Source organism: Xenopus laevis, chromosome 1S (genome assembly GCF_017654675.1).
Source record: "Xenopus laevis strain J_2021 chromosome 1S, Xenopus_laevis_v10.1, whole genome shotgun sequence".
In the NCBI taxonomy this organism is placed as follows: domain Eukaryota; kingdom Metazoa; phylum Chordata; class Amphibia; order Anura; family Pipidae; genus Xenopus; species Xenopus laevis.
Window position 1 is genome coordinate 52,626,046 of NC_054372.1, and position 72,089 is coordinate 52,698,134.

At 38.9% G+C, this 72,089-nt stretch overlaps 1 protein-coding gene across 2 annotated transcripts; it reads right to left on the minus strand.

Annotated features, from left to right (window-relative positions):
* Positions 1 to 923: 923 nt before the first annotated feature.
* Positions 924 to 45,883, minus strand: jade1.S (jade family PHD finger 1 S homeolog). 2 transcript variants are annotated; one of them, NM_001091971.1, is given in 11 exon segments: positions 924 to 5,149; positions 6,882 to 6,999; positions 13,122 to 13,643; positions 18,045 to 18,161; positions 19,125 to 19,292; positions 21,307 to 21,518; positions 22,607 to 22,797; positions 27,529 to 27,686; positions 31,341 to 31,414; positions 33,902 to 33,980; positions 45,692 to 45,822. In NM_001091971.1, coding segments are annotated over 10 exon segments (2,484 nt in total). In that variant the 5' UTR covers positions 33,954 to 33,980; positions 45,692 to 45,822; the 3' UTR covers positions 924 to 4,277.
* Between the last annotated feature and the right edge of the window lie 26,206 nt (positions 45,884 to 72,089).

Here is a 72,089-nt window from a genome sequence, read left to right on the forward strand (position 1 = left end):
ATTTTATCGCCAATTTGAGGAACCGCTGTTTTTGATCTGGGTCAATAGACTTTTGATTGCCTAGTGGGAGTGGCCTGGAACTAGAGTCCTGCGAGGAACCAATTTCTAAGACCCACTTTGATCAGCTACACGACCCGGACCCGCAACTGCCTTACCTGCAACCCAACCCGCAACCAGCCGACCACCATCAAACATGAAGTGATGGTGCTGCAAATCAGAAGTGACGGCATCAAAAGTGGGTGGGGACAGAAACAAGTTTTGTAAAACTTTAAAAGGAGTATAATATAGACACTATTACATAAGATAAGAAATTTAGATGAGACCTGCAATCCCGCGGGTATACCCGCACCTGAAAATCCTCCCCTCATTCCACAGCGTGTCTGCTTTTTTTGTGGGTAACCCGCGGGTACCTGACCCACTGCAGGACTCTACCTGGAACCCGCATGTGAGTCCCAGTGAGTGTGATGAGCTCCGCTTTTGCTTATAAGAGGGTCAGGAACCGTAGTCTGATAAAATGTATAAAAGACATCTAGGGGTTTATGTAATAAAAGGCACTAAGTTTGCCGAGGAACAGTAACCCACATCAATCAATCAGCAGGTAGCATTTACGAGTCACCTGCATCTTATTAGTTGCTATGGGTTACTGCTGGCAAACTTAGTGCTTTTTTATTAAGCAAATGCCGTAAGAAAGCAAGTTTGTGCATATTTACGGGCTATCGTATATGAACCCTTCTGAATTCATAGTAACTGTATTAGGTACTCAGCCTGCCCATAGACAAGTCATTACAAATCAGAACAGAGAAACAATGATATTCTTGGAAGTTGGTGGCAGGATTTACAAGGCTATTATAAAGACTAAGTACAAAATCATTTTGGCTTTTCTTTGGAGGGGGGAGGGGTAACAAACAAGGCACCCAACTGTATAGCAAAATGTACAGCATTTATTTACATAGAGGCAAAAGGCACAATTCTACACATTATCTGAGCAGAAAAAACAAAGCTGGCTTCAATTCGCTTATAAATACTTAAATAAAAGGAAACAGGACGGTGAAGGCAAGACAAGCGTCATAAATAAAAACAAGAAATGGCCATTATTATTTATAGGAAACTGGCTCTTCATTCCCCTTTGTGAAAGTGCTGATGACAATAGGAGTTGTACATGAGCGTCGTAATTCTATGTAATGGTTACGGTTAAGATTCCAAGCAAATTCACAAATATTTGGATACCGAATGAATGGTGTACACTCCTTTGTATTTATTTGCCTTTAAACATGAGGACATCGATTATTCCATGGGAAGCTTTTTGTCTGCACAAGGGGGGGCTGCTATCTTTATAGACAACTATAAATAAGAAGAGTAGGCCTGTTCTGTGACTTGGGAGGCTTTAGGAAAATAAACATGGCAGAGCAGAACAATGAGAAATATTTATATCTAACTGATCTTGATGAACACAACAGTACAACAAGCAATGGCTGGTGAGGACTTCATTGTGCATTGTTTACATCAAGGGCTCCCAATGGAAATCAGAATAACAAGGTCAATCACGGAAGTTTGCACAAATTAAAACAATAAAACTGATACTTTTGTTGGCCATATTTTATGAATATATTTATTAATGATGAATATTAAACCTTGTTCATGCCTGTGGAAGTGTATCCCGCAAGTCAGCACTAGCTGGTGGAAGCACAGAGTGACAAATCTACTGGCCACCTTTATCTTGTGTGAATGGACAGCAGATTCAGTGTGTTAAAGTGATGAAACATTCAGCTTTATTTATTTAGACTTAAAAAAAGCAAAATCTTACTTGGGGCGGTACTTAATTTAACAGACAAGTGGACCTTACAATGTGTGTGTAATATACAGTAGGCAGGTGTATAGAGGACTGTCGTTTTTACACTGTCCCCTTGGATGTCCCCTAGCTTATGTATCATTGGGAATGAAGTGAAAATTAGGGAGCGCAAAGGTGCTATGGAGCCTACAGCAGGCGTTAGACACAGGGATGCTTTACGCCAAAATGCTCTGTACCCTCCACCTTGCACCAGATTCTTAATGTGGTACCAAGTGCAGCAGCTAAGTGTCCTAAGGAAGCAAGTTTGTACAGTGCGATTTCACTTGGGGCAACTGTATATGAACCCTCTGACTTCATAGTAACTGTATTAGGAACTCAGCCTGCCCACAGACAAGTCATTACAAATTAGAACAGAGAAACAGGTATATATAATAGAAATGCAACAAATCTGGCATTTGACCAAAGTCCGGATTTGGCCACATGTTAATAATTCAGCTAAACTAAATCTGAACCCTTAAAATCAAATTGGAATATGCAAATAATGGTTTGGATTCATTATTTAAGCATTATTTCATTATTTTCCTTCTCATGGTAATAGATTTTATGGTTAAATTCGAATTTGACTTTGAATATTGTTAAGAACTGCCAATACACAAGCCAGACAAGGCTGAGCAGTGAGTGAGTAAAACAAGTGCTCCAGATTTACTCACCGTGTGTATAATGTACCAGCGGATACAAGAAGAGCAGCTCCTTTTGGCCATTGCTTCTGACTAAACTGTATTTCTATTGGTGCAGGTGAGAACTAGGGATGCACTGAATCCAGGATTCAGTTTGGGATTGGGCCGAATCCTTCTGCCCGGCTGAACCAAATCCTAATTTGCATATGCAAATTAGGGGTGTGGAAATCTCATGACTTTTTCTCACAAAGCAAGTAAAAATGTTTTCCCCTTCCCACCCATAATTTGCATATGCAAACTAGGATTTGGTTGGCCGAATCTTTCATGAAATCTTTTTTGTGAAGTGGATTCGGTGCATCCCTAGTGAGAACTAGGCAGGGGTGATCCAAGCCCAACTGTTAAGCTTGATTCGGTGCATCCCTACTTTCTATACAAATGAAATGTGTATTATTATGACACAAGTTTCTTCTGTTCACATGGACATTATATTTGGAAAAAAGATGGTTACCTGAAACACCACAAATTAAATGGAGTCTTTGTTTTCAACTAAGCAATAGCTTATATGTCAGCCGGCTTCATCAACTGTTGACACCCTGTATTATCAGTCAGAGTGGGGTGTGCTTTCTGGAGAATGCAGGGGTGCAACTATGAAACTACTCTTGCAGTCGGCTATAAACTCATCAGAACGATGGGAATGAGATGCAATTGTGTGTAAAGCTGAAACTGGAATGCACATTTTGAGTTCAGTATTGATCCATTCTGAAAAAAATACCACCTGGAGCTTTCAGAGCTGTAGTGTTATTATGTTTATTATGTGTTCTATGACAGCAGTGTCGGACTGGCCCACCGGGATACCAGGAAAACTCCCGGTGGGCCCAAGTGTCGGTGGCCCTCTTGCTTCTAACCATTAGCAAATTTCATAGTCATTCTCAATTTATTTATGGGAAAAAATGATTAATGGAAGAATATAGTAAGTGGATATTAAAGACTAGGAGAATAAAGAGGGTGAGTGAGGAGAGAAGGAATAAGAGTTTGGAAAGTGGGCCCACGGTCTAAGGTCTGACACTGTATGACAGAACCAGGACCCCTACAAATGAAGTGTTTATCCATAGCTAAACTTCCTTCACTAGTACTGGCCCGCACCAATTGAACTTGTTTTATGATCATCTGCATCAAGAACTCACTTTAAATTAGAGACAAAGAAGAACCAGTGGTGCAGTACAAAGACTGAATCAATCTATATGTACATGAAACATAAAATATTTGGCCAAATATGTAGATCGTCCCACAGCAACAATATATATATAGGAACAATATATATATATATATATATATATAGGTAGGGAGTGTTTCATTTTCACTAAAAGGAAAAAAAAAAATCTTTTACTTATGGGTAGGGGAGGCGTAATTATCAGCTCATGGGGTGTTCATGCTGAATGAAGACAAGTCACAGTGCTGGGGCATGTGTGCAAGATGGTGTACCCAAAACCAACTTTTGTTTATCCTTTCAAAAATATTCTCTTGTGCTTTCAAGGGACCAATGAAAGCACTGTCAGTGCAGACTATTCCCTCTTGTAAACCTATGATGGACACTTTCAGAGTGCCTCATTAAGACCACTACATGAACAACAATTGTTCAATGAAATGATGAAGAAATATAGAGGGTTTAAAACAAAAATACTCTTTTAAGTGCAATTAAAGAAGCTGGAACAGCTAGGGGAGGAGCTACCAGTTTGTGTACAAAAAAATAACAAAGGAGTGGATTTATAGGCAGTCACTCCCATTCCTGGCTACAGTGCTAGGGAATCCAGTCACGATGCTAAGATGCTTCTCCTAATAAAGTCCGTTTCGTATCCTCTACTTAGGCTGCTGCTTGACGTTAGTCTTTGAAGTCGGCACTTGTCTGTGGGTTCTGATTCAGAGTCACTCATCTCTGCATCTGGAGTATATCCATCGTTGTCATTGTCCAACTTTACTTTCTCCTTTGTCCTTCCTTTTTTGGAGACCTGTCCCAAGAACTGGCAGTTTAAATTTGGCTGACAGGTTTCCATACTTCCAGGCTGCACTTTTTCCCCCTTCTTTGGAATTCTGAATCCCCCCCAGTTTTTAATAGGACTTGTAGGCACTTTAACTGATGGCCGGTTACAGTGTATTTTGATCAGCGAGCCACTGTACCTGGGCAAGCTGCTGCTACACTGCTTTTTATTGGATGATGCTGTTGCACTTTTACCACCACACTGACTTAGGGCCCTTTTCTTTTCAGCAGGTCTCTCTGGAGGTTCTGTGTGTTTTGCAGGTCTATGCTGCTGTCGGAGAGGCTTTTCTTTTGAATCAAACTTAGTGTCACCCTGAGTACGGCTGTCGCGTCTTTTCCTGTGCTCTGGAAAGCTCCCTCCATTCTTCTGCTGCACCGGTTTAATCTTTGCAACCGTCTTTTCTAAAGGAAAGGAAACATCCGAAGTCTGGCCTTCCTTCTTTCTATCTGTTAAGAGGATCTCTGTGTCCAGTGATTTCCCGATTATTCTTTCTCTACTCTTTTTGTGAGAATCTTTCATTGAGCAGCGCAGTGAGGAGCCAAGCCGTTTTCTAAAGAATGCCGAGTGCCACTTCAAGTCTTCTATTTTTGGAGCATCCGGGTTTGATGGCTGGGTGTTAAAAAGCAACCCATTTTCCAGTGGAAACCCTAAATAAAAGAAACATGTGCAGTATATGATCAATGCAACATTGAGTACTATAAAACTTTCTATAGACCTTGCTGTATCTAGAACAGGGAACACATAGCGATTTTGCATTTATGATAAGGAATCAAAATAGTTTTATAGAGGGAAACCATAAATCTCAGAACATCTAATTAGGAGATGTATAATCTATAATGCTTGGCACAATGGGTATTCCAGGTAAGTGGAAAAAATTCAAACTGCTCACGCACACCCAGTAGAATACTAACCCTGGTGCTCGGGGAAAAGGGCTTCGGCAAACCCACAACAATATGAAGAAAAGAATTCACCGGCACACAGGTATTGCTGGCAGGGTGAAAGCCCTTGCTTTAAAGTTTAATAGTGCGACATGCAACGTTTCGGGGACAACCCATTTATCAAGCATGCTTGATAAAGGGGTTGTCCCCGAAACGTTGCATGTCGCACTATTAAACTTTAAAGCAAGGGCTTTCACCCTGCCAGCAATACCTGTGTGCCGGTGAATTCTTTTCTTCATATTCCAGGTAAGTGGTCTTTCATAATGTTAAGAAACATGCTTTAAAGCTTTGTCATCTACATGGCTTTATGTTGGCTTAGTTAACGTTAATACAAAAGACATAATATCAAAGGCTATTGTGATACTAAGCTCTATAGTTAGTATAGATATGGGTATATAGAATTCAATTAAAAGTAGAGAGGGGTGTGTGTATGGATGCTGGGTTTTCATTTGGAGGGGTTGAACTTGATGGACTTTGTCTTTTTTCAACCCAATTTAACTATGTAACTATGTAACAAGTTGCAGATTTGAGATCTGTTATCCGGAAAGCCGGTTACTCAAAGCTCCAAATTACAGAAAGAGTAACTGAAACATTGGATGTACAGAAGCACACAATAAAAACCATTTAATTTGCAACAGATTGGAGTGCGGGTCCTTTTGGGAAATTTCTACGTTTATTTGGCCCTGCACCCATAAATATCAGCACAATCCGAAATTAAGAGTGTGCTTGCTGAAATAACAAATATATATATCCCAACATTCCCTCTGCATGTGCACTAACAAGCTGATGCTGTGCCTGACAAGAGGACAGTGAGTGATATTGGGGCTAAGGGTCAGGGCACACAGGCAGATTCAGGGAGATTAGTTGCCCAACGACACTCGGCGCGATTCGTTTTCCAAAGTCGCCTGGAGTTGCCTGACGAGGAAACTTCTGGCGACTTTGGAAAACTAATGCCATCCAGACAGCGATTTACATTACATTACATTCTAGCCGGTGGGAAGGCAGGGGAGGCAGTTCCGGGAGATTAGTCGCCCCAAGGAAGAAGAGATTTGTCGCCGGGCGACTAATCTCCCTGAATCTGCCTGTGTGCCCTGACCTTAAGGGAAGTGGATGAGCATCTCCCCAGAGTAGCTGACACCAAAAACTCAGTAGTTTAATGAAGTACAAAAATATACTGTATAAAATACTGTAGCTTAGACTGCGTCTTCAAAGGGTAAGGCTGGCTTTAAATACCATTTTCTCCATGATTTCCAACAATGCAGGAGGTCTCATTGGGACACACAAAGTGCAAAGTTGTGGTCTCGCTGACTGTTTCTATTATATTGCCTATAAAGTCCTTTCAGTGCACAGATCTCACTCCAGGGAAATGCTTTTGAAGAATTTCTGATAAAAACTTGCAGGTAGTGGCAGAAAATCATCAACGGTGTAAAATAATGCCTACCTAGATCTTTCTCCTGCTCAGAAATCTTTGTATAAAGGTTAAATATTTGCTCTTGAACTCTACAAACTGAGCGCTTCATCTTTTCCCGTCTGGTCACCATGTATGTCAGATTGCGTACCTAAAGAGGAAGAAAAAGTGAAATTAGCTTTGCAGTGTTGTGCCAAATGAATAATCACTCTTTTTCCATCCCGTCATATGTACAGGAAGGTGGTTATCGAAATCCGATTTTTAAAAAAAAGTTTTTTTAAAAAAGTAAAAAAAAAGTTTGACCAAACTAGATTCCACGATTTGACCTTATTTATCATTGAAAAAACTCAATAAAATTGGTTTGGAAAAAACTTGAAATACTTGTGTTTTGGGGGAAAAAAACACAAATTTTTTTGGGTTGTATGCCCAAATTTTTCTTGAAATCGCTTGAAACCAGCAATTTTTGGTCTAAATTCCAGGCAGACCATAATACCTTCAAATTTGAAATGGGACTGTTGCCATTGAGTTCTACAGGACCCCAACAGCTTGGAGAGGGCGTATTTTCATCAGCCTTGGGGTATAATAAATCACAAAAAATGTAGGTTTTTTTCCACTAAAAATTTGGATTTTATAGTAAAAAAACTAAAAATTTTTTGGAGTTTTGGGCGTTCGGGCTTTAATAAATAACCCCCTAAATGTTAAAGCCTCTGTATAGCGTATAGAGGGTAGGCTCACACTTAACAACAAGGGTAAATCAAGTACAATTCAGCATGCTAGTTTTGGCAGCTGAGAGATATTTTGGGTTTATTTTTCATTCTCCACACAACAGATTCATCTAAATGAAATTACAGCGACACTAAATAAATGGTGTGCTGATTTTTTAGTACCTGCTGTGTGGCAAAAGGATTGTTGTAAAGAAGGTGAAGTGCTGAGAAGTTCACAGCAAGACACCTTTTAACTAACAGAAAGAAAGTGTCAATATGTGACCACAAACACATCTCTCTTCAAGGTTCTTTAGCACATATCACCTTTCACTTTACAGCAGAAAACTTAATAAATACAGTCCTGAAACCTACGATGTACTACTAGTATCTGAATTACACAACAGATTACTACTGCTGTTCTCTATATTTCATTTGAAATAAGCTTTTGCAATGCTATCTGTATGGAAATGTTAAATCTTATTTTTTTTTGTTTTTTTTTTTTACTAGTTCACTTCTTTATTCCTAATCCTATATTTTATGGTGGTAACAATGTTGCTTTCTTGTGTGGATTATGCACACTAACACTACCAGACAGATTTCAAAACAATGTGTAATAAACTAGAAACTAAATGATATAGTATCCATATTGATGTAAGGATACAAAGAGGCTTAGGAGTCAGATGCATGTCCATTTCTTGGCTGCAGTGGGTTGGGTACCTGCGGGTTACCCACAAAAACTTGCGGTACCCTGCGGGTTGCAGGTAGAAGCTTCAGGAGCGGGTATAGACGCAGGTCTTCGGTTCTCCAGGTTTGCGGGTCGGGTCTTCTCAGCGAGTTTTACTCCTTTTTTCTGATCACGCCCACTTCTAATGCTGTCACTTCCGGTTTACAATGACAGCACTTCCTGGTTTACTCCTTTTTTCTGATCACGCCTACTTCTAATGATGTCATGTTCAGTTTACAATGACAACACTTCCTATTTATTGATGTTCAGCGGGTCGCGGATAAGGTATTTGCGGGTCTGGCAGCTGGTCCAATCGTGTTGCGGGTCGGATTTAACAAATTGGTTCCGCGCAGGACTCTACTGACTACTGCTCATAAAATTGTAAGAGAACTTTATAATACACTTAAAAGAGAACAATATCCTGACGACCAGAGAACTTTGTTTTCCCAATCAATAAAAAATAATTCATATGAATAATATATATAGATATTAATAAATCACCTTATCACCATGATGTGCGGTCTCAACAAAGCACTCCATTTACACTGCCACCTAGGAGTCCAAGTGTAAATTGTGTATGTGGAAAAAAAAAATAGATTGATTTTCACTCAAAACTCTGGTATTTTATCAATTTTATCGTAGGAATGGGTAGGCCCCTAATGGAAGGATAGCAGGAGTTTGATACAGTTGGATTTTTGGATAGGGAATCCTCCTTGCAGCAACTTTGATACAGAATCCTTTCCTTGCAGCAACTTTGTTACCGAATCCTGTCCTTGCAGCAACTTTGATAAAGAATCCTCTCCTTGCAGCAAATTTGATACAGAATCTTCTCCTTGCAGCAACTTTGATACAGAATCCTTTCCTTGCAGCAACTTTGTTACCGAATCCTGTCCTTGCAGCAACTTTGATAAAGAATCCTCTCCTTGCAGCAAATTTGATACATAATCTTCTCCTTGCAGCAACTTTGATACAGAATCCTTTCCTTGCAGCAACTTTGTTACCGAATCCTCTCCTTGCAGAAACTTTGATACAGAATCCTCTCCTTGCAGCAAATTTGATACAGAATCTTCTCCTTGTAGCAACTTTGATACAGAATCCTTTCCTTGCAGCAACTTTGATACAGAATCCTTTCCTTGCAGCAACTTTGATACAGAATCTTTTCCTTGCAGCAACTTTGATACAGAATCTTTTCCTTGCAGCAACTTTGATACAGAATCCTCTTCTTGCAGCAAATTTGATACAGAATCTTCTCCTTGCAACAACTTTGATACAGAATCTTCTCCTTGCAGCAACTTTGATACAGAATCTTCTCCTTGCAGCAACTTTGATACCAAATCCTCTCCTTGCAGCAACTTTGATACAGAATCCTCCTTGCAGCAACTTTGATACAGAATCCTCCTTGCAGCAACTTTGATAAAGAATCCTCCTTGCAGCAACTTTGATAGAGAATCCCCCCTTGCAGCAACTTTGATAGAGAATACTCCTTGCAGCAACTGTGATACAGAATTCTCCTTTCAGCAACTTTGATATTGAATTCTCCTTGTAGCTTTGCAACAACCTTGACACTGATTTGCATATGGATAATTTAGTTGCTATGGTAAAGAGCAGGACCTGGAAACTAATCTGTAGGTCATTTCCTGCAACATACAGCCTCTTTTGGAGGCAAAACAGCTGTTGGGGAGTCTGTTCAGGAGGAGCCCCTGCAAGGATTTTGAGAAGGCCGATGGTATGGATCAGACTGCGCATATTATGTAATCCATCTCGTGACACAGCAAATACACGACAATAGCCAGTATTTAACCATAATTGATATCCAGGAAGGTCTGGCAACCAAATATAACTTTATGCACTGGTCACACAGTGCAAATGTGGATGTTATTTCTTTATACAATTCTATAATGGGAGAACGAGCAACTCTGCAATAAATATGACTAAACAAACTTCCTTATAGTTATACTGACCATTGAACATAAGTAAGTGAGTTTTTAGGAGCATTTGAATTCTGGCATGCACTTCCTGCGCATGCATTGTAGAACTATAAGATTACTTGGAGGCTGCGCGGTTCAACACCATGGTCTAGCAATGTAAGCTATTCTACAACTATTTGATATTGTTACAGCTGAATGCTGTGGTTGATTTAAATCCTGCCTTATTATCCTTTGGAACTTTTACATTCACTACTGTGGTTAAAATGCAATGGGTTATATCCCATTACTTATTTATCACTACAAATTAGTAGTACATTGTTAATAGTAGGGCCCATTGTGTATCTTTCTGTTCATGTTTTTATGGGAGAGGGAAATACTTTTTTTAGGATGTTTAAATAAAACTTGATGCGTGGTTTTAGCTATAATATTGATTCATGTAATGTTTGATAGTGGTCCTATTAATGCCAGGGGAACTGATTAATTGGTTTCATAAAGGTGATATAATATGGGCTCTATTATACAGATAGTTGGGACCAGAGTGTTCTGGATAAGGCTGTGGGTTACTGACGACCCCCAAACCCACGGGTTTACCGGGCGGGTTCGGTCAGACTCCTGCACAAAATGGTCAGCCAGCGACCTACTACTGCCGGCTTCCGGTGCCAGAATTTATAGACTTCTGCCTGCTCCCACCCCTTTTGTGACATCACTGCGGGCGGGGCAGGCGCAGGACTATAAAAAAGGGCAGGATCTGGCCTGGCCGGGGACAGGTTAGGGTCGGGTTGAGAAATTCTCGACCCGCACATCACTACTGTGGGCACATGGGCTGAAGGGCTCCACTGAATATATTTGCAGGCTGAGAGAAATGGACCTGCTGAATTGATTTAAATCTGATCCAACTATGCATGAAGAAGCAGAGATCAGCTCAAAAACCTAAGAGAAGGCATCTCTGGGCTGACCTCCTCTGTGTGTGTACACTAAGAGCAGTGGATCCCTTCAGCCCATGTGCCCACAGCCTAATGGTTTTTGTTTTGTAATTTGTACCTCCATGTCTTAAAGTGGATCTGTCACCCAGACATAAAATGCTGTATAATAAAAGTCCTTTTCAAATTAAACATGAAATCAAAATTCTTTTTTTATTAAAGCGTTCATAGCTGTTTTAAACTAATTTAAAAATCCCAGCTGTCAATCAAATGTTGCCTGCCCCTTCTCTATGTCTTAGGCATAGAGGCAGGGCAGACAATTACTTTCACTTTCCATTCAGCACTTCCTAGATGTCACTGCTCTCCACACATTTTCCCGTTCTCTTAACCATTTAATTGTGTAACCAGGGCATGGGGATGGACATCAGGTCCCTCATTCTGGTGCACAAACAAGATTCTGAGATGATGCAAGGCTTGTCTTAATAACAGTGTCCACACTATGGCTCCTGCCTACTTGCTGTAATTATGAATTCCCAGACTGATAGAAACAAGAGTCAAATAATTTATACAGTGTAAGTAAATTTCATTTTGCTTGACTAACATGATAAAATAGGATTTGGAATCTTTTTTTGGGTGATGGATCCCCTTTAAGTATATGTAAAAAAAAAAAAACATTAAATAAACCCAATAGTGTTGTATGGGCTAATATGGTTTCATGCACTTTACTTATAAACAATTACACAGTACTGTTTTAATATTACAAAGAAAAAGGAAATTTATATTATACCGTATAAATATTTGCCTATAGGAGCTTTTCCATAATTCAGTGCTTCCTGGAGTTTCCAAATTAAATCTCATACCTCTAAACATGAATATCATCACAGTGAACGCCATATTCATCTGTAAGTTTAATTGTAATCTATATTTTATATATACTATATACTGTATAGTTTGGACAATCCTGTCTCCCATAGACTCCATTTTATGCAAATAATCCAATATCAGAGAAAATGACTTGCTCGGCAGGTATGTCACATTTTATTAATAAAGAAAGGCCCTCTCCCATAGGGGTATATTTATCAAAGAGTGAAGTTAGAGATCGCCACAGTCCACTACAGTGAAATTCCGTCACTCTCCATTAATTTCTACGGGATTTTTAAAAGAGTATTTATCAGTGGGTGAAAGTGAATGTTCATCCTTTGATAAATACCCGTTTCAAAATGCCATAGAAATGAATGGAGAGTGGCGGAATCTCTTATTGGAAGTAAAACCAGCCTATTGGGTTTATATAATGTTTACATGATTTTCTAGTAGACTTAAAGGAGAAGGAAAGCTACCAAAGCAGTTTATTGCCAATAGATTAGCCACAATAGTGCAAGCTATAACACTATATTTATTCTGCATAATGCTTTACCATACCTGAGTAAACAGCTCTAGAGGCTCTCTTGGTGTGTTTAGGATTGCAGCTGCCTTTTTAACTTGGTGTAACATCACTTCCTGTCTGAGTCTCTCCCTGCTCACTCATAGCTCTGGGCTCAGATTACAGCAGGGGGGGGGGGAAGGGAGGGTGAGAAAGTAGCAAACTGAACATGCTCAAGCCCCAGCCCTGGAGGTTTAAGCTGAAAACAGGAAGTCTGATACAGAAGCCCATGTGTACACAATAGAAGGGAAGAGATGCTGTGTGAAGGGAAGAGCAGCATTACTTTGAGGGTTTACTTGTGTATTTATATAGACCTTTCTGACTTAATTTTAGCATTTCCTTCTCCTTTAATGCATGAAGATCCAAATTATGGAAAGATCCATTATCCGTAAAACCCCAGGTCTAGAGCATTCTGGATTACAATCCCATACCTGTACCTTTTATTGGCTAACTCAATAGATTAAGAATCATGGGAGATTCTTACAGCGATAAGTGAGAAGGCAAAAAAATGAGCTGGATATAAAACAGTTAATGAGCAAATATCCCACAACCACACACAGAAAAACATATTTCTCACCCTTTCCAAATCTTGGCGCAGATGAGTGAAGAGCTGTAGTCTACGAATCAGAACATCTTGTTCTTTCTTGGCTAAGTTATCTTCCTCGTCCTTCTTTGGAGTGATGAGTGGTTCATTAAAGTTGGCTTTCCTCCTCAACTTCCAGTACTGGTAAATATATTCAGTCACATCAAGAGGAATTTTCAGGGCCTGACTTATATCATGCACATCGACAAAGGAATAAAAGTCATCTTCAAGTTGCTGGAGCTTCAATTTCCGCTGGCTCCCATGTTTGGCATTCTGCTGTGAGGCCTCCAGTACTCGAAGACCACCCAAAAAAGTAGGGGAGGCTTCACATGTGTCCTTACCATCACTTGCACTTCTGCAGAAATGGCTATCTTCTGGCTTCTTCGTAGAGCCGTGTTTTGGGCAGTATGACTTGAACTTCACTTCGTCTTCTTGAGTGAGAATCGTTTTCATCTCCAAGCCGTGATCAAAGGCACATGTCACATGAAATGCTGTACGGCAGTTCTTAATGGAACACTAAACAGTACAATAATAATGTTAGGAGGCAGTGGATCTATTTAGGCAGTTTTAGCAAATAAACTGCAAAAAAAGGATTTTCCAAGCAAAATTAACACGATTCTAGAAAATATATTTTCTTGCACAAAATATAATTGTGTAATTACTAGGTGTGCACTGAATCCACTATTTTGGATTCGGCCGAACCCCCGAAATCCTTCGCGAAAGATACGGCTGAATATCAAACCGTATTCTATTGCCTGCCCGAACCGAATCCTAATTTGCATATGCAAATTAGGCGTGGGAAGGGAAAACATTTTTTACTTCCTTGTTTTGTGACAAAAAGTCAAGGATTTCCCTCCCTGTCTCTAATTTGCATATGCAAATAAGGATTCGTATTTGGTTCGGCCAGGCACAAGGATTCTGCCAAATCCGAATCCTGCTGAATAAGGGTGAATCCTGGCCGAATCCCGAACCAAATCCTGGATTCGGTGCATCCCTAGTAATTACATTAGTAAATCATCTCACATATACAGTTGAAACATTGAGAGCCAAGCAAACCAGGAATATGATGTACAGTTTGCAAAAATTATCAGAAGAACGATGTAAAGTACATCTCGTTCCAAGTCAGTAATAACGCTAAATTATAGTTTGTAAGGAGTGACATTTCAAAGGAGGTAAGTAATTGATACGCAGCAACCAATGTGCCCTAATTATATGCTGCTGAGTTTAAAAAAAAAAAAAAAAAAAAGCTTTATGGTCATCTCCTTCTATTACACAATATAAAAATTGTAAAGGCAATTAAATATCTACTAATAATAAGCTGGAAATTATATATTTTCACACATATGCAGAGTGAAAGAGGGAGCTTTAGTTACTCCTTTATAAAATCGTAACAGCAGAAAAGTGCTGAAGGGGTTAAATTCAGCATAAAAGCCTAAATATCTCTGTTCACTTTCCTACAGTAAAGGGCACGACCAAAAAAATATATAGAAAAAGTCAGAGCTGTAAACTTATCGGTGAATAACAGAAACACTGTTAAGCCTTATCAAGCCCTGCCAGCAAAGTGCAACAAGGATCAACCCAGAGAAAGAAAGTACTGGGAGGAAACAAAAATAAAGACAAGGAAAAGTAATTCTTCCTGTTATATAAATACATTGAACATAACCCGTAAAAGTGCGTTGCTTGCATCGATGACCATCTACCAGATTTCTTGTAAACCTGTCACATGTCAAGCCCCGTGAGGCTGTATAACGCCATTGCTGGGGTTCTACATTTAGGGGCACATATATTAAGTTTGGAATGGTAAATTCATATTTTTTTTTTGGTCAAAACTCAAAAATGTGTATTTTAAACCAAATTTGAATTCAAATTATCACATCTGGACCCTGGAAACTAATTCTAATTCGGATATTCGCCACCTAAAACCTGCCAAGTTCATGTAGAAGTCAATGGCAGAGATTTGAAGAAGTTATAGCCTTACTGGCATTCATGGTTTTTTCGGAGGGAAATTCGATTCGAATTTGTGAGTCGACCGAATATTAGACTGAATTTTTTCATTAATAATCTCCCATTTGAGATGTGAGTACATTCAAATTTATTAGAGTTCAAAAAAATTCACATTACTTCTAAAAATTCAACCTTTGATAAATCTGCCCCTTAATGGGGACCCGTCACCCAAAAAAAAAAATTCATAATCCTATTTTGTCAAGCAAAATTAACTTTAATTACACTATATAAATTATTTGAATCTCGTTTCCTCCAGTCTGGTAATTCATAATTACAGCAAGCAGGCAGGCGCCATTTTGTGGACACTGTTATTAAGACAAGCCTTGCATCATCTCAGAATCTTGTTTGTGCACCAGAATGGGGGACCCGATGACCATCCCCATGCCCTGGTTACACAATTAAACGGTGAAGAGAACGGGGGAATGTGGGGAGAGCAGCGATTTCTAGGAAGTGCTGAATGGAAAGTGAAAGTAATTTTCTGCCCCGCCTCTATGCCCAGCACAGCTATAAATGCTTTAATAAAAAATAGAAATTGGATTTCATGTTTAATTTGACTTTTATTATACAGATTTTTGTGTCTGGGTGACAGGTCCACTTTAATGTAAGCTTCAGGATCATCAGCAAGAAACTTTATGTTCTCACCATGGTGGAGTGATATTCAGAAACAATAATTCTAAATAAGTTCTAAATAATATCAGAAAGTTGGTAGTTTAGTACAATATATTTTGAAGGAATCCAAACAGCTTTCTCCACTAAGGCTTTACCATACAGCAAAGAGAAGGCACAAAAAACCCCATATAAGATACTTATTATGGCAGAGACACACGCTCAGATTCGGTGGGAGATTTAGTTGCCCTGCGAAAAATCTCTTCTTCAGGGCGACTAATCTCCCTGAACTGTCTCCCTCTGGCTAAAATGTAAATCGCCGGTGGGATGGCACTCTGAGCACTTCGTTTCCTTGTGAGGCAACTTTGAAAAACGAAGCACACTGATGGCCTTCCCGATGGCCACTTACATTCTAGCTGGCAGGAGGCAGTTTGGGGACATTACTCGCCCCGAAGAAGAGGCCATTTATCGCCGGGCAACTAAATCTCCCGGAATCTGTGTCTCTGCCCTTAACGTAGCTTGCTTACTGTTAGGTAGTCAGAAATCAATAAACTGAAAAAGATAAACATAGAAGCCAGAGTGAAGCAGGAGACAGCATGCTGCCAAACAAAAAAGATAACCGGAAAATGAACAAACAAAACCTGCAGGGTCCTGGGCAAAGATCAATAATGCATGCCAAAGCCAACTATACCATCTGTGCGAGGAGTAATATAAACAAGGATATGTTTTATTTATTACGTGCGGTAAAATGGGTAGATAATATCATCAGCATATTAATCTCCAATGTACGATACTGAGGTGAGGACTACTTACTCATCAGGCATATAAAGTACATCCATTTATTTCATGTTTAGATGCATTGTTCTGCTTATCATATTATGAAGCTTTTTCCTTGATTTGTTAACCTTAAGGCCAATCGTCCAGCTTCATATATATCCAGCACACTCAAACTGCCTTTATAAAATCATACACATTATACATAATTACATTTTAGGCAACAGTATAAGGGGGCAGTATACCCCTTGTTCAACATGAGTTCAGTGAAAAGGATTTGTCCCAAACATCATTTTTGCCCATTGTTTTAATCAAATGTATGGTTTTTGTTATTTCTTGAGTTAAACACGACACACAGGAAAATTGAAACCACTTCATGTTTGGTCCTTGAAAGGTCCCATTTGTTGGGACTGTTTTATTAGAATGAGTCCATTATAAAGTAAGAGTATCTGTGTATTGGTAATTCAATTATCTACCTTGTAAAACAATAGACAAACTGTATGTTCCGCACTGGTCCTATTCAGTGATCTCAGGTTGAACATGGAGTATACTGACACTTTAAAGGGATACTGTTATGGGAAAAAAATAAATTTCAAAACACCAGTTAATAGTGCTGCTCCAGCAGAATTCTGCACTGAAATCCGTTTCTCAAAAGAGCAAACAGTTTTTTTTATATTTCATTTTGAAATCTGACATGGGGTTAAACATATTGTCAGTTTCCCAGCTGCCCCCAGTCATGTAAATTGTGCTCTGATGAACTTCAGTCACTCTTTACTGCTGTACTGCAAGTTGAAATGATATTGCCCCTCTCCAGATAGCAGCTCCCTAACAGCTGCCTGGTAGATCTAAGAACAGCACTCAATAGTAAAATTCAGGTCCCACTGCGACACATTCAGTTACATTGAGTAGGAGAAACAACAGCCTGCCAGAAAGAAGTTCCATTCTAAAGTGCTGGCTTTCTGAAAGCACATGACCAAGCAAAATGACCAGAGATGGCTGCCTACACACCAATATTACGACAAAAAAAATTGCTGGTTCAGAAATAAAATGTTATATTGTAGAGTGAATTATTTGAAATGTAAACAGTGTAATTTAGAAATAAAAAAGACATCATAAAAATCATCTAAGTATAGATGTAATTTTGGAGGCCTGCAACCTTATGGAATCTCTTAACATCTCTATGTTAAATCTAAGTACCATGTAAGTGGTTTAGAATAGGGTAAGAATGGTCAAATAATATGATTTCTTCACAATATCAGCAGATTCAGGTTTATAAATATGACAAATTGTAGCATTTGTTATAGTAATATGCCAGTCTTTTCACTTAAAACATATGAATGGAATGCAATTATCCAAAATCAGATACACCCATCCAAGTTCAGTAGACACAATCACGCCTGTTACCTACAGGTAAAATGTATCCCATTAAATTTATTTACATGTTTATTTTTATGTAATTAATATTGTTGGCTAAAGTTGTTGCTACATTTTATGGTATATTAAGAACCCCACAGAAAAAAAGTTAATACCAACCTGTATGCAGGCCCCAACCTTTTCATTGCACAAGCTACAAAGTAATGCCCAACGGTTGCTTGGTATGTGAGACACTTTAGTAATTGGTTCCATCTTTTCTGGACTGCCAATGCTCACCTACAAACAAAAAGAATATGCATTTAAATTAATCACAATAGGTGGAAATTATTATAAAGTCTTTAATTTGACTTATCTAATACAACCAATATAAGTCAATAAATTGCAAAAAGCAATAAAAACATGGTACTATACATTGCATAAAACAGACTTTCAAGGAAGCCTCTGACTTTTAGGCAGAAATATCTATGCCTCTAAGGAGAGATTATTCTGGGGATTCTACATAGTGAAGTCAATGAAATAATATCTGGAAAAATTTCTCCTGGATTGCTTAGTTCTATTTTATACTGTTCGAACTCATGCACTTGAGTCTTTAGCTGTAGGGGTAATGCTAGATTTCCAGAAAAGCAGTATTAATGCCTTAGCCACCATTAAAATTGAGATCACTGATTTTTTTGTATATGTATTGTATTAAAGACATAACATTCTTATGTAATAAAAAGAAAGAAACTGAGTCAGTTATCTGAAATCTAGGTAAGAGTTGTTTAATTTTAGTCCAATATGGTTGGATGTTGGGACATTGCCACATAATAAAGGTGAAATTGCCATCTGGTTGTGTCCACCTCCAGCAGTTATCAGGCAAGTTTGGAAACCTTTTAGATAGTTTTCATGGTACTCTATATCATTGCTAAATTATTTTAAAATTATTTTCCTGTAATCTGGTGCATAAATCATGTTAATAGGCAGACATTGTGACCAATACAAGCCCTATTCGCTCACAGGTGTATATTGCCCCTTTATATTTGTAGTTGTTAAATCATTAAACATAAACTACACTGGGCAAAATATTTTCTTGGTCTACTGAATTAAAAGAAAACATATGAGCACTTCTTAAATATTTTAAAAGACAAAATAAAAAGTTTTGGTGCAAAGTAAGAAAGAGAATGAAACGGCTGCTGCTGCTGTTTTTTTCAGAACTATTAGCTAAAAGTTTTCAAAATTTATAACAGTGATCATTCCCACCTCTGGAATCCAAAGAGCACAACTGACGTGAACCCATTTTGTGCCACTTCTTGTTGGCTTCATGGCTCCACCTTTCTTTGGACACAGCAAACACTTTGGCTGGACCCCCAAGGCACATGTGCGACAAAGCCAGCTTCCTTCAGGCACTTTCAATATTCCATAGCATGCCTATAAAAATACATTTGTGTAAAGTAAGAATTTCCCATGGTTGGCTATGTTTTACACACACCTCATTAAGGCATTTACTGAGAATACTGAGAATGTATGAAAAGACTTTTAATGAACTTGCTAACTTGAATTTGATCAGCAAAACATTCCAAATCCCAATTGCTCATTTTCTGTTGGGTGCGGTCTCCTTTGAAGTTGGAATGTTGAAGATTGAAAAAAGCCGAGTCTGGAGAGCTCCATTCTTTCCAACTTGTGCCAGCACTAAACAGTTATGTTTATACAGTACACATCAGCCAACCAGAGGGTAACTTTCCTATCCTAATGTATAGTAGACTTTTCAATGGGTAGCAGCAATGGCGCAATTTAGCACAATCAGCCTAGCTTTACTAGTTTTGAATACTGAGTGCTTATTGTTAATGGCTTCACCAAAATTATGAAGCAATCATTGTAATTCCAAGCTATTCACTATAACAGCTTGATATGTTTGCCTTGCTGCGCCCAGAGAATTTTGAACACAAATGTTTTTGTTGCATTGTTACTGTAGCTTCATATGCAAAAAATATAAAGGGCAAAATTATATATATATATATATATATATATATATATATATATATATATATATAAATATATAAATTTGTTAATATAGAATGGAAAAACACAAGGACAAATTAAACTTTTAAATCGCTAAGTCTTTATTAAGAAATAACTTACTGAAACTCCGCTTGCGCTCCTCTTCAGAAAAGGCGATCCGGCTATCTATCGTGCGGCACTCGACTTCTACTCCCTGCTTTCCTTATAGGAGATAGCCAGGGAGGAGAAATCGAGCGACGCATGATGGATCATCACCGTGTCACCTTTTCTGAAGAGGAGCGCAAGCGGAGTTTCAGTGAGTTATTTTTTGATGAAGACTTTAAAAGTTTAATATGTCTTTGTGGGTTTTTTTCATTCTATACGAACAATTTTTTTTAAAATTGATGTTACTGATCCTTTAAACAAAAATAATTGTTTTCGTTGCACTAAAGGCTCTTAAAGGACGAAATAAAAAGATTTGTTTTGAAGTAATGAAAATATAATGTACTTTTGCCCTGCACTGGTGAAACTTTTAGAAACATTACTACAGTTCATATAAACATATTTGCCGTGTATCAATGGCAGAAACTGAAATATGGCTAAATGGCTCCTGTTAAACAGTGGATAACAGATAACACAATTATGTTCTACAGAGCATATCTCCTATGTAACTAGAGCCTTTTCTCCTTTGAATGGCTGCCCCATTGCTACACAGCAGCTTATTTATATAAACAATAGTAGTGTTTCTGAGCAAACACAGCAGTCTTACCAGTGCAGGGCAACAATCATTATATTTTCAATGCTTTAAAACACTTTCATTTTTTGATGTTACTGTTCCTTAAGTGGTGCCCTCTGTGGGTGTTTGATTGGATCTTTTGTAACCTTGCTACTGCAATGTTATGAATGGGTTCTTGCACCTTTGTGCCTATGGGGAAAGTAAATGACTCCTAATGTCTTGGAGTGTTCCCACAAACCCCTTTGTATTTAAAAACATTAACAGGAAGGAAAGTCAAGCTTTCATTTGGTTTAGTACCACCCCCCCCCCCCCCCCCACACACACACTTTCCTTCACTGGTGGTCTTGGAGATCCATACCTATGAAAACTACTAATAAAAACCAGGGGAAGATTAGCCAGCATTGCAGAAATATATTTATATATATAATAGCTATTGCATCTACCTACCTCTCTTAAATAGATTAATGTAGAATGGAAAAATGCAACCATTTATTTTTCATAATGAAAAAAAAACCTCAGATTTTGTATGATTTCCAGTATAAGGAAAAAAAAGAAATCATCTAATTCATTCATTTTAATTAAAATTAGAACATGATGATTGGTTTTCTGGTCCAGTTGATTTTATAGATTTTTATTTTGATATGATAGTAGATATAGTAGATATATCAAGTACATTTGGATGTTATCTAAGAGACATATGATACTAACCTGGTGTACACAAATGTTACATTTGTCGCAGAAAACCATTTCATTGCCATCTTCTCCATCCGGAGACTGGCACACGTCACATACAACATCCTCATCATACTCTATGCCCAGACCTTCTTCAGTCTCAATTGCATGGTTCATTTTGTCATAACACTTCTTCTCAAACTCCTCCAAGACTTGTTCCATAGTGTACTCGTCTAGTTGCTGCATGCCTAGATGTACAGGAGACCACATTAAACAAAAGAATGCTGGAAAATTCAAATACAGGTATGGGATCCTTTATCCAGAAAGCTCCAAATTAGGCCATCGCCCACAGACTCTATTTTATCAAATAAATCACATTTATTGAAATGATTTCCAGGATCCTCTACTTGATCACAGCGAAGATATAATTAACCCTTATTAGAGAAAAATCAATCATATTGGGTTTAATTACTCTTTAAAGGGGACCCGTCACCCAAAATAATTATTCAAAACCTTATTTTATCACATTAGTCAATTAAAATGAACTTAAATTACACTATATAAATTATTTGAATCTTGTTTCCGTCAGTCTGGGAATTCATAATTATAGCAAGCAGGCAGGAGCCATTTTGTGGACACTGTTATTAAGGCAAGCCTTGCATTATCTCAGAATCGTTTGTGCACCAGAAAGGGGGACCTGATGTCCATCCCAATGCCCTGGCTACACAATTAATTGGTGAAGAGAACAGGGGAATGTGTGGAGAGCAGTGACATCTAGGAAGTGCTGAATGTTAAGTGAAAGCAATTGTCTGCCCCGCCTCTTTGCCCAGGCATAGAGGAGGGGCAGACAATGTTTGATTGACAGCTGGAATTTTTTAATGAGTGTACAACAGCTATGAATGCTTTAATAAAAAAATATAAATTGGTTTTCATGTTAAATTTTAAGAGGACTTTTACTATACAGATTTGTGTGTCTGAGTGACAGGTCCACTTTAAATGATTTTTTATCAGACTTAAGGGATGGATATCCAAATTACGTAAAGATCCCTTATCCGGAAAACCCCAGGTCCCAAGCATTGTGGGTAACAGGTCCCATACCTGTAATATCTTATCTCCGTGATGGCTAACCCGCATTAGACCAGCTTTTGTTGAGTTATAGCTCACTAGTGGCTTATAGTTACTGAATCCAAAGCTGAATTATCGTTAAAAAACAAACATCTTTTCTAACTAATATCTGTGAATACTGGGTTGAGGAAAGAGAATTACAATAACAAAATCTGTTTTTCTACTTTACAGCGAACAATATAATAAAATGTTGTTCTGGGACCCAACATACCCATTTCTTTGAATTCTTCATTAATTAGCTGCAGCCAGGCAACATCCATCTCATTTAAGTCATAGCGACATACAGCATCTGCCAGAGTTTGGATGTCAACGTATCCAACCTCTGGAGGCTCTGATCCAGATGAATGGATATATTTACGGGGTCTAGTGAAGGTGACCACTTTATCTTTTTCAGCTATTACCCTATTAAAGAAAGAAAATACCCTAATGAAATAATTGTGCAAATTATTTTACCTTTTAGTGCATACTAGATTCAACAGGAAACTACATCAAAGAACAGTATCACATACTTTCTCAGGTAAGGCTACACATGTTCCGAGTTGAATTTTATTAAACAAAAAAGAAAACACAGCTGCACATGACTTATAATAATAGGCATGGCTGCACACCATTCTCACTGATGACTTCTACCCAAGTTTCATAGTCTGCATGTGGGGCAGAGAAAATTTCCATCAGTTTTTCACAGAAATCAACAGGTCTTTTCTTTGAATAGAAAGAAACAACTTTGTTGTATCTAAAGTGTAAATGAGGCATTAGGTATGTGTTTAACAGAATGATAAGCAGCTCATATTAGTACCGTATATACTCGAGTATAAGCCGACCCGAGTATAAGCCGAGGTACCTAATTTTACCTACAAAAACTTGTAACACTTATTGACTCGAGTATAAGCCTAGGGGTGAGAAATGCATCACAGGGTGAACAGCGCAAAGCAGGGTACCGGGACACACATGGGCAGAGAGTGCAGCCTCATACCCCCTTAATGGACACAAGTTGTAGTGACTATAGAATGAGAATTGAGGGGACAATGGTGATAATGTGACAGTGTTTTTCTGGGCTGCTCTGCAGGACTATACTTTTATATGTAAAACTACAGGTCAAGTAGTGGCAATTAGTAAGGAGCCCATTCACATGCCAGCCACTGGCACAGCATAAATGCAGGCAGATGAGCTTGCCCGGTCAGCTTGCAATCCTGCAACGTGTGGCGCCCATTATTAGAGGGATGCTCTGTCACAGCATCCTCCCTCCTGCTCGTCTCTTCTACCTCCCTCCCTGCTGCTCTTCTCCTTTTCTCCTGCTCGTCTCTTCTCCCTCCAGCTCATAATCTTTTAGTTGGGCAGGAGCCAGGGTGTACCCCACCCCCAGTACCTGATCGTGTAGTTGGGCATGGTGCCAGACGCACAGACAGGGAGGCGGACTTGTCAAACACCGCTGTACTCCATCTCCAGCTCGAACTGCAGCTCATCAGGGGCTCCCTGGGGGCGTTGAGGAGCCACACGGAGCAGAACACGGGCAGTGCCTCCCCCCAAACTCAGGCCCTCCAGCAGGCGGCCCACCGTGCGGTTCTGCAGCAACTCTTCTTAGTGAGCCACCGCTGGAGCAGTGCCGTGTCCCGCAGTTTGCCGAACAGCAAAAGTAATATGGAACTGGCAACTCTCCTGTGCTGCAGCCGTCGGCTCTGATTTCAGGTAGACCCGCAGGGAGGCATCGGGCTCCATGGGCCAGAGGGGGGGTGAGAGAGGGGTTCAGGACGGCAGCGGTATAGCAGGAGGACACCGGAAGGAAGTTGTCATCTGTTCTGCACTTCCGCCTCCAGCAACGCGGCACCTGGCTGGCCCTTTTGGAAGTTAGTTTCTCCAATGGGAAGAGATAGCAGGTATTTCCAAATGCGTTAAGCCTCGCACTGCGTGCTGCCCTTTTTTCGTCCTGGGCACCACTGACGTAGACACTTTTATTGAGGGGAGTGATGGTGGACTTTGTGGGAGGTACCGGTATGTGTCTCCCATAACGATGTTGTACAGCAACAGTTTTTTAATTCCTCAGGGTCCTCAGCAACCTCGACTCCAACAAAATATATTTTCCCGGTGCCCTTGCAGCGCTGCACAGCCATTGACTCGAGTATAAGCCGAGGTAGAATTTTTCAGCACTTTTTTGGTGCTGAAAAACTTGGCTTATACTCGAGTATATACGGTAGTTATTTTTGTTTTTTTAAAGGGATTCTGTCATGTTTTTGTAGTAAAGATATTACAAAATTACACTGTGCATACTGCAAATATTTCATTCTACTATTTAAAATTTTATTACTAAACCAATAAATGTACTTTTTAAAGCTCTAACATTGGCTCGCAGCCAGCACTTTATAATGGAACTGCTTTCAGATAAGCTGTGCAACTGAAGGAGTCAAAGTTAGACTTGGGTGTTTAACTATTGAGTGCTATTCTCATATTTGCCTAGTAGCATTTTTATCATTGCAGGTGTCAGGGAACTGTTATCGTTACCTTCCCATTGTTCTGTTTCTAAGCTGCTAAAAGAGGGGATGGAAGGGGATGATATCATTCCAAGTTGCAGTGCAGAAGTAAAGAGTGACTGAAGTTTTTCAGAGCACAAGTTACATGACTGAGGGCACCTGGGAAACTAAGAAAATGTCTATCTCCAAGTAAAACTTCACAATTAAATTTAAAAAAAAACTGTTTGCTCTTTTGGAAAAATAATTTTTCTGCTGGAGCAGCACTATTAACTGATGCTTTTTGGAAAAAACATGTTTTCCAATGACAAAATCCCTTTAAAGAAACAGTTCAGTGTAAAAATTAAAACATTACCCTGCGAAAAACTAACAGCTTCCAAATTCTCAGTTTGAGTTCGGATTTAATGGAAGTAGACAACAAGATGTGGACTAGTTATATATTTATAACAAACAAGGGAAAGATGTGCTCACCATTATTTTTTAAAACCATTAGGCGGGGGTGCAATGAGGCTGTGACCACAAAATACATAAAGACAAATACAAGAGTCCTCTGCACTCAACCCATTATCAATATTAAGGCAGAGACATTTTGTGCATACTGCTACTAAAAAATGCCTTACCCTTTAAACAAAACAGGGATTGTTTGTCCATATATTGCAATATATTTAAGCTGGCCAACTACGTCAAAGTCATCCCATATCTGGTCAGTCCTATGCTTAATTTTCATCTGATTCATTAAGAATTCTATTGCTTCATTATACATTTTACAAATATATAGACACACAATCCCTGTTTTGTTTAAAGGGTAAGGCATTTTTCAGTAGCAGTATGCACAAAATGTCTCTGTCTTAAATATATTGATAATGGGTTGAGTGCAGAGGACCTCTTGTATTTGTCTTGTTATATATTTAACCAAGATAGGTTTCAAAGCACCCAATCAAATGTAAATGTTACGCTATTATGAACAAGCTGGTTGTGGTAACTAACACAAATATAAGCTTAAACTCAATTTGTTGCTGTTTGTGTTGGAGACGGAAGTTGAATAGTGAATTATCTATTGGTCTGGTTGGTAACAGATATTTTTCAGTGTGTAATACTAGAACATAACTGCACAAAGATGAGAAAAAAAAAGGGACCTGAACTCAGTCTTCCACAAAACTGCTCTGCAAAGTAATTTATCCATTAAGCACAAGTTTAACAAATCCAAGGAACTACTGGTATTCTGTTTTATTACTACAGAGAAAAAGGTAATAATTTTTAAAAAGTCTATGGGAGACGGCCTCTCCATAATTAGGCTTTATGGATAACGGGTTTCCAGATAACGGATCCCATTCCTGTACCAAAGAAACAGCAAAATAAGGGGACAGCAGGGCTACAGTGAAAAGTTCCTACCTACTTCCAAATATGTAACACAGTTATTCTATTGAGAACCAGAGTGACACAACTATTTTGGAAAAGGGAAGACTTCTAGGACGGGAGCCAAGAAAATACTGATAACCTCTGTTATTACAAAAAACAGCATGAATATATATTGTAATCTCTTGTATGTTAATTTATTTTATTTTTTTTCAAACAAGGCTGTTCTGTAAATCTGTAATGTGCGGGAAAAATAATACTTTTTACCTGTAGGTTGGTTACAGAGAAAGGAAACAAAGCAAGTAATTACATGCAGGTACACAACTGCTGTATCTCTACAGGAGTTCCCTCAAAAACTAAACTGAACTAATTCACAAGAAACCAAACTAAAATGTCTTCCTACTAATTCCAAAAACTGCTGGTTCAAATCATCATTTCACATTGTGCAAGCACTCAAAATGCAACCATAGCTTTAAGACATGGAATTAGCAATTAATTTTCACCTAACAGACCCAGGAGGTGTAAAAACCCCTGGAAACCAATTTGTATCTGTCTGTCTAAGAGAAAGGATGAGCTTAGACTGTGAATGTTCTTTAACTGTGTGTTCAGATAATGTTGTGCCTGGATATGATGCTTTTAGGTAGAAATAAGAAAAGGGCAAAACATCAAGACATTACAAACTAAATGATTTGAGACTTGCTATAGATAAGTCGAGGGCCTGGGTAATGAAAACAATACAATATTAGCCTCACTGGTGGATAGCATTTTGGCTGCAGGGGTCAATAATCCCTAATTTGAAGTTTAAGAGTGTCATGAGAGGAAGGCAAATAATTCAAAAACTATGTAAAAAAGGCACTCAGGACTCTTCAATTTACTACTCATTCCTGCAGGCCAACCTAGAAAAATTAGTTTTTGGAATACCTTTATCAGCCACATACCTGTTTACACATTCTTACATTTTGATGATCTAGCAAGTGAGCTAATATAGTAAGTCTGATTTTCTATCACTTATTTTCATTGTACATGTTTTTGCCCAATATTGAAAATGACCCATAGATAATAATAGTGTGACAAACTGTTAAAATAAAAACCTGTTAAATGAAATATTAGACATTTTAATACAATAGGACTGCTGCAAAGGCAATCATGGTGAGCATAAATCATATCTGTTCAAACAACATATTCAAATGTTTCTCTAGTCGATAAATGCAGGTATTCTTTCTTTGTTCTTTTTAGGTTTAGCATTCACTCTGTCAAAGAGTTACTTATGCAAAATGTGATCCAAATTTTGAAGCAAATTCTCTAAAAGCCTTACCTGGCAATTGTCTCAGGAATAAACTCTGGGTTCACAGGTACTTGTACCCCCTTTTCCCACTCCTGGCGCCAAGGGTCAGCCAGCACATAATAGTCCTCGGGGTTCAGCTGGTTTGAATCATGCAGCTTCATTGCAGTGATCAAATCTGTTCTGAACACCTGGAAAGACACAACAGAAGATCAACTATGATTTGTTGTTTTGTAAGACGAAATGCGTAAAGGTGGCCATAGACATAACAATTACGATCTTTCTTGGAAAAGATCTTTCCAAGAAAGATCATTTGTTTCAATACACATGTGTGGAGCTGATTTGTCAGATATACAGGTAGATATACAGGTAGAAACAATAGAATTCTACCTGTATCTGATGATTTAGCACTAACAATGGCCACCTTCTAAGGCACCCAATCAAAATTTTCAGTCCAGCCCAATTGACGAGCCGACCAATTTCCAAGTCTTCTGCCGATTTCGGTCGGCTCATATCCCACCATACACGCATCGAATATCATACGAAAATTAGTTTCTGTGCGTCTATGGCCACCTTAAGGCTGTGGACACGATTAACTCACTTTGAACTAACTGCCTGGTGGAAGTTTGCCTTCATTGAGTACCTGCTACAAAGAATTTCAGGTTTGTCTGCTCCCCGTGCTGAGGGCTCAGGGCGGTGCACCTGGGCCTCTTCCCTTATGTGTTAAATAATCATTTTCTACCTTGGAGACCCCAAAAACCTTAGACTTATCAGGTTAAAAAAAACCAAGACCCAGAGACGGAGACTATAAAAGAGCACTTACACCTTGATGATAATTCACTAGATTGATAATACCAGATTGATTTATTGTATCAGAATATTAATTAACATAACAGCAATCATAACTAGTGATGACCGCAAACTTTCTCCAGGTTTCGTCCATAAAAAGACCCCATAGGCTCCAATGGGTGAAAAAAATTGTTGCGTATCGCCCATAGATTTCAATGCATTTGGCAAATTTCTCGCTGCTCCATAAATTTTTCGCGGAACCGGTCCGATTCACCAATTACTAATCATAAACTCATATTCAAAATTACCAAGTATTTACAAAAATGAATTCCTGTGACATTAAAAAAAAAATTAACAACATCTGTTTAAAGAGCTCTTTTTGATTCTAAGCCCCATTTAGGAGCATAGTTCATTTTCCAAATGAACCATGCCCCTAAGCCCAAGCTTTGGGCCTCTCTTTAGCAATTCATAGGCTCTAAAATAGCTTGTTAGTCTTATGTCACACACTTGTGTGGCAGCTCATTTGGCAGTTTAGTTTTCACATAACACCCTGTGTGGGTCAAAAATGTAAACTAGAAGTGTCAATGGACCTGTACCAATCAATGGGTGATTTGATTTAAAAAAAAAAAAAAATTAGCAAGGCAACCAAGCGGGAAATACCATGACACTTTAAAGTTACTGAATCCTTCTCTATTTTTTTATATAAATGTGAACTAAATCTTCACCTGATTTTCAAATAAATCCTAAAAGTAGACGAAGAAAGCCTAGTTAAACAAAAATTATTATATTTGGTCATGTATTTATTGAAAACTTTCACTCAGTATTTAATGTTTAGTCCTGCACACCAACTCTGAGCTTTTGGATGTTGTTGGGTTTCCTTACATGAACTGCTCTTTCCACAATATTTCAATTGAATTAAGGGTTGTGATTTGACTTGGTCATTCCAGAACATTCACTTTATTCTTCTTTAACCATTCTTTGGTAAAATGACGTTTAAGATTAAGGACATTTTCCTTTAGAATTCTCTGGTATAGTTCAGAATTCATTATTCCATCAGTTATGGCACCTGGTCCAGGTTCAGATGCAGCAAAACAGGCCCAAACCAGAGTAATCCCACCATGTTTCACAGATGGGATAGGGTTCTTATGCTCTAACACAGGTTAACTTTCTCTAAATGTAATGAACCTCATTTAAGACAAAAAGTTATATTTTGGCTTCGTTCGTCCACAAAACATTCTTCCAGTATCCTTCTGGTTTGTCCTATTCACATCCAAGTCGTTGCAGCGCACTCCAAAGTCAAAAGGATAGCTCAGATAGGTTGTTGGTTAAAAATTCATCCTTTATTGGTTTACATCAGTTTAAAAGAAGAAATGCTAACACATGGTCTGACGCGTTTCATAACTATGAGAGGTCTCTGATGAAGTACATAGTTACGAAACGCGTCAGACCATGTGTTAGCATTTCTTCTTTTAAACTGATGTAAACCAATAAAGGATGAATTTTTAACCAACAACCTATCTGAGCGATTATTTTGACTTTGGAGTGCGCTGCAAGGACTTGGATTTGAATAGGTGAAAACGTCTCCCTTAGCGACAGACTCGGGGCGGCAGCACCCGGGTCACCCCGTGGAGAGGGTAAGCTGATCCTTATGTATATTTATCTATGAATACAAACAACTGTTGGAAGGAACGTGGGAAGGATTGTGTAATAAACGCAGGGCTCGGGGCAGGCGCACCCGGGCCAATTACCACCAACAGTGAGCGGATTTTAAACCGCTGTAACTTTTAATGTTATAGAGGATCAAGCGGACAGAAATTATTTATATCAATTCAGAATTGGTGTTGGGATATATATTTTGGACTCCTTCTGGTTTGTCCACATGAAACTTCATTTGCAAAACTGGAATATACAGTCATATGAAAAATTTTGGGAACAACTCTCAGCCTGCATAATAATTTACTCCACGTTCAACGTGGTATGTCTTTCATTTCCCAGGAACATCGGAGTACTGGGGTGTTTTCTGAACAAAGGTTTTTAGTGAAGCAGTTTTCAGTTGTATGAAATTAAATCAAAAAACTGGCTCTGCAAAAATGTGGGTACCCTTGTAATTTTGTTAATTTAAATGCATGTAACTGCTCAATACTGATTACTTGGAAAACCAAATTGGTTGGATTAGCTCGTTAAACTTTGAACTTCATAGGCAGGTGTGTCCAATCATGAGAAAAGGTATTTTTCCTAATTCTTCAGGATAATGTTCAAGCATCAGTCACAAAGTTGAAGTTACGCAGGGGTTGGATATTCCAACAAATCAATGACCCTAAACTCACTTCAAAATCTACAAAGGCATTTATGCAAAGGGAGAAGTACAATATTGTGGAATGGCCATCACAGTCTGACTTGAATATCATCGAAAATATATGGAATGATTTGAAGCAGGCTGTCCATGCTCGGCAGCCATCAAATTTAACTGAACTGGAGAGATTTTGTATGGACGAATGGTCAAAAATACCGCCATCCAGACACTCATCAAATGCTATAAGAGGCTGTTACATTTGCAAAAGGAAGCTCAACTATGCACCTTATGCACCTGTCTAATTTCGTTATGATGCATTTTGCATATTTTCCAATTAACTTTATGTCACTGCTGAAATGCTAGTTTCCATAAGGCATGTTATATATTAAAAGGAAATTGCTACTTTGAAAGCTCAGCCAATGATAAACTCCAAAGAATTAAAAAGGGTCCCAAAACTTTTTCATATGACTGTATATATACCAATGGACTGCACCCAGGCTGTTTGTTCTTCAACGCAGGAGTACCGGCATTCAGTGATATCAATACTGGAGCAGCCAAGTTAAGAAAAATGACTACAATAAAGTCTCCCAAATAAATGCACATATAAAATCGCATAAGTCCTTTGAATGTAGACCTTCTGTACAAGATAGAAATAAATATACATAAATACAACCGTAAGGATTTAATAAAAGGCAGTTCCCCTTTAATGAAGCAATGATTCTAGTTTCAGCAGTACTAATGCTGATGGTATCAATGACAATACCTCAGACGGCTTCCTGTCTTCATGCCTAAAACTTGGAAGGAATCTTGAATGCTGAGACCAAGATGTAGAGAGACCTTTAAAATAAAAAGGAAACAGGGAAGAATCTATAAATATTAAGGATTGTGGTTTACAGATTAAGGGGAAACAAATAATGGCGCTTCGGAAATGCCAATTGATTTCATAAAAGAAAATTGATTTTAAAAAAAAAAAAAAAAAAAAAAAATATTTTACACAGCAGAACAAGGTTTTATTAAAATGGTCAATCTGATCATTATGTGCATCCAAGTATATTATACACTAAGAAACTATATTCTACACTGACTACAGCAATTCTTAATGAGTCTTGCGATAATTAGTAAGTATAAGTATAAGTATAAGTAGAGTGCTGGGCTTGAAAAATACCAAACATGCTATCCTTTTGTCTCACACCATAATCACTTTTTAAAAGCAGAACAAAGACTGAACTCTAGTTAGTGATGACTGAGAAGGTTTCTTCTACAGAACCATATTATGTTAGGTCAGCTAGAAAAAACATAAGCAGCTGAATTATGAATGAATGATCAAATTTAAATTTACGTATTTGACCCTTGATAAATCTGCCCCTTAGAATAATTATTAACAATTCCAATAGTTGTTAGAACGCAGTATTGTGTACTGACCCCCAGTGATAATGACTGTGTCAGATAAAATCTGTAGTATAATGTGGTGCACACTAGGTGGTACTACAACAGGATACTGCAGAATAATGATTATATGGTGAAACCTCAATTTTACATATCCCTGATTTTACATTTTCCTGGATTTCATACCATTTTTTTCTGGTCCCCTGAAAAACTTAAAATGGGGGTTCTACTGTATGTGTAAAGTGAAACTTGTTGATGTAGGAGGTTCTGCAGTCATCTTTATGATGCTTTATAATGAAACTTGTACAATATACTACCCTATCATTTCTTTTTGATATAAGCATATTTCCCTGTGTTCTCAGCGCTGACTCACATTTATTCAAATTGTACACCAATACTCCAATAGAGTACAAGACAATATAGGGCTCATTTACAAGTGTCACTGCAAAACGCAAAGTGCGAAAAACAGGTGCAATTTTATTTCCGTGTCCCCCTCCCCGATCAGAATGGAGCACAAGGGCCTATATTTTACCCATCAATACATAGGTGCCTGCATATGGCTATGCTGTAGAGAGACGTGAGTGGGGGGGCCAAAGTGTGTCCCTTAACTTTTGTGTCATAATTTAAAAGACATGAGTCTGTGGCATAAAACTCCAAAAATCATAGTCAGTAGTACAGTTTGATTGTGTTTGAAAAAAATAAAAGGTAATAAAAAAGTACTTTCAACAGTGATCAGTAAACTTTATCTAGAACATCTTACTGAAGGCCAGATCCTTCAGCTAAAAGCTGATGAAGCTACAACAAATATTTGTAGTGGAATTGCCATTGCAATATTTTCAGCATGGAACAATTTTCATATACTGCAAGAACAAACACAACTTTGACTTTCCTTATAGTGTAATTGTTTTATTTCTCTTATCAGTTTATTTGAACAATTAGGTCCATAAATATTTGGACAGACAACTTTTTTTTCTAATTTTGGTTCTGTACATTACCACAATTAATTTTAAATGAAACAACTCAGATACAGTTGAACTGCAGACTTTCAGCTTTAATTCAGTGGGTTGAACAAAAACATTACATACAAATGTGAGGAACTAAAGCCTTTTTTTAACAAAATCACTTCATTGCAGGGGCTCAAAAGTAATTGGACAATTGACTCAAAGGCTATTTCATGGGCAGGTGTGGGCAATTCCTTTGCTATGTCATTATCAATGAAGCAGATAAAAGCCCTGGAGTTGATTTATGGGGGGGGTGCTTGTATGTGGAAGATTTTGCTGTGAACTGACAACATGTGGTCAAAGGTGCTCTCCATGCAGGTGAAACAAGCCATCCTTAAGCTGCAAAATCTACAGTTTGTTACATCCTGAGAAAGAAAGAAAGAAAGCAAGCACTGGTGAACTCAGCAACGCAAAAAGACCTGGACGTCCACAGAAGACAACAGTGGTGGATGATTGCATAATCATTTCCATTGTGAAGAGAAACCCAACAACAGCTAAACAAGTGAACAACACTCTCCAGGAGGTAGTTGTATCATTATCCAAGTCTACCATAAAGAGAAGACTGCATGAAAGTAAATACATAGGGTGCACTGCAAGGTGCAAGCCACTCATAAGCATCAAGAATAGAAAGGCTAGATTGGACTTAGACAGATAAAACCAAGCTCAACCTCTACCAAAATTATGCTTCCATCCTTTGACTCAACAATCTTTTTTTATTAGAAAAAACTTAATCACATTTTTGTACACAATGAGGTATAGTGCCTAGAATTGCAAGGTCTATAATCCACAATAACTTCCAAATTATTTTCAACTAACTATGCAATTCATAAGAACTTTGCTTGCGCCTAGACCCCACTGAATTAGACAAAACATGACACATCATGTCCCACTTTGTTCTTTGAGCCACAAATGAAAATAGACTTGTAAAAGCACTTACTTCCATTGTCATCGGAATCTTCACTGCTGCTTGGGAGACATACTCGTTTCATGGCTTATTAAGGGAAAGGGCTGCCAGTCTGCAAGAGAAGAAATTGTGTAAATAATTGTGCATTAAAAGACAAAAACATTTTTAAAAAATTTTATACACTACTACTGTAATGTATGTGCATGCAAGTACTGCATACAAATTCATATTCTAAAATTGGTCAAGAACTTTTTTGTGCCTCACATATTCAACTTTATTGAAAGCAGCAAGCCAAAAACATACAGTATGCCCCACAGTTATATTAATGTTGTGTTGGGTATGAATGTTCAGAAGAACCTTGTGCACAGGCCAACTCTGATATCACTTAGCCCTGCTGTCATTCTTCAGTTGACTATAGATTATATCTCACATACAGTGGTGTGAAAAACTATTTGCCCCCTTCCTGATTTCTTATTCTTTTGCATGTTTGTCACACTTAAATGTTTCTGCTCATCAAAAACCGTTAACTATTAGTCAAAGATAACATAATTGAACACAAAATGCAGTTTTTAAATGAAGGTTTACGTTATTAAGGGAGAAAAAAAACTCCAAATCGACATGGGCCTGTGTGAAAAACTGATTGCCCCCCTTGTTAAAAAATAACTTAACTGTGGTTTATCACACCTGAGTTCAATTTCAAAGGTTATAAAGCCATTTCTAAAGCTTTGGGACTCCAGCGAACCACAGTGAGAGCCATTATCCACAAATGGCAAAAACATGGAACAGTGGTGAACCTTCCCAGGAGTGGCCGGCCGACCAATATTACCCCAAGAGCGCAGAGACAACTCATCCGAGAGGCCACAAAAGACCCCAGGACAACATCTAAAGAACTGCAGGCCTCACTTGCCTCAATTAAGGTCAGTGTTCACGACTCCACCATAAGAAAGAGACTGGGCAAAAACGGCCTGCATGGCAGATTTCCAAGGCGCAAACCACTTTTAAGTAAAAAGAACATTAAGGCTCGTCTCAATTTTGCTAAAAAACATCTCAATGATTGCCAAGACTTTTGGGAAAATACCTTGTGGACCGACGAGACAAAAGTTGAACTTTTTGGAAGGTGCGCGTCCCGTTACATCTGGCCTAAAAGTAACAGAGCATTTCAGAAAAAGAACATCATACCAACAGTAAAATATGGTGGTGGTAGTGTGATGGTCTGGGGTTGTTTTGCTGCTTCAGGACCTGGAAGACTTGCTGTGATAGATGGAACCATGAATTCTACTGTCTACCAAAAAATCCTGAAGGAGAATGTCCGGCCATCTGTTCGTCAACTCAAGCTGAAGCGATCTTGGGAGCTGCAGCAGGACAATGACCCAAAACACACCAGCAAATCCACCTCTGAATGGCTGAAGAAAAACAAAATGAAGACTTTGGAGTGGCCTAGTCAAAGTCCTGACCTGAATCCTATTGAGATGTTGTGGCATGACCTTAAAAAGGCGGTTCATGCTCGTTAACCCTCAAATAAAGCTGAATTACAACAATTCTGCAAAGATGAGTGGGCCAAAATTCCTCCAGAGCGCTGTAAAAGACTCGTTGCAAGTTATCGCAAACGCTTGATTGCAGTTATTGCTGCTAAGGGTGGCCCAACCAGTTATTAGGTTCAGGGGGCAATTACTTTTTCACACAGGTTTGGATTTCTTTTCTCCCTAAATAATAAAAACCCATTTAAAACACTCATTTAAAAACTGCATTTTGTGTTTACTTGTGTTATCTTTGACTAATAGTTAAATGTGTTTGATGATCAGAAACATTTTGTGTGACAAACATGCAAAAGAATAAGAAATCAGGAAGGGGGCAAATAGTTTTTCACACCACTGTAATCTGTGTTGACCACAGATTAGAGCTATTCTGAAAAGGGTAAAGAACTTGATATTGGGAAAGGATGCTGTAGAATTGCAATAGCAGCAAATGCAGTGCTAACAAACAGTATTTGTCCCATTTAAGTTTCACAATTTAAGACATAAATATGATAAAATCATTTTGTCCATTCTAGCAATTTATGAATGGAGTCTTAAAGGGAAACACATGACACCACTACTGTTTTAATGTCATTTGTTTGCTGCAGAAGACAATTAAATTAACATCAGATGTGAATAAATTATTGCTTCACTTTAATTAACCTTATTAAGGGGTAATTTGTATGACCTATTAAATACATTCAGGCCTGATAAAAATTGCTGACCTTGAGCATGTTTTAGCAAAGAGGGGCTCTGGCCCATGATACTAACAGCATCATACACCATTTTTAGCTGGTTCCTATTGGCTCTTTCAAAACTTCAGGCAGGGCAGGGCAGAGGAGGGAGTTGAAAGTTGGAAACAGACATTTCAGATGAGAAAGTTATTTTGTAGCAGAGCACAGCCTTTTCACAGCAGACAACATACATGACATTTAGAGGCACATTTATCAAGGGTCAAATTTCAAATTCATGTGAGCCTTTGTTTTTTTTGTTTTTTAAAAAACTCCCATAAACTCTAACTTCGACCAATCAAAATTTAATGAAAAAATTTTCTCAGCTCAAATTTAATCAACTTGAAAACTCTAATCGAATTTGATTCAAATTAGAAAAGCTCGAATCAAATTTGATTTGAATTAGAAAAACTAGAATCGAATTAACTTGATTCTAGTTTTTTCTCCGAAAAAAAACTCGATTGTCAGGAAGGCTGCAAACATCACCAGATTGATCCCTGGACCTCTCCCATTGACTTATACAGCAATTCGGTAGAATTAAGGTGGAGAATAGTCAAATTTGAGTTCTTAATTGGCCAGAGTATGATAAATCCCCCCCCAAAAAAATGTGAATATTAGAATTTTCACTTCAACCCTTAATAAATCTGCCCCTTAGTATATTATGGTTTCAGATAACTTAAAAAACAGTAGTTCTCAGATTTTCTCATGGAATTATCCTTTGTTCAGTGTAATAATTATGTTATCAATTTAAATACGATACCAGAAAAATATGAAAGGGTAAAATTGCAATTTGAGTTTGAATATATAAATTGTTATATTCTCCTCTTGGAAATTCCATGACCAGCATTAATTTCTAACGACTCATCAGCTTTAATCCATAAAGCAGAACACAAAGGCAGCTACCCTACCAACAGATCTTTATCTGAATTGACAAATAAAATAATCACAAAATGATGTGCTCCTAGAGTTACACCAACACCTCATTCTGCTAAACTGTACCTTCATCATGCTTCTATGCTCCATCTGTGAACCTGTGGCTTGCACTCATGGTAGATACCTGGATGATAGTAATCTATCTGTACTTTTAGATATTAAACGGAGTTTACCAAATAATGTGCTTATTTTACTTTTTTTTTTTTTTACAAACTCTTTCACAGATAAAAATTTTGTCATTGAATCCCAAATTGTAATTATTAAATATTTCACCCTAAATGTTCAAGAAACCTAAACCACATACCTAAGGATTCAGCAGTATGTTAGCAGCATTGAATGAGTTAAGCACAACACACATTTATAAGCTGTGTGTACAAGGGATCAGATGACATAGTCCATCCTTAGGAGGGTGAATAACATAAATTCTGACCAGGTGCTTTCTTTTTTATGGATGAAGTCCAAAATGGGTGAAGTTTATTTGTGAAAGGTGATTTAAAGTGACAGCTGGGAATGACATGACATGGACGTGTGATACAGCAATGTATCAGAATAAAGCTTTTTCAGAATTTTTCCTCACTTCTAAAAAGTTTTGCAACCAGATGTGAGTAGTGTTTTTGTTATGTTAGTTTTGTAGCACATTAACAAGCTCAGCCTAGTGGCTGACTCAGGATATGGTTCATAAAGCTTTAATAAAAATTAATGTAAACAAGGCAAAAGGGCCAGATGGCATACACCCTGAGGGAGAGAGCTTAGTTCAGTTTTAGACCGGCACCTATTTCTGATTTTCTCAGATTCAATTTCATTTGGTATAGTACCTATGAACTGGAGGAAAGCTGGTCTCCAGTATTTAAAAAGGGATTACGATCTCAGCCTGGCAATTATAGGCCAGTAAGTTTGACATCTGCCGTGGGCAAATTATTTGAAGGCTTGTTAAAGGAGAAGGAAAGCCACAGAGGCATTTTATTGCCAATAAATTAGCTGCAATAGTGCAAACTAGAATTTATTTCTGTAGAATGTTTTACCATACCAATTTATTTCTGTAGAATGTTTTACCATCCTAAACAAACATCTGTAGAAGCTCTCTGTTTGTTTAGGATAGCAGTTGCCATATTAGCTTGTTGTGACCTCATTTCCTGCCTGAATTTCTCCCTGCTCACTTAGAGCTCTGGGCTCAGATTACAGCAGAGAAGGGGGGTGAGGAGCAAACTAAACATGCCTGGGGCAAGGAGGTTTAAACTGAAAACAGGAAGTCTGATACAGAAGCCCATGTGTACACAATAGAAGGAAAGGAATGTGATGTTTCTTTTGACATAGGACTCAGAGCAGCATTACTTTGAAGGTTTACAGGTATATTTAGGTGACCTTTCTGATAAAGCTTACTTAGTTTGAACCTTTCCTTCTCCTTTAAGGGATCACATTCAAAATGTTGTCCTAGTAAGTGGCATAATGAGCAGCAATCAGCATGGCTTTATGAAGGATAGGCCATGTCAGACAAATTTCTTAGGTTCTTAGTGGGGTCGGTATTGGGTCTACTTTTATTTAACTTGATCATTAATTATTTAGGGGAGGGTATTATAAGTAATCAGTGTCTGCAGATGACACAAAACTATCCAGCCCAATTAATTCCATCCAGGATGTGGCATCCTTGCAACATGATCTTGACAAACTGGCAATCTGGGCAGCTAAGTGGCAAATGAGATTCAATGTTGGTAAATGTAAAGTCATGCACCCGGGATGTAAAAATATTCAAGCCACTTATACCCTTAATGGGACTAGGCAAATCCATAATAGAAAAGGCAGTGGGATCCTTGGGATAATAAACTTGGTCGTAGCAAGCAATGCCAGTCAGCAGCATCAAGGACAAATAAGCTGTATTAAAAGGGGCATAGATTCACCTAGAATATGTCATGCAGTTTTGGTCTCCATCACTCAAACAGGACATTATTGAATTAGAGAGGGCACAGAGAACTGCAACTAAGCTGGTAAAAGATATGGAAAATCTTAGCTATGAGGAAAGACTGGCCAAGTTGGCATTCTTCACGTTGGAGAAGAGGTGCTTAAGTGGGGATATGATAACTATATATAAATATATAAGGGGATCATATAATAATCTCTCTAATGCTTTATTTACTAGTAGGTCATTCCAGCTGACGCAAGGTCACCCATTCCAATTAGAAGAAACGAGGTTCCATCTAAATATTCAGAAGGGGTTTTTTACAGTGAGAGCTATAAAGATGTGGAATTCTCTCCCTGAATCAATTGTACAGGCTGATTCATTAGATAGCTTTAAGAAGGGGTTGGATGGCTTTTTAGCAAGTGAGGGAATAAGGTTTATGGGAGATAGCTCATAGTACAAGTTGATCCAGGGACTAGTCCGATGGATTTTGTCCCATTTTGGAGTCAGGAAGGATTTTTTCCCCCTCTGAGGCAAATTGGTTTTTTTTGCATTCCTATGGATCAACTAGCTAAGTTAGGCAGGTTATATATAGAGTTAAAAGTTTGAACTTGATGGATGTGTCTTTTTTCAACCTAACTTACTATGTTACTATGTATTTACACAGTAGCACATGTGCAGGCACCCATTACTGGTTAGGCAAACCACAATTTTCTGGGCCATATAAGCTGCTATATCCTTAGGCCATATAATTTCAACCACAATCTACTCAATTAAGCAATCGTCCTATCTAAGCCACAGCTGTTTTTAGCACACTGATGCCAAATCTGCAAAAGATCCCAGTACTTATGACTCACCCATGGAGGTGGGTCTCTGTCAAAACGTTACATGGCACAAACCATGTCACAGATCTGAAGAGTTATCAACATGTGTGAAAAGTATGCTGATGCACGGGTTACTTATTTGTGAGCCTTATGGTAAGCATTTTAAAGGGGTGGTTCACGCAATTTTTCAATTGGTTTTCATTATTTATTTTTTATAGTTCTTTGCCTTATTCTTTTGACTCTTTTGCAGCTTTCAAATGAGCGTCGCTGACAAATGCTCTGTGGGGCTATAAATTTGTTGTTACTTTTTATCACTGATCCTTCTATTCAGGCCTCTCCTGTTCATAGTCCAGTCTCTTCTTAAAATCAGTGCTTGGTTGCTAGGGTAATTTGGACCCTAGTTACCAGATTGCTTAAAATGCAAATTGAAGAGCTGCTGAATAAAAAGCTAAATAACTCAAAAACCTTCAGTAATAAAAAATGAAAACAAATTCCATATTGTCTCAGAATATTAATCTCTACATCATACTAAGGGACATATTTATCAAGGGTCGAAATTTGAATTCCAAAAGACCAACCAAAATTAAGTCGAAGTTTTTTTTTTGGTCGAATAGGTCTGTTTTCGATCGAATAGGTCCGTGTTCGATTAAAAGTTTTTCCCCAAAAAAAACAACATTGAGTTTTCAAAGTCCACCAATTGACTCCAAATAGGTTCCAGGAGGTTCCCCATGGACTAAAACAGCAATTCGGCAGGTTTTAGATGGAGAATGGTCAAAGTCTAATTTTTAAAGAGACAGTACGTTCTCAGCCCTTTGTTGTACACATTGCTGGCACATGACTGCATAACTAGACACAGCTCAAACCACATCATCAAGTTCGCCAATGACACAACTGTGGTGGGGCTCATCAGCCACAACGTCGAGTCGGCGTACAGAGATGAGGTTCAGCATCTGGCAGTCTGGTGCAGTGAGAACAACCTGTCACTGAATGTGGATAAAACGAAAGAGATGATCATCAACTTCAGGAGAACTTGCCCTGCTCACACACCACTCAACATCAACGGCTCCACAGTAGAGACAAAAAAGAACACCAAATTCCTGGGAGTCCTCATCTCTGATGACCTGACCTGGACCACCAACACTGCCTCCATCACCAAAAAGGCTCAGCAGCGTCTTCACTTCCTAAGATGACTGAAACGGGCCAGCCTTCCTCCTCCCACCCTCACAGTGTTCTACAGGTGCACCATAAAGAGCGTCCTGACGAGCTGCATCTCCATCTGGTACAGTAGTGCCAGCTCTGCTGACCGTAAAAGTCTACAGCGGACTGTCAGAGCAGCTGGCATCATTGGAGCAGCTCTTCCATCACTGCAGGAAACCTTCCGCAAGCGCTGTGCAAGAAAGGCCTCCTGCATTGCACTGGACTCCACACACGGACTGTTAACGCTGCTCCCATCTGGCAGACGCATTCACAGCATTAAAGCCCGAACAACCAGGCTGCGCAAAAGCATTTTTCCACAAGCGATCAGACTCCTCAACTCACTGCCTGCCCTCCCACTACATTCCAGACACACCTGAACTGTGAACTTAATTTTGTGAACTGTTAATTTATTTGCACAATTCTAAAGGTTTACACATGTATATATCCAATGTCTGCCTATATATTGCACATTTCATGTTTACATATTTATTGTGTATTTTTAAGTGCCTTTTTGTGATATGTACTAGCTGGAGCCATGTCGTCTCGTCTCACTGTGTATTCGTATACTGCTGAGATCACAAAGTTTTTTTTTGAAAGCATATGTTTTTATTGATTTCCCAAAAAGGGAGGGGAAGGGGGAGATCACAAAGTTTACTTTGACTTTGAGTACATGATAAATTTAGATATTCAAATTTGAATTTTTTTCAAATTGAATTTGGGCTATTCTCTTGTCAAAGTACACAAAAAATAGCTCGAAATTCAAATTTTTTTCATTCAAAAATTCACCTCGACCTTGATAAATCTGCCCCTAAAGTTATCTCAAAATTGAACAACCCCTTTAAGTTGCTGTAACTCTGACTTTCAATAAATATTTTGGGTTAGCATTTTCATTTTGAGAGACTCCCATCATAATTATACTTTGACAAAAAAAATTAAAAAGTGAGATACGAAAGTGTGCACTAAATAAGGTGTTTAATTTGATGGTAAGACTTTAATCCTTTCTGTGCAAGCAAACATTCATTAGTAGGAAGTGCACTCCAGATCACATAAGTGTTATGAATACTATCATTAATTTCTAGGGATGCACCATACCCAGGATTCAGTTCGGCATTCGGCCATTTTCAGCTGGATTCGGATTTGGCCAAATCCTTGTGCCTGGACGAACTGAATCCTTAAAATCATGTGACTTTTCATCACAAAACAAGGAAGTAAAACATTTTCCACCGATTTGCATATGCAAATTAGGGTTCGGATTCGCCTGAATCTTTTGCAAAAGATGCGTGGGTTTGGCCGAATCTAAAATAGTGGATTCGGTGCACCCCTATTAATTTCCCTGCAAGTGGATGACATACCCAGTCCATGTCCCTCTAATATGCATTTATGTACACTACCAAATGCTTATACCCCCATTAATCTGTTGTCAAAGATGGTCATCATGTAGGGTTCCATATCACACACACTGGGCAGTTGCAGAACCTGGATTCATTTTTGGAAGAAACCATACAGGCTTCGTTCCCATTGTCAGTGTACCGTATATACTCGCGTATAAGCCGAGTTTTTCAGCACCCAAAATGTGCTGAAAAACTCAAACTCGGCTTATACGCGGGTCATACCTCTGCTCTTCCCTCTGTCCTTCCCTCTGTCACCTCTGCCCCAGCCGGACTGCCTGTGACTGCCTGTGTCGCCGCCCGGAGCAGGTCCAGGAGCTCCGGGCGGCGCGTCCTTCCCTGCCGGCGTTCGCTTTCAAAATGGCGGCGCCCATGGCCGCCACGTGGGTAGCGGCGCCGGCCGCTACCCACGTGGCGGCCATGGGCGCCGCCATTTTGAAAGCGAACGCCGGCAGGGAAGGACGCGCCGCCCGGAGCTCCTGGACCTGCTCCGGGCGGCGACACAGGCAGTCACAGGCAGTCCGGCTGGGGCAGAGGTGACAGAGGGAAGGACAGAGGGAAGAGCAGAGGTGACAGAGGGAAGGACAGAGGGAAGAGCAGAGGTGACAGAGGGAAGGACAGAGGGAAGAGCAGAGGTGACAGAGGGAAGGACAGAGGGAAGAGCAGCCAGGGTGGGGAGAGCGACAGATGGGGGGGGAAGTGGCAGAGGGAAGCAAACATGAAATAGGGGTGGCAGAGGGAAGCAAACATGAAATCCGGTCGGCGACACAGTCAGTCACAGACAGTAACAGGTACCTGCCCAGTGTCCCCCAATTGTTGCGGCTGGGTCACATTCACATTTTGAAATCTGACATGGGGCCCCTAGGCTTATACACGAGTCAATACATTTTTCCAGTTTTCTTAGGTAAATTAGGTACCTCGGCTTATACACGGGTCGGCTTATACACGAGTATATACGGTAAGCTGTGAGATATAGTTCACAAATAAATGGGCAGTGACAGGTTGAGTGTTTGCCCTAATGTATAATATATAAATTTCCCCTTGCCCATAAGGCAATAAGTGTTTGGCTGCTCTCCTGCTTCTGGCTGGACAGGCCCATACACTTATTCAATTACCATGATGATGGTCACATGCTGAGGACAAACACTGATTCAATTGCTACAATAATACCAATGAATTTACCCACAAGCCATGCTGGAGTTAACCAGGAATTTGCACTTTTATTAAAATACTAATGATATACGTGTAGGCTGGAGTGTGCAAATGTCAGACATATAGCCTCACCTATACACCAATAAGACCAGTCACATGGTTCTAAAGGTATTTATCCTGCAAGCCCAGCAACTCCTGTTATACAAATTGCTCAATAACATCTGTGAAGATTCTCATTCATCTAGGTCATGGTATATCTGTAGAAATAAGTCAAATCAACTGGACTTGCTGTTTCTTCCATTTTCAAAGAAAAAAAAAAACAGCACACCCCAATAAGAGTTTAAAGGGACGGTTCATCTTTAAGGTAACTTTTATTACGTTATAGAATGGCCAATTCTAAGCAATGTTTCAGGTGGTTTTCATTATTTATTATTTTATAGTTATTCTCCTTTTTCTTCTGACTGTTTGCAGCGTTCACATGGGCGTCGCTGACTCCCTTTTAAAAAAACAAAAGCTCTACAAGGGTAAGGACACACCTGGCAATTCAGGGAGATTTAGGACAAGGCCAGACGTGGCGTTTTTACGTTGCGTTTTTAAAAAAGAACAGCCAGGCGTAAATAAGCATAAACTGCACTACCACTGAAACTAATGGAAAATGCACTATGGTAATTCACACAGGGTGCTTGCAAGCTGAAATCCGCCACAGGACTCCAGTATTGGCGTTTTTTTAGCAGAAAAGCCAATACGTCAAGAAACTACCAAATCAATAAACTCTAAGGGATCTGCACGTTTGAAACCACACTGTACGTAAATACGCAGCGTATTTTAATTATGGCGTCCAAATTCAATGAGAACAATGAGAAGTGCATGTTGGGAAAATAATCGTACGTGCTGAAAAACGCATGTTGACAGTCGCGTGTGGTTTCAGTAGCGTATTTACGCCTGGCTATTCTTTTTTAAAAACGCAACGTAAAAACGCTGCAAAAACACCTCGCCTGTCGACTAATCACCTCTTCTTTGGAGCGACTAATCTCCCGGAACAACTTCCCCTGGTTAAAATGAAAAATGGCCTGTGGTACGGCACACGTGGCGCTTCGTTTTCCGAAGTTGCCTCACGAGGAAACTTCGGGCAACTTCATAATACGAAGCGCCGCTTGTGCCATGCCGTAGGGGATTTTTCATTATAGCCGGCGAGGCGATTAGTCGACAGGTGACTAAATCTTCCCAAATTGCCAGGTGTGCCCTTACCCTTAGGCTACAAATATATTGTTACTTTGTATTACTGATCCTGCTATTCAGGCCTCTCCTATTCATATTCCAGTCTCTTATTCAAATCAATGCACGGTTGCTAGGGTCATTTGGGCCCTAGTTACCAGATTGCATAAGACGCAAATCGAAGGGCTGCTGAATAAAAAAAAACCTAAATAACTCAAAACCCACAAATAATTAAAAAACAAATGAAAGCAAATTGCCTCAGAATAGCACTCACTACATCATACTAAAAGTGATCTCAAAGGTGAACAACTGAGGCCATGCTATGTGCTAATTAAGCAATGAGGCTTCCATACACGGCTGCTTATTGAGGGATGGAGTTTACAGTCCTACGTAGAGTGAAAGCTAACGGTAGGTGTCAGACTATACCGACCCCGAGCCCATTAACAGGGACCGACCACACCGCGACCACGTTTCCTAGAATTAGTTGCAGAGACACCTTGCGACTATACATTTATATACACACACATATATACAAGTGAAGAGGAAGGCGCCCTCTCAGGCGGAACAAAATGCTGACACAGCAGGGCGCATTCAAATGAATGTTCGGGGCCGCTCGGTAGTCCAAGGAATGGTGTACGTGAGCCTGACACACACACATACATATATATACAGCTGCCAAAAGTTCCCACTATGTCCCCATACAAACTACAGCACCATCTCCGGGCACACCCACCCAGCAAGCCAACAACTCGCTACCCAACAAGCCCCGTACCCACCGCTAACATTAGCAACAAGCAAAGCTTTTGGCGCCATATTAATGACGTACTCGATTATTTTCCACTAGACAGCAGCGACCTTGGCAGTGTTCAAACCACCCGGGCTCGCCCCCAACTCGCTGAAAAGCCCACACAGGCGTGCAACAAGCCTGCTAATATGGAGTCCGCCCTCCCCGCACCCTGCTTGGGTGACTCTTACCTGCTCGGCTACCTCCGCTGGGCTCGTATAACGTGTCCCCCCCCTGCAACCAGATGGTTGATCCTGTGCTCGTAAGGTTCAGCCCAGCGGCTGTGGTACTGAGGGTAGGGGGGGGGGTAGATTGTGTCTCCTCACACACACATGCACTCTGTGACTGACGTTATTTACTTGTTATGGAGGAAGGACTCTATGAATCAAACTCATTTCTGGGTCACTGCTGCCACAGGGGGGAGCACTTTGATCTTCTGCCAAAACAGAAAGGAAAAATACAGGGCAGTGGAGGGAAGAGATGTTTCCTAAATGTTCTAGAACCTGTCACATATGGCTCAACACATTGAGGCACTTTACAACCCTTACTTCTTTAGATGTCAAACTTTCTGCCAGTGCTGTTTGTATCTTCTAAAGCAGGGGGCCCTAGGGTTGCCACCTTTTCTGGAAAAAAATACCGGCCTTCCTATATTTTTATGGGTTTTCCCTATAAATAACATTGGCATCAAGCTACATTTTTACCGGCCAGGCGGCAACCCTAGGGGTCCCGTCCTTTTTTAACCAAAAAAAAAAAAGTTGGGGAGCAACACAGGCATGTAAAAAGTTCCTGGGGTGCTAAATAAGGACTGTGATTGGCTATTTGGTGGCCCCTATGTGGACTGGCAGCCTACATGAGGCTCTATATAGCAGTACACCTGGTTTTTATGCAACCAAAACTTGTCTCCAAGCCAGGAACTCCAAACTAGGCACCTGCTTTGAGGCCACTGGGAAGCAACATCCAAGGCATTGGAGAGCAATATGTTGCTCGGGAGCTACTGGTTGGGGATCACTGTATCTAAAGTGATCATTCTATAGGAATTTGCAAATGGATGGTAATATAAAGATTGCTGCAAGTAGAAATTCTGAGGCTGTTCTGGGCAGAGCCGGGCCAAACCGGGCAGGCGCCCTAGGTAGCCTGCCCGGCTGGTTGAGCGCTTCTGGGCATGCGTGAAAAACGCTTCTGTGCATGCGCAAAAACCGCTTCTGCGCATGCGCGAAAAAAAACACTTCTGTGCATGCGTGAATTGACGCATGCATACTCGCATGCATACACAGATGGGACAGTGGGCGGTCGGCAGAGAAGGGACCGGACTAGGGGTAGGAGTAAGTACGTGCCTGGCGCCCCTCCACCTTTATAAGTAAGTATGTGCCTGGCACCTTATAGCAGCCCCTCTGGCATCTGCCAGAACCCACAGATTGCCAGTCCAGACCTGCTACACAAGGTCCCTGTGTTTTTCCCTCCATATTCTGGCTCATAAGACTAGTAAAAAAAATAAATTCCTTTGTGTATTTCTTGCCATACATGGACTGACTTTTGGCATGTTTAATGGGTGGCAGATTTATCTGTCATGTTATACAATATGGTCGAACATGGTTGGCAAAATTGGGATAATCCCACAGCGGATTGATCAGATTGCGAACAGAAGTGTACTTCCAGACAACCATGTATACAGAGAGGTGTAACTAGATGTTACTGGGACCCACAAATAATTCAAGTTAAGGTCCTAAAATATTGAGTTTACCATTTCTACCAAGATATACTGTATTGAAATTGCTCATTAATGAGGGCCTCAATGAGCTCTCTACATTTCTGGACCTCTCAGCAACCACAGGGTCTGCTTTCTCTCTAGTTACACCCCTTCACAAAACAACTAGAATTTCCATTTTGCTTACCAATTGCCATGCAGCAGCAGCACCATTGTTCGATTTGCCCAATTGCACTGTTGTACGACATACTGATGGAACAATGCATGTCGTTCAAATCAATGGAAAATGACTGAATTTGTGGAAAAAATACAACACTGCATATTTCAATAATTTTTTGTTATAAAGATTTTAGAAAAACGGTGAAGGAAATCAAAACAATGGGAGGGTCAAAATTACACATCTGAAGGATCTAATTATTGATCATATTAAACAAAAATTATAGCCTTCTGCGTAAGCCTAAAGTAATTCAAAGTGATACAAATTAATGAGGAAATCAGGAAAAAGTAGAACTAATGTTTAAAGGAGACATTTTGTGTGAAAAACAAGAATATACAAGTGTATTATACTCATTTAGATATAGAAGAAATGTGCTTAAAAAAGTAGTGTTTCTGGTTACTTTATTGTAAATTTCTGCAAAAACCCTAATAATCCCTCCCTTCTCTTCCATGTCCTGCTCCTTGAATTCCCAGGCTGTGCATGGAAGTCAGCAGCACCGCCAGCCAACGGCCGTTTTGGGAAAATTACCTCTCACTTTACTACCATTACTACCATCTTGAGACTGGGGTAATCACCTGATACAACCTAGGATATTTTTGGGAAAATTCCTTTTATTGTGATTTTAAACAAGTGACAACTCACCAGAATTACTTTGAGAATAATATTTTATATATTTATACTGTTACATGTTTCGTCCCTGGCCGGCCATGTTTTAATGATTTTTTTTTAATGTAAAGGAAAAATAAAACTTGTAGACTCCAGATTAACTTGGTCTCTAACTACACCTTTAATTATTTATTCATTTATTTTCTTATCCTCAATTGGACCGTGGGGATTTAAGGTGTGTTTGAGACCAGTTAGAGAGATTTCCCCTGAATGCCATATTACTTCAATTAATTAACACCATATATTACTCATAATTCCCTACAAAATTAGGGTTTTTTCATTTATCCTATATGTCTCCTTTAAGAAGGAGAACCAACTGCACAAATTTTAGGATCAGCGTCCAAATGTAGCAACGCATTTTAGGCAGGCAAATCAAAAAGAGATTTTGATTATTTCATTTAAGGTAATCAGCATGTGAAATATACCATTCTTTGGGTGTCATTCCTCATTTAATAAAAAGAAAAACACTTCTCATGGTATTATCTATAGCGTGCTAAATATAATGCTTAAACCACAGGTAAAGCCCGAATATTAATATGGCTAGAAATGCTGTATTTTATCTACTGAACCTACTGTACCAGCACAGAGACACAGCATTTCTCCACCTCCAATTATGCAGTTCTTGAAGTTTGTCCACAGGATCTCCCTTTCTTGGATCTTATTAGGCCGTCTTTGAGGGTCAGTGGCACTCACAGCCTAAAGGCCCCCAGACATCGCCAAACGAGCGGATCTTCCTGTTTATGGCCACCTTAAGTATTCTCTGAGTGCTTGGTGTGCTCTGGACATCTGTTGGAAGCAAAGCTTTGAGGCTATAAGAAATGAATTTTTCTGACATAGAAGCTGATGCTACAGGGTTGACTATTAAATGCTTTATAAGAATGCCCTGGTTTCTGAGATATCATGTAATGTGAATCTAAATGAATTATTAATACGCCTTGTATTATATTCTGTATATACTGTATATCATCATTGCCTAAGCTATCTCAACTGAGAGCAGCCTAGAGGACGAGGTTCTTTGCTGGGGAAATTTGCATGTGGACAGTTACCCATAGAAAATACATGGAAAGTAATTAGCTTTTTCAGCCAGCTGCAAACAAACATTTGATTTGGTTGCTATGGGTTACTGGGAAAGTGCAAATTTGCCTATTGTTGATAAATGATTCCTGTTTTGGGCGCACATGTTAGGGCACATATATTTGCATAATGAGTGAGTGTCTGTGTAATGTAGGATCAGGTTATGCTTCAGTGGGTGATAGGTGCTTTTTAAAGAAGACATTTGTGACCTTTTTTTATCAAAGGGGAACTCCTGCTTCCAAACCAAAATTTGATAAAGAGGCTCACATAACACAGAAACCCATAATATACACATCACAGTTACCTGTTACTTCAAAATGTATGAATAAATGCCATTTTCTATGCTAAAATCCAGTTGTTTAACAGTTCTTCTCTTTCCGCATCATTTGAAATCCTGGCAGGGAAGGAGGAACTAAACACTGATGTTACAAATTGTAACATGAACAACATACCCCACAAGGCATTGCACTGTGATGGTTCATTCCTTATTGAAATCATGTGTGCAGGGAATTGTGGGGTTTGGAGGATGCAGGCTGAGGACAGATGGCTGCTGATACAAAGTAACAGTAATCAGTCAGCTCAGCAAAGTAGTCAGACAGATCAGCAGGAGAGCAGGGGGCTAGGCTTAGGGAACTGTTCCAAACCATTAAAAATCATGAAAAGTCTGCATATTTTTTAATTTATGTATATTGCAAAGTTGCTTGAAATTATGTTTACTTTTTCAAAAAGCTTAAGTTATGTTTGTGTGGAGTAACGCTTTAATAAAAAAGCACATTGTAATCGGGGACAAACTCGATAAAATTGAGCAAAAATCCAAATCATAATATTTTTTCGTGCTTTTGAAAGAAATGTTCAACAAATCAACCCAAAACACTACTTTTTTAAGCAAATTCTTGATTTTCACACAATATCTCCTTTAAGATTTTGATTCACAGGCACGTTTTGGAGTGTTATGGTTATAAACATGCATGGTCCCATTAAACTCATTCAGTTTGATCTTCAGATCATAAAATACATGCTAATGGGCATGTCATGTGATGGCTGTCATGAGATAGGCAGGGCTCACATCCAAGTGCAAAAAACAGTAATAATAATACATTGTTATACAGGGGATTCTGAAACAGAACAGTGGTTGTTATTTATTTTCACAACTTGATGGTGTTATTGTGCAGACATATAATATTAAAAACACTTAGATCCCTACACAGTCGGGTGTAGATGATAATGAAAGATATGTGTGGATGACAAGTAGTTGGCTTGCATGCACATTCTGCAGTATCTGCTTCCTTGTTTGGAGTTTGCTTGGTGTTTGTTGCATGGAGCTACAACAAAATGTGCACTGCATTTACCTGTCACAGCATTAAATATTTACAGAGTAGATAAAGCTAGCAACAACAGTGAGTACAGGTCAGTGAATGGGTGTTTTCATAAATCATCAGCATCAACCCTGCAACTAATAAATGTTCACACAAAGGAGAATATTAAAAAGAGGAGGTTTGTGTGTGAAGGGCCACAGTCTAAACATCCTTGTTTTGAAGTGTAGGTCTTATTACTTCTTTTCAATTTTTGCAAATGCTAAGTCAGCTGTCATGTTTCTGTAAACACCTAGAAATGTTCAAACCAAGGAGTCACCAGTGTCAATGTTTGTTAGAAGGGTGTGGTTGATGAACATGTGTTATGAGAGAAAAGGGAAGGGATATATTGAGATGGATTGGAAAAGTGAGACATAACACTGGGAATGCCTTAAGCAGCACAGTACAATCAAAGAAATACATACAGAAAATAAGACATCAGACATTCATTTGATTCTGCAGTCAGTGTTGGGTTGGAGTGCCAGGCTCCCACCCCTTAGATGCATTGGAACACAGGCCCACTTTCTAAACTATTTTTCCTCCTCTCATCTCTCCTCTGTAGTCACATTACATACACTCATTTGACCTTCCCCTTCTCATACACAGATATACAAGACCACATGGTTGGGTTGGGGGAGTAGGCAGTGACACTTGATTTTCCTGATACCCTAGTGGGCCATCCAACACTGTCTGCAGTAGAAAAGTTGTACATAATACACAGCCACTTTGTTCTAATTCCAAAACCACAAACAGGTGTAGGATAATTACCCAGAATTCTTGGCACTTAGGGTTTTCCAGATAAAATATCTTTACATAATTTGGATCACAATAGGATTGGGATTTTGCCACTAATATGGATACATTTAGTTTAGTTACCATCAAGTAAAAAGTACTGCTTATTATTATTATTATTATTACAGAACAAAAGAAAATCATTCTTAGAATTTAGAATTATTTGCTTAAAATGGAAGCTTTCCTGTAATAATGAGCTTTCTGAATAACTTGTTTACGTGAAAGGAATACTTGTGTTTTACAATAAAACATAACTCTATATGGTATGTCTTTTGCCCACATAATGTCCAATCAAACCTAAGGTATGTTTTTTTTTGCTTAGAATTGTATTTTATTGCCTTCTCTATTCCCCTTGCCTTTTCTCATTTATTGTAAAGTATTATTTTATTCACATACAAGAATCTGCGTAAAATTGCATGGCATTTAAATACGCAGACAGGAAGCTTTAGACTTGGCAAATGGACGTGTTTGGCTCGAAACATGTAATGTGTCAATAAATATATTTTGCTAGCAGCTAGTTCTGCTTTTTAACCCCCTTTGTTTTTTCAATATTATTGTTAATTACTAGTATACCCAAGGCCAAGTGTGACCACACTGAAGGCTAATGCCACTTATTTGCCCTTGCACTCTTTTAGATATAACTTTATTTGCAGAAATGTTTCTAACGGAATATAACTGATTCTTTAATTTGGCCATCTTTTTTACCTCTTTCAGTGAAGATACGGTATACAGTGGTGCTTGAACGTTTGCGAACCCTTTACAATTTTCTAAATTTTAATATGAATGTGACCTAAAACATTATCTGATTTTCAAACAAGTCCTAAAAGTAGACAACAACATCCTAGTTAAACAAATAAAAAATGAAAATTATTATATTTGGTCATGTATCTATGTACAGTCTGTTTTTTTCAGTCAATGGGATGTGAGGTGTGAGTGAAAGACCCTGTTTTATTTTAAGAACAGCAAAGCCTGACACAATACATTGTGGCTATGTATCAGGATATGCACAAAGGATGTGTCTGAGGACATCAGAAAAAGGGGCACATTTCCCAAAGGGCGAAGTGACTAACGTTTGCGATGATTTGCCAGCGTGACGTCATTTTGTTTACTTCTCCGATTTACTAACGGCTGCTGACGTCTTTTCGCTAGTGAAGGATATAGACACTAGCGTTGCTTCGCACTCTAACACCAGGCGAATTTTCGTACTGGCGAATGGACACAGCTCCACAAATTTACTAAGATGCGGATTTTACTGAACGTTACCTCTTTCGTCAGACTTGTATTCGCCAGCTCAGACCAGGCAAGTACAGTGGAGTGCATAGGACTTCCTCAATTTTTAGTGGAAAAATAGCCTGCAAAAGTCCTTAAAAATGTTTTTTTGGGTAACCAGGTTCCCCCATACATTTTCTAACATATGGAAAACAAACTATACAGTGGGCTCATGTGTATGGTATTATACCAACTCTATTTTCTTTATTAAGGTTCCTTGGACTTGTGTAATGGAATGTATTTGCTGAAACATGTACGTCCATTAATCTTTATAATTTCCCGCCGTATGAAAATTAGCCTGAACAAAGAGCTTTAACGAAGTTGCGCTAGGCATAATTGAACGCTAGTGCATGTTCGGTTTGATTGCCGACATAATGCTAGCGAAAATTCGCCAGCATTTGGTGCCGTGGACGCAACTTCGCATTTTAGTAAATTAGCGTTGTCTGAGCGAATTTTCACCTGGCGAAGTGTAGCGATGTGTGCAAAGCCGTCGCTGTGAATTTTCGCAGGTTAGGGAATTTGCCCCAAAGAGTTGTTGCTGCCCATAACGCTGGAAAAGGTTACAAGACTATCTCTTAAGAGTTTAGAGGCAAACTAATTGCTCAAATTGATCAGGTTTGTGTCCTGAAAACTCGAATTCATCGAGTTTTCGGATAAAAACGCTTAAATCAACGAAAAAACTTGATCTATGCCTAGGTCAACCCATTGTCTTCTACATGACCTCGCCAGCTTTAAAATGGCAAATTTTTACATTCTAATTTTCACATTTCTTTTTTGCTTAGTAAATACTAGACAGTCACATTTCAAAAATACTGTATAACTCGAATGTTTAAGTTTGGGTGCAAAAAGTTTTGAATCATGGAAAAAATCTAATTAGATTTTTTATAAATCTGCCCCTTAATCTTATGCCAGCTCATTAGGGATGTCGTGGACTGTTCGCCCGCGAACTAATTCGCGCGAACATCGACCGTTCGCGTCCGCCGAATGTTCGCGAACGTCGCGCGATGTTCGCCAATTTGGGTTCGCCATAGCTGGCGCTTATTTTTGCCCTCTCACCCCAGACCAGCAGATACATGGCAGCCAATCAGGAAGCTCTCCCTCCTGGACCACCCCCACACCCCCTGGACCACTCCCCTTCCATATATAAACTGAAGCCCTGCAGCGTTTTTTCATTCTGCCTGTGTGTGCTTGGAAGAGCTAGTGTAGGGAGAGAGCTGTTTAGTGATTTGAGGGACAGTTGATAGTAACTTTGCTGGCTAGTAATCTACTTGATACTGCTCTGTATTGTAGGGACAGAACTCTGCAGGGATTTGAGGGACAGTGAGTTTAGGTTAGGTAGCTTTGCTGACTAGTAATCTACCTTCTACTGCAGTGCTCTGTATGTAGCTGCTGTGGGCACTGCTTCTGATCTCATCTGCTGACTGCTGTAATAACCCAATAGTCCTTGTAAGGACTGCTTTTATTTTCTTTTTTGTTTTTTTACTTTGCTACTATAAGAGCCCAGTGCTATTAGTCTAGCTGTGTTGGGGAGTGGGACTGGTGTGCTGCTCCTCCTAGTAGTTCACCACTACCAGCACCAACCAGAGTCAAAATTGTTACAAAGTATCTTATTTGCACCTGTTAGCTGTTCTGAGCTCTCTGCCAAAAGCTAATTAAGTTAGAAACTGTTTTTTTTCTGGCTGTTCAGTGCAGAGAAAAGAGGGACTGGTGTGCTGCTCCTCCTAGTAGTTCACCACCACCAGCACCAACCAGAGTCAAAATTGTTACAAAGTATCTTATTTGCACCTGTTAGCTGTTCTGAGCTCTCTGCCAAAAGCTAATTAAGTTAGAAACTGTTTTTTTTTCTGGCTGTTCAGTGCAGAGAAAAGAGGGACTGGTGTGCTGCTCCTCCTAGTAGTTCACCACTACCAGCACCAACCAGAGTCAAAATTGTAACAAAGTATCTTATTTGAACCTGTTAGCTGTTCTGAGCTCTCTGCCAAAAGCTAATTAAGTTAGAAACTGTTTTTTTTCTGGCTGTTCAGTGCAGAGAAAAGAGGGACTGGTGTGCTGCTCCTCCTAGTAGTTCACCACTACCAGCACCAACCAGAGTCAAAATTGTTACAAAGTATCTTATTTGCACCTGTTAGCTGTTCTGAGCTCTCTGCCAAAAGCTAATTAAGTTAGAAACTGTTTTTTTTCTGGCTGTTCAGTTCAGAGAAAAGAGGGACTGGTGTGCTGCTCCTCCTAGTAGTTCACCACTACCAGCACCAACCAGAGTCAAAATTGTTACAAAGTATCTTATTTGCACCTGTTAGCTGTTCTGAGCTCTCTGCCAAAAGCCAATTAAGTTAGAAACTGTTTTTTTTCTGGCTGTTCAGTGCAGAGAAAAGAGGGACTTTCCAGTACAAAAAAGGGACAGGGGGTTGAGTGGTCAAAAGAGGGACAGTTGGGAGGTATGCAAGTGCCACCTAGCTGTGTGAGCTTTTTTACATTCTGTCTAAATAACAATAATAATTCCGTGTCCGTAAACATCACCTGAGTGATGTTTTTACAGCAGCAATAATATATTCCGTATCCACTACTGTATACGTTGCCCTTGCAGGCATTGTTTGCCCAGTCTTTAACCAAGTGCCACCTAGCTGTGTGAGCTTTTTCACATTCCGTGTCCAGAAACATCACCTGAGTGACGTAGTGTGATTTCTGCCCTTTACAGCACAAAACGCAGCGCTGTGTCAACAATGTATTTTTCAGATACATTTTTGCCCTTGATCCCCCTCTGGCATGCCACTGTCCAGGTCGTTGCACCCTTTAAACAACTTTAAAATCATTTTTCTGGCCAGAAATGTCTTTTCTAGCTTTTAAAATTCGCCTTCCCATTGAAGTCTATGGGGTTCGCGACGTTCGCGAACCGTTCGCATTTTTGGACGCATGTTCGCGAATATGTTCGCGAACATTTTTTCCGCCGTTCGCTACATCCCTACAGCTCATCAACAAGCAACTAAAAACAGATGTTTGCTGTCCTTACACAATGAACAGCCTACAAATATTTGGTTAATCGCTTATTAAAGTTAAACTTGTTCTAATTCATAACTCACTAGACTATTTTATGTCAAAACATCTTGTTAGTTCTCATTGTCTCTGTGCCCTTTAATAGCAGCAGGGATTTCTTCTGACTTTATGTACAATAGGAAGTTGTCATAGGGTAAAATTGACAATATACTCCTAAAAATACCTTTGCTAAAAAGGAGCACAATACATAGAACTTGTTTTAAAAATGCATTTTCCCTTTTCTTTTAATTAAAGAAATATTTTCATGATTTCTTGCTATTATAAAGCACTAATTAAATATAAATATGTAATTCCCCCACTTTTTTTATAAGCAAGATAATTGGTTGAGAGCTCCTTATTTGCCTTTAAAATAATCAGTCCCTCCCTTCCCTGCAGCTTCTGAGCAGCTCATTTTCAGGGGGCTTCTCAATTGACTGGTAATTAGTTTTGTCGGCTACTCCTCTGCTCGTCAGAACCAGGAAGTGATAAAGTGTTAAACTGGTTTAATTTTCTTCTTTAGTGGTAGAAATAAGAAAAAAAACACAGATATTTGTTATTTATCTATGAAAGGCAACTAGTTTCATTGGTGCCTTTTTCTCAGAATCATGCAACTGAATGAATTATAGTAGCTAAAACTATTCTTTTTCACATTAATATTACAGAATGTTGTTGTAATAGCAAGTTCCTCTTTAATTCAGCAATTGTTTGGCTGCCTTTCATTTTCAGGAGGACCCTTACATTCATTTTGTATGCCATTTAATTGTTTCTCTGCTAATTAACGAACCCACACTGGACTAAATTTTGATGAGGCATAACTCTATTCATTCAACCAAATGAAAAGAAAATCTCTTCATTTTCCAACATGATTATATATGATCAAGAAAGTCAATTGCAGGATTAAGTTGTGTTACAGAATGTTGTTCAAATAAACTTTTACAAAGCCAAAATATTAACAGTCTCGTGAAAAAGTCAGCTGAGCAATATTGAATAATCTGTGCTCGAAAGTGATTCAGTGTAGTTTAACTTTTTCAGAAGTTAACAGTTTTCAGAAGTATCTCTACTGCTTTGCCCATATTTTCTTAAATATCAGGCCTAGGAATAATACATTGTTTAATCCCTGTCTTGATCAATCAATTGATCAGTCAAACACTTGACCAATGTTTACTCCTCTTGGGTTTGTGCACATTGGATAATGCTGATATGCAGGAGCACTAAGGGGCACAAGAGAATGCCTTTAATGCTCATGAACAGAGTGTATTTGTGCCATGTACTGAGTGACAGAGGGAATTGTTAGTGGGTGCAGGCTAGCTCTGTCCTTATCTTCTGCCACAGGGTAGGCAGTAAGTTTGCAGCCTGGTCTGCTACTGCTGTCTAAGTTGTGTGTCTGAATGCATTGCACCAGTTTCGAGCAATTTGCATCTTGCCTTTCACTTGGTTAATAAGCTCTATTGACATGGCAACAGGTATAGCAAGAGTAGCGTAATTTTTACAGTAATGTTATCACTGGCAAATACTCTTATCCTACTCTTTCTATACCAGAAAACTACATACTGCATGTAGGCAAAATAATAATAATAATTAATAATCCTATAATACACAAAACTGCAAATCAGGAGACTTTTGTTTACAGTATAAAATGGACATTGGAGAGGACACCTGTAGGGCATGTGTGGAACAGCATACCGTATCTGCAGGATCAGATTGAAAAAAAAAAAGACACTTGTGGGGCCAAATTCAAACAGGATACAAAGTAGGCACTTTAAAAACTAGACAAGAGCAGGGTAGGTTGAAATAAGTATGGGTATAGAAGTTATGGCACAAAAGAAGTCAGGGCAGGAGTTTGGATTGTAACAAGGCATTATTTCAGCTAGGTAAAAGGATCCTGTATGAGTGTGCAATATCTCTGATGTGTCCTGTTGATCTTGTTGCCTTTTTAGGCATGCACATTTGATTCTGGTTATGGTCCCCCAGATCTTTGGACATCCCCTCAGACTGTCATGGCAAATGCATATTAAGGGGCAGATTTATCAAGGGTCGAAGTATGGCCAATACTGTGAAAGGAGTTTTAAAAAATTCTAATTCTTTTTTTGAGATTTATCAAACACACAGTTTATCAAACTCAAATTGAACTATTTGCCACCTTAAACCTCAATTCGAATTTGATTCCAGTTTGCCGGACAATCCTATTCACCCGACAAAAATTTGATTTTTTAGTAAAATTTCAAGTTCATGGGGGTTATTGAATAACTCCCATGAACTCGAAATTCGACCCTAAGTGCAACAACATTAAAACCATTAACAAACGGTTTAGGTGAGTTCTAATTATTATTTAAGCAGCACAGCTCCAAGCCCCATCATATTCCTTGCCTATGTCAGGGTTAGGATTTGGTTGATGTTAATTAAACAGTAATTTTAGCAATAAAACAGTGCAAGAAGAGCTAGCACAGATCCAGCCTAATAATTCAGAGCCATGGCACATGGCTTCTGCGTGGGTAGGACTTGGAGAGCAGCAAAGCAAATAGACCAACCTGGTTAAGGTGAGTAGCGCTAAAAGGAGCCAAAGTGGCCTTCGCAATGTAAGACATGCAACATAAGGCCATCCGATAAACTGCTGAAATACTACTGTTTCCATAAGGGCATGTTATATATTAAAAGGAAGTTGCTACTTTGAAAGCTCAGCCAATGATAAACAAAACTCCAAAGAATTAAAACTATACCATATGACTGTTTGGGGCAGATTAACTAAGGTTCGAGTGAATTTTCGAAGTACAAAAAGTTCGGATTTCAAAGTAATTATTTGGATACTTCGACCCTCGGATAGGATACTACGACTTCGATTTACTTCGACTTCGATTCGAAGTAAAAATCATTTGAATATTCGACCATAATCAAAGTACTGTCTCTTTAAAAAAAACTTCAACTGCAATACTTCGCCAAATGAAACCTGCCGAATTGCTATGTTAGCCTATGGGGACCTACTACAAACTTTACACATCGAATAAGAATCCTTTGATCGTACGCTAAAATCGGTAAATCGAACAAATTTTATTCGATCGTAGGATTGCCAAATTCGGTGAAAAAACTTAGAATTCGATATTCGAATTCGAAAGTTTTTTCAATTCGATTGTCGAATTTCGAAGTTTTTTGTACTTCGAAATTCGACCCTTGATAAATCTGCCCCTAAATGTATATATATGGGAATGTAAGTAAATAAGTAAGTAGATTTCTAAGAAGTGCTGAATGGCAAGTGAAAGTACTTGCCTGCCCCATCCCCTCTACGCATGGAGGAGGGACAGGCAACATATGATTGACAGATGAGATTTTTAAATGAGTTTATAACAGATGTTTAAAAAAAGGATTTTGGTTTTGTTTTTAACTTACAAAGGACTTTTATTTAGCTTTTATGTCTGGGTGACAGGTCCCTTTTAAGCATGTACATGTATATATATGTATGTATAATGTAATGCTACCTTCCAATGGAATAACTGTTTATTTTCTTCAGATGCTCAAATATAGTTCATAGAAATAATCTTCTGTGTAGCCACGGGAAGCCATTCAAGTTTAAATAGAGCAACAGGGCACATTGTTATATAGCTAATAACAAGTGATTATGTTAATGGTTTTGTATTAAATCAGGGAGATAAAGAGGGGTCCAGTGGCATTCACCAGATCTATATAATAGAAAAAAAACTGTTATTTAAAATTAGATATACTGTATGTTGGCATAAAATACATTTCATACATTAAGGGGCAGATTTTTCAAAATGTGAGATTAGAACTCACCACAGAAAAACATAAACATATTTATCAAATGGTGAACTCCATTGATAAATATGATTCTATAAATCTGATAAGAATGAATAGAAAGTTAGTGAGTTTTTCTGTGGTGCGTTCTAATCTAATATTTTGATGAATCTGGTTCCCAAATGTAGAATAAAGTTACTTTATGATGTTATTAGTTGGACTTTACTTATGGTGTGCGTTCCACCTTGGACTATTATATATATATATATATATATATATATATATATATATATATATATATATATATATATATATATATATACACAGTGCCTTTTTACAGTATATGTAGCTATCATGAGGACAATCTCTCCTTTTCAGATTATTTATACAGTTAAGCATGAAATATTATGTTAGTTGGGCAATAAAAGATGCCAGTGCTATTAAGTGGAACTTCTGTCTATTTCCATGTATATTTAATGATGATATAAGCCTTGTCAAATACATGTGGCCAGAACAGGGATGCTTTTGGGCTCCTATTTGACAGGAAAATCAATTTATATTTACGTATTTAGTACTCAGACTGCCCCTACTATTAATTTAGCTTTTCCTTTTGATTCCTGAGAAACACATTTGATTATACAGTATTTTGTTGATTTGATGCATCAGTACCATTGCACATTGTGAGAAAAGAGCTTATTTGGCTCATATCCTTTAGTATTCACTTGAGTTTGTATTGTCTTTTGGATAGTTATTTTCTGCACCAATTCCTTTATACTCCCTGGTATATATATTAAGCCTTTTCAAGAAGCATGTTTCTACTGGGTGCCATTAAGTTTTATATTTAATCATCAAGAAAGACTTTGACATTGTTTTTTACTTATATTTTTATTCGCTGTCAATGCAACAGTAAATTAACCTAAAGACAAACACCAGCTTGATTATTACTTTGAATGTGCTCCTTTGATGATATTAAAAGGTCTTACTGCATTATTGATTGAACATTCCATCCCAGTACATCACAGGCAATAAAACCATGGACTGTATCAGTTTGTTGCATTGGCAATGCAATAATGTGTGCTAACAGCTGAATTTGTGATCTCCTTGAGGGGCTATCAATGAGAAGCAAATCTTCCTCTAAACATATACTGCCTCATCAGGTGTCCTGAAACAACAATCCAATGTGCATAGCAAATACATTCCTTGTATGTACAAGGCGCCACACCTGTACTACACTCTCTGCAACAAATCCTGTCAAAGACTTGAGAGAGAACTAAGGCAAAATGACTAAAGCTCTCATTTGCCATACAACTACTATGGAAGAGTTGTCTTGACACATAGTACACATAGAGGCAAATTTACTTAAGGTCGAATATCGAGGGTTAATTAACCCTCTATATTCGACTGCCAAATTGAAATCCTTAATAAAATCCTTAATAAATCGAAGGATTTACCGCAAATACTGTAGTTCAATCGATCGATCGAACGAACGATTAAATCGTTCGGTTCGAAGGATTTTAATCCATCGATCTAACGATTTTTCTTCGACCAAAAAAAGATAGCAAAGCCTATGGGGACCTTCCCCATAAGCTAACATTGACTTCAGTAGCTTTTAGGTGGCGAACTAGGGGGTCAAAGTTTTTTTTTAAAGAGACAGTACTTTGACAATCGAATGGTCGAATAGTCGAACGATTTTTAGTTTAAATCTTTCTATTCGTAGTCGAAGTAGCCCATTCGATGGTCGAAGTAGCCAAAAAAACCATTCGAAATTCGAAGTTTTTTTTCCTCTATTCCTTCACTCGAGCTAAGTAAATGGGCCCCTTGATGTATCTTTGATAATTAATATTCAAATGATTTATATCATGGCCATACAAAATAATCATCTCATTAAAGGGTACCCACATTAAATAATTGTTATTTAGATATTTCTGAAACATTCCACATATTTACATGATTCACACTAGGTCCTTGTCACATTCACCAGCTTTATCAGGCATGGAAGAAAACTGTACCCGGAGGAAACCCATGCAGATTCAAAAAATGTAAAAAAAAAACTCCTTGTAGATAATGCCCAAACTGAAAGCAAACTCAGCACCCTTTTGCTGCCAGGCAGACGACAACCATGCTACCTATGGTGAATGGCTCTGTGCAAGTACTATGTAAGAACACCAGATATCCGTGCATCAACACTTGTTATTTACACCGTTGTTATAACCTATGTGGATTAGGCACTGGCACACCACTTAAAGGGAACAATCATAGGAGCCACATTTAAGCTGGCAGACTGTAATTGTGTGCTAGGAAATACATGAGTTTGTTCAATATGTAAGTACTGATAACAAAATTTAGATCATACAGAAATAAATAATGCACTGTATATACTATTGTAGGTATCAGATATTTTCTTGAATACATTCAATATGTATTGATTTATTTTGAATGAAAAAGTTACTGGCAAACCAGGAGAAAAGTGCTAAATGTTTTAAAAAAACAACTCTTATAATGAGCAATTGTATCTTACTGGGCAGTACACGCCATCCTAATTTTACCTAACACCATGAAGTGATTTGTTTAGGGGCTGAGATGCATATACAAAATAAATACTATATGTAGAGCACCAGTCAATTCAGCTCACCAGTTAGTAAAATGTGCATCAGTCATTTCGTTAATGCTCCGCCATCATGGAGTTTTTAGAATCCCGTAACAATGTCCTAGCTTAATATCAACAGTTTAGTTCTATCATTCTTTTACTTTGGCACAATCAGCACCTTCATGGAATTAACATTCATTCACCACCAATTATTTGACTGAATGTCCTATGTCCGCTGTCCTATGTGATGTTTATATTTTTCACTAACATATAGCAGAGCAAAGAGGCCATACTAGTGCAGACATTGATGTATGTATCAGAAATCCATTCGGGGTAAATGCTAATACATGGCAGATAAATGTTCTGATCCATTGCTTTTTAATGTATCATATGTCTGTTCTGCATTCTCATCTTATTACACTGAGAAAAGTGTTGCACAGCCTAATATAAAGGATTCAAGAGGAAGTGGGAAAGAGAAAGGGGAAATGACAATATATAATAATAGAACACAACATCCATTTCTTTTTTTTTTTTTAAATGTAATTTTTTATTGAGTTTCAAAAGAAAACAATACACATAGATGCAATAAAGGAAAAATAAATTAAAATATAAAAGCATAGCATAGAGGAAAGAATAAAGGGGGGGGATTTGGGGGGGGGGGTATGCGTTCCTAGGACACCTGAAGCTGAGGATCAACGTAAACCAGCCTATGTCTGACAGAGGACCATTTCTCCCAATTCCTATAAAATTTCGCTGCACTAAACGTAGCCAAGGCAGCCAATTTCTCATATTGATAATGAATGTCCACTTCCTTGATAATCTGCCGAACCGTGGGAACCGTGGCGGACTTCCATTGCCTTGCAATCAATTGCCGCACTGCAAAGATCAGATGGTGCGCGGTCGTGCACCACTCCTTCGGAACATTTGGATCCAGAAGGCCCAGGAGAACAGTTTCTGGGGTAAACTTTATTTGTAAGTCCAACCAAGTATTGCAATAGGCCTCCAAATGCTGCCACAACTGCTGAAGCTTAGGGCATCCCCACCAGATATGGAGCATATCACCCTTCTGGTGACATCCCCTCCAGCACGTATTAGGTATAGTCCTGTAAATGCGGTGGAGTTTACTGGGGGTCATATACCAATCGTACAATATTTTCCTAGAAGTCTCCAGGTGAGAAATACATTTAGAAACTGTGGTAGGAATAGTAAATATATGCAACCAGTCGTCCTCAGACAAAGATATGCACAATCTCTGTTCCCACCTGAGGATTGTGGAAGTGCTCTTAATCTCAACCGAAGGCTGCAGTGCTCTATACCAAAGTGATATTCCTCCTTTCAGAGGCGTTAGGGTAGTAAGCCAGCGTTCCAACACAGTTGGTGTCCTCAGCGGGATACAGCCAGTTGACCCTAAATAATGTCTTATCTGCAGATATTGGTAAAACACCATTTTCGGAAGGAGCAATTGTCGTTGAAGCTCCTCAAAAGACAAAAGTTGACCTTTTTTGGTGAGATAGTGAATGGGAGCTAATCGGAAGTCACCCCATTGTGTTAGATTGAGATCCGGAATGAGCAGTTCCATTGTTGCAATTGGTGCAATGGGGGACACATGCAAAGAGGTGTTAAAATATTTTTTGTGATTCTGCCACACGCCCAACGAATGGGAGACAGTTGGAGGAACTTGCTGCGGATTAATATAAGAGAGTGGCGTCTGGGTGCCCATAAGCTGTGGAAGTAAAAGCGGGGAGACAGAGCTTTGTTCGATTTGCACCCACCGTTTCTCCATATCTAGTGTCATCCAAGCCTTTAGTTGATCAAGAGTCACCGCTGTGTAATAGCTCAATATATTAGGGGCATTGAGACCCCCCTTGCGTTTTGACAATTGTATAATTTTCTGTGAAACTCTAGGTTTTTGGTTCGCCCACAAAAAAGAATTGAAAAGTGATTGCAGTTTCACAATATAGGCAGGTGGTACGTGTACAGTCATAGTTCTAAACACATACAAAACCTTTGGCAATGCCAACATTTTTAAAGCATGCAGCCTTCCCAACCAAGACAAAAATTGGCACTTCCACGTTTTAACATCAGCAGATAATTCCTGGTACAACCGTGTAAGGTTTACCCTGACCATATCACTGGGAGAAAGCATAATATCAATGCCTAAATATTTTATTGAATTCCCCTTCCATTGAAACTGATAATTACGTTTAAACCACTCGGTATCAGCCTCCGACAGATTAATACATAACGCCTGCGTTTTGGTTTCATTAAGCTTGTAATATGATACCTCAGAATATGCTCGTAGTAGGCCTAGCAATTTATTTAGGGAGTGGGATGGTTGTGACATATAAATAATAGTGTCGTCCGCAAAGAGACCCACCTTCTGAATCTGACCAGCTATATTGATACCCTGGATATCCGGGTCCTGGCGGATGGCTTGGGCAAGGGGTTCAATCACCAAGGAAAATATAATAGGAGATAACGGGCACCCCTGCCGGGTCCCATTAGTTATGTCAAAGGGGGCAGATAAAGTCCCATTAGTGTTGATCTGTGCCGAAGGGCCTTTATACAACGCCATAATTGCAGTAATTAATTCCAGGGGGAAGCGAAACTTTTCCAGAACCCTAGATAAATATGACCAATTAACTCTATCAAACGCCTTCTCCGCATCCAGGGAAAGAAGCAGAGAAGGCGTCCGACAGCGCCCCAACCAATGTAAGATATTAATGGCTCTACGAGTACCATCAGGGGCACCCCTACCGACAGTAAATCCCACCTGGTCCGGATCTATAATTGCTGGCATAATGGACTGGAGACGTAAAGCAATAACCTTAGCATATATTTTAATATCTGCGTTCAGTAGACTGATTGGCCTATAATTTTGTACGGAGGATGGGTCTTTCCCCGGCTTAGGTATGGTAACAATCTGCGATAGAAGCATTTCCTTGGGAAAAGAACCTGTGGCAAAAGCTTTGTTGAAGGTGTTTGTTAAATGTGGGAGTAATAGTGGGGAATACGTTTTATAGTATAAATGCGTGAACCCATCTGGCCCGGGGGCCTTATTACTAGGGAATGATGCTATAGCTTTCGAGACCTCCAATTCAGTTATAGGATTTTTAAGCTGTTCCCAGTGAGTCTGAGTAAGTCGGGGTAGCTGAATGGAATCTAGGAAATCATCTATGCGTTGCAAAGTGGGTTGAGGGGTAGCAGGGTCGTCAGCTATATTATAAAGAGTCGTATAAAATTCAGCAAATCTATTCCCTATTGCTCTTGGGTCATAAATGGGGTTGTTGCGGTTATCTCTAATCATGTGAATACGTTTTTTGGCCTGACTAGCGCGTAGTTGGTTAGCCAAAAGCGCAGATGCTCTATTGCCCATCCTGTAATGAGAGGCTTTAAGAAACGTCAATTTACTTTGAATTCGTACCATCGCTAAGTTTTGAAGCTCCTTTCTAGCAGCAGCAATCAAGACTGCAGTAGATCGAACAGGTGACTGTTTATGACTTTGTTCCAAATTATATAATTTGTACAAAAGTGTGCGATATGGCATAATCTGATCCCTTTTGTATTTAGAACCCAATTTAATGAAAAGCCCTCTCAAATAAGCCTTATGGGCATTCCATACACTAAAGGTACTACATTGACCAGTATCGTTAAGTCCAAAATACTCCTCTATAGCCTTAGAGATTATCTCTTTAAATACAGGTCTGGTAATCAGTAAAGGGTTAAGCCTCCATTGGGCCCTAGAGGATCGCTGCACCTGATCTGCCACGGATAACAGCACAGGGGCATGATCCGACCACGAAATCAGACCAATATGGGACTGTGTGATATAGTCTAGCATATCCTTCTGGACAAGGATCAGGTCAATCCTCGAGTAGGACAGATGCACATGGGAATAAAACGTATAGTCCCTTTCCCCAGGATGATAAAGTCTCCATGAATCATAAAGCCCATATTTTTGTAAAAGGCTTTGGAATGAGGAGAGTTTCAGCTTATGTTGGCCCTTAGGAGTACCCGATCTATCCACTACAGGATCAGGGGCAAGGTTGAAATCTCCACCTAAGATCAAGGACCCATGTTTCAAAGAGATTATCTTATGCAATACCTTTCTAAGAAATGTAAGTTGAGAGGAATTTGGGGAGTAGATATTGACCAAAGTATAAGGTTTCCGATTAATGTAGCAATTCAGCACAATACAATGACCATTAGGGTCCACATGGTGACTCTCATATGTGTAAGATAAGGAAGAGCTTATCATTATTGCAACACCTGCTCTTTTCGTAGATGCTGGGGCAGAATAGAATATACTATACAACTTGTTTTTCGGAACACAAGTAGTAGAAGGAGTAAAGTGTGTCTCCTGAACAAACACAATATCAGCCCGCTGCTGTTTGGCTTCATACAATAAAGAAGATCTCTTATAAGGGCTGTTCAGACCCTTAGCATTAACTGTTAAAACATTAAACGCCATCATAAATATAATGTCGGTTGCATAAAGTCAGACATAGAGAGTCACCATCGAACCCAGATAGCATAACATTACAAAGCATATACAATTTCCTAAGGAACGCATACCCAAGAAGAAGGGGGGAAAGGAGAAGAGAGAAAACAATAATAGAAACATACAGAAAGGAAAAAAACATTATAATATAAAGGTGGATACTTCCACTGAACCGTGGGGCCTACTGCCAGCAAATGGCCCACAGGGTAAAGTCTGTATCGAGGGGTTAACCAAGCAAACAGTAACTGATTCCAATATACTTAACACAGCTCCCGGGAGATATGATGAAAAACAGTGATGCCCGGTCGGGCAAAAAATTAGAACTTGCAGAAAATGGATCTAAGACCAGAAACAGAACTTCATCCCTCTTTTCCTACAGGCGGCAGATGAGGTATCGGCTTTAAACCCCAAGTGCGGAGTTGTGTACACCCTTGCGCTGGAGATTGGATGGTGGTAGTAGCTCCGTCTTTCAGGATCACCAGTCGCAAAGGAAAACCCCACCTGTAGGGGATATTGTGCTGCCTGAGTATGGACGTCGTTTCGTGAAATTCCCTCCTGGCTTGTAGAGTCATTGGAGACAAATCGGTGAACAACTCTATATCCTTGTACCTCTCAGGCCTGGATTCTGAGTTCCGAGCCGTTTTTAGCAGGAGATCCTTTACGTGAAAAAAATGCAATCTGGCAACCGTATCCCTGGGTGCAGATTGGGGTGCATTCTTAGGTTTATACAATCGGTGGATCCGATCAATAAGTAGAAAGTTACCTTCCACTTCAGGTAACACAGTACGTAGGAAGTCCATAAAGAACTCTTGTAACTGAGCGGGTAATATCTGTTCAGGGATGCCTCTGATTCGCACATTATTGCGCCTGGATCTGTCTTCCATATCCATTAACTTGCGCTTAATGTCAACAATGGCCTCCTCCGATTTATGAGTCTCATCCACCAAACTATTGTGCGCACTCACCATTTCCTCCATCTTGTCCTCCAAGTGGCCCGTTCTATTTCCCAAGGCAGTGAGTTCGGACTTGAGCTCCTTGAGCATGTTTTTAAAGTCCATTTGCAGGTCTGCCCGAAAGGTAGAGAGCATATCTTTAATATGCTGTTCAGCGGGAGAGGATCGGTGCGGTGTGGAGGGAATAAGCTTCTCTGCGCCTGGAGAGCTGTGCTGCGACGCTGACTCCTCAGAGTGCGTTTCAGCGCCATCTTGGATGGGATCCAGCTCCGGCTTTTTATTATAAAAAGAGGTGAGTTTGAGCGGGGATTGCTTCTTTTTCACCCTACCCATAGCAGAAGCCGATCCGGAAGCACTGGTAGTAGTCTGAGGCTCTGGCCACTGCCAATAGCAAGCCCGAAGAGGCTAATAGAAAGATTGTCCCGGGAGCCGATGTGAAAGTGCTGCTACTGCATCGCGTGCTTAGGCCACGCCCCACAACATCCATTTCTAACCTCATTCTCATTCTTTTGGCTAATTTGTCTACTCCCTTGGAGATTATTACTTGGTTATTAGCTGGCTTTCCTCCAACTTCATGGTTTAGCAGTAAACTACCTACTTTGCCACTGGACAGTTTCATTTAATTTTATGTAATGTGTGTTGGGCACCTTTTGACAGCATCTTCCTAGCTGCAAAAGTTAAGGAAAGCTTTACTTCATACTGTTATTGTATTGTATAAAAAATAGGTGAATTTTATTTGAGTTAATTAATGATAATAAATTAAATATTTACAAAAACCAGAACATCTCACAAGGGCTTTTATAGGAAGTTGGCAGTAGTAATGTTAACAAAGACACGATTGTACAACCATCAATAGAAAAGGGAGACTAGTTCTATATGTATATATTAATTCAATACCATTTTGTACTACGAGTGACATGAAAAGAGGTAATGAGAGATAGAATTAATATCACTGTGTCAGCCAGGTAGAGGTGCAATAGCAAAATTCAGGCATGCCAAAAGTAACAGTGACATGCAGGCTTTATTATAATTAGGGATGGGCGAATTTTTTCGCCTCATATCGCCAAAAAAATTACGCCCATAGACTTGTATGGCAGCATGTGTCAAAAAAAAAAGGCGCGCGTCAAAACAATTTCGCAGCACGACAACATTTTTTTGACGCCCATAGACTTTAATGGGCGTCTGCGACATTTCGCTGGCGCCGAATTTTTGGCAAAATGAAATGGGTGAAATTCGCCCATTCCTAATTATAATCGGTTAATTGCATTCTGGATGATTCATATATAAAATATCTATTGAATTATGTCCAAAGAATTCCACCGGTCTTCATGGTACCAAGCTAAAAGAATAGTGCATTTTATGTGTGAGTAATCCCAAACAACCAAAAAGCTTCCAAAATGTAAAAATACTAATACTGTTTAGATACCATTGTTATCATATGCTGGAATGTTGGACAAAGATGCCATCTCAGGAGCCTATGCAACTATATGCAAAACACTTAACCATTATTCCATCTCCATGGGGTTGTCACAAACTAAACTTCTTCCTTTATTGATATCAAACATTCTGAAAGCTAACCAGGATGTTATGACCTACTGAAAGTGGCCACTTTCGGATTTGGACTATTTTACAGAAATGTATCAGAAATGTTCAGATTTTGATAAATAATCCCCTTAGGGGCAGATTTATCAAACGTCGAAGTGAAAATTCGATTAAAAAAATTCAAATTTAGAGCTAATTTTTGTGTACTTCAACTAGAGAATAGTCCAAATTCGATTTGAATCTGCAAAAATTTTTAAAATTCGAAAATCAAAATGTACCATGTACTGTCTCTTTAAAAATTCTAAAACCTTCCGAATTGCTGTTTTAGCCTATGGGGAACCACCAATTAATCAACTGGTGGACTTTGAAAAATCTAAGTTTTTTTTTTGGAAAAACTTCGAATCGAATTTTAACTTAGATTCAAATTTGATCGAAAACAGACTTATTCAATTGAAAACTGACCTATTCGGCTAAGAAAAAAAAACTTCGATTTTTTGATAAATTTCGATTTTGGTCCTTTTTTATTAAATTTCTAAGTTATGGGAGTTCAAAAAAACTCCCATTACTTCAAAATTTGACCCTTGATAAATCTGCCCCTAAATGTACCCTAATGTTAACTCATCTTGCCCTACTGTGCAATGACGCCAACAGATTTGTTGTACTGCTTGTGGGATATGCCTATATAAAATAAATTGGGCTACAAATGCCCTTGTGACCAATGTGCTGCCTTCCCCTAAGTGGCAAATATTTAAATTATGCATCCAATGCCAAAACTTAAAAAAAGGCAAGAAAACAGTACTATAATGGTAGATACAAAATAACCCACCTCCTTTTACACTTTTTAGAAAAAGCTGTTACAAGCATTTTAAATGGAATTGATAGAGGTGGGACAAGAGCAGAATGGTGTTGCAAGATCCACCAATAGATCTGCTTATTGATTAAAGGGGTGTTGATTGTGCCCAGATCTTTCCCTTTCTTTTTATACTTATCTGTCTTCCTTTCCCCCCCTTTTTTAATTAATTCTGCTTTACTTTTTTCATCTTTACAAGTGTACAGTATATATACAGTAAATAGTGGTACAGTATCTGCAAAGCTTTCATATCTCTTTACAATTATCAAATAAGATGTGATGCACTAGTTTCATACTGCCCAGTGTCTCAATGTAATTGTTGCATGGACTATATATATTCTTCCTTGTGCCTTTTCAGTACCTAAGAACACAAGATCTTCCAATATTCAAAATAAGTTCCAACAAAAACTCTGCTCTCTACATGTACTTTGCCATCTACTGTATACTAGGCTTACTAAGGTTTGAACAAGGAACTGCAGATATTATATATTCCTCTTTTAACACGTATTTTTCTAATTTTCCATAGATAAACAACATAGATGGTGATCTAAAGAGGGTGGTTGTGTGGGTTAATTTAACTTGTTTTATAAGGTTATAGTAATGCAAAACCCTATCTGTGTCAGTTGCAGGAGGGCTTAATTTTTAAAATTAAGTAACTCATTGGTGAATAATGCATAGTGCATCAAAAAAGCTTTTTGGATCACATATACTTTAGATTCTATGTTAAGATAACACCATGCTATTTTAGCAGTGTCAGCCCCAGGAGTATTTTATGTTAGGATATCACCTTGCCAACACAGATGTGTCAGCCCCATTGAGATTATATGTTGAGAAAATAGTATACCAGTATAGCTCTCTGACCCCGAGGGAGATCCTTGTGTGTGATGTTATACACATCCTGCACAACCACCGAGGGATTTTGTGTTAGGATAATGCCATTCCAGAATACTTGTGTAGTAACGAATATGGCTTATTTACAAGTCTCTTTTCCAAACTGAGTGCTATGCAGAAGTTGTGAAAAAAACAGACTAACTGTATTTATTTTATACACCTACCTGATTACCTAAACTGGACTCAAGTTAATAATTTTATAAACAGCTAAATAGATAAGTACGTCACTTACACTAGATAAGTATATTTTTGTATTGCTAAATTATTTCTCAAAGACATTTCTATTAGGGATGCACCGAATCCACTGTTTTGTGGATACCTGCCGAATACCGAACTGAATCCGAATCCTAATTTGCATATGCTAATTAGTGGTGGGAAGGGAAAAACATTTTTTACTTCCTTATTTTGTGACAAAAAGTCATGCATTTTCCCTCCCCGCCCCTAATTTGTATATGCAAATTAGGATTCGGATTTGGTTCGGCCGGGCAGAAGGATTCGGACAGATACGAATCCTGCTGAAAAAGGCAGAATCCTGAACCGAATCCTGGATTCGGTGCATCCCTTATTTCTATCTTCCTACTACACTTACCTTGCGAAAAGTAGAATTAAAAAAAAACAAGGGATCATATAAATCAGTGCTGTTCAACTTTTACAAGTAGGGAGCTAATAATTTCTTACAACACATGTTTGAGGGCTAGAGTATACTGAGTGATGTCCTATAAAAAAGTCTATGGATCCTTTAAACAGATGTGGGGATATAATAATCACATGGTTTCCTGTTGGTAAACCTAAATCTATGTTCTTGTGGGTTGTTCAATATGATTTTCTGATTGAAACATGAGTACTAATTGATTTTTTATGTTTCACCGATGTTGACAAACTATAATACTAAGGGGTCTCTTCTCCTAATTTGCCCCACGCAGTATATATCAGTATATATCAGGGTGTATTAATAAATATACCACAAGTTGACTGAATGTGATTTCCAAGTTCTGCAATACTAATCATGCCATTAATGATATATTTGTTAGACCACACCTACTTCTTTTGCATTCATAGGTGTCCACAATACCTTCCGCATTTCTACCATTATTATAGTTGTGGCTAATTAAAGATATTATATGGGACAGTGTATTTATGATTGTTTTTTGCAAATTACATGCCATTTTAAAATTGCTTGGAGTCAACAACTCATCAGGTAATAATACATGATTTTTTGGTAGCCTATTTATGCCATGGTACTCTTCTATGTAAATATTTTTTTGTAATAATTAGTTCCATAGAAACCCTTCTCCTTCTGGTTGTAAGAATCAATGATATATAATTCTTATCCCTGATGTGGTTGACCAATTATTTCGCCTCACTCTTTAAGTCTAAATCACAAGTGCAATTGTGCTATGCTTTAATGAACTGACC

Excerpts from the sequence above, each read along its gene's own strand:
- jade1.S (XM_018236703.2), bottom strand. The coding sequence starts at position 33,953 with ATGAAACGAGTATGTCTCCCAAGCAGCAGTGAAGATTCCGATGACAAT. Across the intron at positions 27,687-31,340 it reads AAGACAGGAAGCCGTCTGAG|GTGTTCAGAACAGATTTGAT; the intron begins GTATTGTCATTG and ends GTGTCTTTCCAG. Across the intron at positions 7,000-18,044 it reads AGGTTGGGGCCTGCATACAG|GTACGCAATCTGACATACAT; the intron begins GTTGGTATTAAC and ends CTTCCTCTTTAG.